This window comes from Mirounga leonina, unplaced genomic scaffold, assembly GCF_011800145.1.
Source record: "Mirounga leonina isolate KUSES-001 unplaced genomic scaffold, KU_Mleo_1.0 Mir_376, whole genome shotgun sequence".
NCBI lineage: Eukaryota > Metazoa > Chordata > Mammalia > Carnivora > Phocidae > Mirounga > Mirounga leonina.
Window position 1 is genome coordinate 5,887,475 of NW_023270718.1, and position 68,588 is coordinate 5,956,062.

A 68,588-nucleotide genomic window follows, 5' to 3' on the forward strand; every position below is an offset into this window, starting at 1 on the left:
CTGGGGCATGTTCTCTCCCCATATGGTTATAAGAGCTCCCAGCAGCTCCAACCTAGACTCTGACTAGCCTGGCAAGCTTAGCAGAAAAAGAAAGATCCTCTCTTATAACAGGTCCAGCAAAATTCCAGGCGTGGACTCTGTGTCCTAGATTGATTTTTAAGCTCACCCCTGAAGAAATCACTCAGAAAATCAAGGTGCTACTACCTAGAAAGCAGAGAGCCTGTGCTTGTCAAGTCAAGGCAGAGACCATCTTGAAGGGGAGAGTAGAGTACTAGAGATATAGGTAATAGGGACAGAGAGGGGAGGACAGACAGAATAACTAAGAAAGTCCAGCTTCTTCTCCCACACTTCCTGCTGAGAGTTCTGCAGACACAAAGAAAGACATGCCTAAGGAACAGCTGTGTGGCATAACCCCTTCACTCCTGCCCTTGGGCCCAGGAGCCCCCAGACCGTCCACATCCACCTCTGGATCCAGGAATCCAGTCTCCCACTCCCTCCTCCCTTAGACCCAGAGGTCCAGGATCCCAGCTCCCTCCTCCCTCAGACCCAGGAGTTGGAGCTCCCAGCCCCTCCCCCTCCCTCTGGAGGTACCATGGCAACCAGGCCCCCTGCCCACCTTTCCCTCCCGCATACAGAATCCAGTTTCTGTTTGAATCTAGCCTGTGTCTAACCAGTTCCTGCGTGAGACAGGGATGAGCGGAGGGCAAGTGGGACCGGAAAGGGGATGACAGAGGGCAGGGGAGCCAGTTATGAGAGAAAAGAGGAGGAGAAAGATGGGAAAAGGAGACTGGGGAGAGGTGGGGAGAGAAGTAGGGAGACAGAGAGAGGGTGGTAGGCTTGGAGAGAGGCAGAACGCTATGAAGAGAAGGAGGGACGGAGGGCTGGGGAAATGTTGGGGAAACTAGGGGAGAAGGAGACTGGGGGGATGGAGGGGAAGAGGGGGAGAGCAATGGGGAGGAAGAGGGCAGAGAAATCAAGGGAAAGAGTGGAGGAGAGATGGGGAGAAATCAGGGGGAAAAGATGGGGAGAGAGGGGAAGGGGGGCAGAGAGATGGGGAGAGAAGGAGGATGAGAGAGGGACAGAGGCAGGGAGAGGCAGAGAGTTGAGGAGACAGGGAGAGATGGATGAAGAAGCAGGAAAGGGGCAAAGAAGGAATCGGGGCACAGAGGAACTGGAACTCACTGGGTTCCCAGAGGTTAGGGGAACCCGGATTCCTATGTGGTCTCAACCTTACAGTTCTTCCTTATTTTACCCCCGGGGCTTCAAAGAGGAGGGGACAGCAGCGGGGAGAAGGAGCTGGGATGGGTGGCTCAGTCAGGGCTCTTCTCCCCATCCTCCTGAGACATCCCCCACCCACCTTCCCAGGATGCAACAAGAGGTGGAGACCCTGTGCTCCTCCACCATGGGCAACCCCAGCATGCTCAGGGAGGCAGGTATTGAGCAATGTGTGTGTGTGTGTGTGTGTGTGTATTGGGGGAGGGGGCGCTTCATTCATGCCCAGTGTGGTAACCCTGGCTTGCAGTATGGCCTTAAACTAGTCCCTGGCCTACCAGAAAGCCACCCCAGACTCTGACTTTGACCAGATTCCTGGGCAGCACCCTTTGGACCTCAAACTACATTTCTCACGAGACTTTGCAGTTCCCTGGCCAGTGGTCTGGACCAAGACCTATATTTCCCATGAGCCTCTGGGGCCTTCACAACTCTTTCCAGGCTATTGTCTCCCTAGGTGCCCTGCCCTGGTCCCTCACATTCTCCTTTTCCCCCACACTGAGCTCAACAGCTTCCCCAAAAGCCACTCCTCCCTGCTTCCCATCTTCAATGGTCCCACTACCAACCTGATCACTGGGCTAGACCCCAGGTACTGGCCCTCCCCTCCCATTTCCTCCCACAGCCATCAACCCCACCTTCCTGCCCACTTCCTTTGTCCTCTGTCTGTCTCTCCATCCCCACAGCCCCAGCTCAGGTCTTGTCCTCTTCCACGTGGATGCTTTCTCTCCCTAACTCCCGGTCCAGTTTTTCCCCTCAAGCCCATTCCCCACTTGGCTCCTGAGGGTCTTCTGACCACCAACACTGACTCTGTCTGTCCTCTGCTCACACCCTCCTTCCTTCTCCATTACTTCCAGGATAGAGTCCCAGCCCCTCAGCCTCAGACCCCGTGTGGTCTGCCACCTCACGTTCCAGGGCTCCCTACCTGCACTCTACTTCAGTAGGGTCATTCATTCATTCATTCATTCATTCATTCATTCATTCATTTACTCAATCAGCATTTATTGAGTAGCATCTTGGTGAGGATGCATTTGGCTAGCATGTAATAGAAATTGGACTTAGTGCAGTATAAAGAATAGGAGAACCGTTATCACCCAAAAAGAAGCCCAGAAGTGGGGCATGGTTTGGGTTTGGTTGAGGACCCAGCTTTTATTTCGCTGCCTTTTGGCCTGGGATGTGTCTCCTTTGCACACCAGCTTGCTTACCACAAAATGGCTGCCACAGTCCCAGACATCACTTGCAGAGGTCTTCACCTTCAGAACCCCTAAATGATCTCTCCTAACATCTTACTGGCCAGCACTCAGTCACCCAGTCACTCTTGTCTCAACACCTGGCAAAAAGAAGATAATCATGATTATTTTCGTCAGCGGTCCTCAACTCTGGCTACACATCAAGTGAAAGGATTGAAAAGAATCTATACCCGACCTTACTTCAGATCCAGTTTAGCCAGAATCTCTAGGATTTGGGTCCTTGCATCTATATCTTGTGAATGCTGGCCAGGTGATTGCAATGAACAGTAGGAGTTGGAAGGCACTGGTTTAAGCTGCATGGGATAACCTTTGAGGAGATGAGATTGGTGAGCCTCTCCTGAGTTGCATGGACCCTCCTCAAATGGGGGAAGAAGGGAATGGGAATGGCTGAGTGGGTATCCTTTCTCGATGTCCGCTACAAATACCTACTCTGTGCGGGGTGCTATGTCAGGTAAGGCAAATGACCTTGTGGCAAAACAGATACCGTTTCTGTCCTCAGGTCTCTTTTATTTTTTATTTTATTATTTTTTAAAGATTTTATTTATTTATTTATTTGAGACAGAGAGAATGAGAGAGAGAGAGCACATGAGAGGGGGGAGGGTCAGAGGGAGAAGCAGGCTCCCTGCCGAGCAGGGAGCCCGATGCGGGACTCGATCCAGGGACTCCAGGATCATGACCTGAGCCGAAGGCAGTCGCTTAACCAACCGAGCCACCCAGGCGCCCTATTTTTTTATTTTTTTAAAGATTTTATTTATTTATGTGAGAGAGACAGAGATAGCCACAGAGATAGCGAGCAAGAGAGGGAGAAGCAGGCTCCCCACTGAGCAGAGAGGCTCCATCCCAGGACCCCGGGATCATGACCCAAGCCAAAGGCAGACACTTAACCAACTGAGCCACCCAGGCGCCCCGGTTCTCAGGTCTCTTTTTAGAGTCTTTGCAGACCTCTTCCTTTTGGAGATCTCTGCCCCACATCATCCCTAAGCTAGACTGAGGCACCCATCTGATAAATATAATTTACATAGAGATCCAGACAAGTTGAGTGGAACTGAGTTGGCCAGTTTTGTAGATCAATATTTCAGTTTTGTGGCGGCTTTGTGGTACTTTTGAACCAGTAACATTTTTAACTTACCAGAGTGCAAACTTTGGTGTCAGCCATCAGAAAACCCATGGGTCCCCAGTGTTTTGCCTATGGTGCCCAATGAATGAAATGATCCAGTCTGTTCCCATGCAAGGAGGGCGGACATGAAACACACTGTCTCACAAATAATTAATAACCTACAAATGCAATAATTGTGCCTTAGTCTTGGGGCTGAAGGGAATTCTGAGAAGTTGCTGCAGATGACCATATTCTCTTTGCTTAAAGACCTTAGTCCCTGGTGGTCCTCTGCATAAACATCCTTTTCCCTGCCATTTCTTTTTCTTCCTTCCTTTTTTTTTTTTTTTTTAAATAGTCTCCACGCCCAGCGTGGAGCCCAATGTGGGGCTTGAACTCACGACCCTGAGATCAAGACCTGAGCTGAGATCAAAAGTTAGACGCTCAACTGACTGAGCCATCCAGGCACCCCACCCCCTGCCGCCATTTCTTTATTTGGCAAGCTCCTCCTTATTCTCTGGGTCTCACTGTGGACACTACCTCCTCCAAGGAGCCTTTCCTGATTGCCCCTAGGCTAGGCTTCGCCTTCACCTCGTGACATGTCCACTGTAGCTTCTATTGCCCTTTACTGACTGCTTCCCCCACCAGACCGGGAGCTCTTGGAGGGCAGGGCAGTTGGTCTAGACGAGAGTGGGGTGAGAGGCAGCAGACTAGGGAGATTGAGAGCACAGAGTCTGGATCCAGATGCCTAGATTTTCATCCTAATTCTATCACATAAGGCTGCGTGACCTTGGGCAAGTCACATAATCTCTCTATGCTTCTGTTTCATCATTTGTTAAACTGCACTATTTCGGAAAGTTGTTGTGAGGATGCAATGGAAAACACCTTTGAAAGTGATTGGCTTTTTATTTTATTTTATTTTTAAAGTAAGCTCTACGCCCAGTGTGAGGCTTGAACTCACAACCCCGAGATCAAGAATTGCTTGCAACTGTCAGCCAGGCACCCCAAGGGCTTGGCTTTTAAAAAGGGATTGTAAACATACAGTTATTATTATTGTTACGTGGGCAGGTTTGAGGAGGTTATTGTGTTGGAAGGATGTAGGGGAAGCCAGTATAGCTGGAAGAAATGATCAGAGAAGTCAGCAGGGGCAACCACACGCAGGGCAGGTGCTTCTCAAAGGGGACCTTGTTAAAATGCAGATTCTGATCCCGTAGGGCTGGGGTGGACCCCAAAATGCTGTGACTCTTTCTTTTTTTGTTTCAATTTATTTTCCAATTTGCATACATAAAACAAAGAGATCTTAAATATATTTCAGTCGGTTTTGACAAATGCCTAGATTCATCTCACCCAAACACTGTGAAGCATAGAATATTCCTATTATACCAGTTCCCTCACATCAAAATGCTGTATTTCAAATAAGGTACTGTTCCCCAGATCACACACTGAGGAGCGAGTCCCCACCTCAGGAAGGACTGGGTCCTGAAGGCAAGAGGAAGCCACTGGTGGTTTGCAAACATGGGGCGCTATGATGGAACGATCACCCCAGCTGCCCCGTGGAAACAGATGGGAGGTGGGAGGACGGGGACAAGAGCAGGGGACTTACTATGGTACAAGCTGAGTCAAAGACCGCCAGGAGCTTAGCTGTGACATAGCTGTGTGCCGGAGACAGCCTGTATCTGCTCACAAGAGCCGATTGTTAAATTTTGCAAGCTGGTTGTTAAAACTGTGGGGAGCATGAAATTGGTCATGGTGGGAGTACTGACAGTATGAAAACTGGCAAATGTTACAATCTGTGCGTGTGTGTGTGCGTGTGTGTAAGAGAGAGAGACAGAGTGATATTAATTAAACATTTACCAGCACACCGCTGAGTTTATTGACTTGTGTACTCAGGGAGTCCGTAACACATGGCATGTCTTAGTCGGAGGGTGTTAGGGAGGACTTATTATTATGGGAGCTGCTGGGTTAGGTGACTTTGGGAGGATTCAGGGAAGCAGGCTTTGCTCTGGATCGCATGCTGGCAGGAAGGGGAGGCAAGTCTATGACGCAGGAGGGATGAATGGAGCGAACGTTGTGGGTGGGGAAGAAGCAGCATCAGCTCTGAACCAAGGGGAGGATGTTTGGTCATTTTGTGGTTTGGACGGTGTTCGTGTTGTGTGGTGCTGAGACATGACTCCACTCTTATTTTTTTTTTTAAGATTTTATTTATTTATTCATGAGAGACAGAGAGAGAGAGAGAGAGAGAGAGGCAGAGGGAGAAGCAGGCTCCCAAGGATTAGGGAGCCCGATGCGGGACTCGATCCCAGGACCCTGAGATCATGACCTGATTCGAAGGCAGACGCTTAACCATCTGAGCCATCCAGGCACCCAATCCACTCTTATTTTTATCTTGGTCTGTCATGGTCACGGGGTGGCCTTGGCTGATGTGGGTGTTCTGTGAAATTGTTTATGTCCGACATAAAGAGCCCTGGCTGTCAATGGCTGCTTTCCTCTTTGTTCATCTGCTGTAACAAAGAGACACCCGCAAACACAATGGCATGAAGAAGAGAGTGTATTGCTCTCATGTGACAGGAGGCAGGTGGTCTGCATTGGTGGGACATCTCAGCCCCATGAGATGACTCAGGGACCCGGATTCCCTCCATATTGTTGCTCTAGCAAGGCTGAAGCTGGCTCGTTGCTACATCCACATCCCAGTACAAGGGAGGGGGCAACAAGGCAAAGACAAGCCATCTTCTTTTTTTTTTTTTTAAAGATTTTATTTATTTGAGAGAGAGAATGAGAGAGAGAGAGCTTGAGAGGGGGAGGGTCAGAGGGAGAAGCAGGCTCCTCGCTGAGCAGGGAGCCCGATGCGGGACTCGATCCCGGGACTCCAGGATCATGACCTGAGCCGAAGGCAGTCGCTTAACCAACTGAGCCACCCAGGCGCCCCAAGCCATCTTCTTTTAAACAAATGACTCCAAAGTTGCACCCTTCACTCCCCTAACACTGTTGGTGAGAACTCGGTCACACGGCCACACACAGCTGCAAGGGATGTTATCTCTAGCCCGGCGGCCGGCTGTGTGCTGGATCAGACTCTAAGATTGTAGAGGAGGGGGAAAATGGATTATGTGGGGTAACTAGCAGTTGGCCGTAAGTGAGACCCGTTAGTCGGAGGAGTTGCCTAGAACACCTCAGATTTGGCAGCTTTTATCAGCCTAGTTGCAATCAGGAGGTTGGTTCTGAGAGTTTTGGGAAAACCACACACTGGATTCAAAGGCTGCTGCCCGGCTGGGGTGACTGGAATAGAAAGCAAAGCGAGGCAAGTCCCTTCCTCTTCCTCCGGCCTTGCAACCTCTCTCTAGCGCCCCCTTCAGGCAGGGCCTAACAGGAACCCAGCTGTAGGAACAGAACCCGGGTTGGTAGGGTCCCCTGCCCTGAGATCACAGAGTGGGTGCAGAAGGGAGTTGTTCAGAGCTGAGAGGCAATAGCTTCTCAGCTAGTGGCATGGACAACACTTCAGGATGCCCATTTAGGCCGAATAATGTCTGAGGAGTGCTCAGGGCAGCTGACACTGAGTTCTTCATCCCCAGGAGCCCTCCTTGTGGACCTAGAGACCCCAGAGGAGATACAAGCCCGGAGCTCAGGCAGGCCTGTCAGATCCTCGTGAGTAGCCCCTGGCCCCATGACTTCTGATTTCAGCTCCCCCCTCCCCCGAGTGCGATGATGGCGACCCCTGACCTTGGAGTGCCCTGCCCGCTCGCTCTCTCTCCAGGAAGCAGTACCTACGTCAGGTCATTGCAGAATATGAGGCGCTGGACCGAGAGCTCCCGTGCATCCGGAAGTTCCCCACACCACCCGCTGCCCAGCCTCTCTGTCTGTGCATGGAGACCTCAGTGAGTGGCCCTCCTGCACCTGCCCCTGTGACCTCGGACCCCGAGCTTCTGCACAATTTGGGTGGGAGGCTAGAAAGGGAACCAGCTTAGAAATGAGGTTTACATCTAGGCTCTGCGGCTTACCAGCCGTGGGCTTGGCACCAGGTTCTAGGTTGCTAAAAATTGATTATGAATTTGTCAAAGGACCAATCGTCACTTTGATCACTGCTGGTCCCAGAGAGGCAGAGAGAGGGGGAGAAAGAGGGGTAGAGAAGGGCAGAGATTGAAAGGTAGAGAGCAGGGAGACTGAGGACACAGGGAGTCCTGTTAATTCATCTACCATGAAATTCTGTAAAGTTTGCAAATATAGCAAAGACTCAGGATAAAGCCCGTTTTGGGCAGATTCTGTGAACTGGTCATTCAGTGTACAAATCCATTGGTAATGTCTACCATCAGTCAGAGGAGGTATCTACTAGGTTCTCGCTAGTAAATTAAAAGCGCCTTAATGGGATGCTTCCATGTGCCAGGTACATGGAAGGCCTCAGAGGTACTCCTCAGCTGATCTGAGTGACTTTAGCCCAACACAGAGATTGTTGTCCTTGTTACGGGAACCAATTCCCAGCGCATCCCTCCTCTTCTTTGTGGCTCTGAACAGGGGACCCCCCTCCTCCCCCCGTCACACACATCCACAGCTTGCCTTCCTGGAGGTGACCAATTGCATGATTTCATCCTAGTTCATCAGCAATTTTATATGTTATGACCATGGTATGTCACCTTCCACATGGTAATCTCATGCTGAAAATGTGGTTAGTGGTCAATGTTTCTGAATGACAAGAAGTCACAACCCCTATGATCCTTATTATTATTATTATTTACAACTGAACATTCCTTAAAATGCTAACAGGAACATAAAAGGAAAAGTGTGCAACTTTAAGCCTTGCGGGATCTTCAAGAGCTGCTCAAAGCCTGCCATCCAGTGCAGGTTGCTGGAAAAGTTTTTGGTAGCTGGGTAAAATTGGCCAAATTGGTGAATCATGTAAGCCAACTGTTCATTGGCAAATCGGCTTGGTGAGAAGTGATTTTTTGGAGAATGACCTAGAATGACAGGTAGATGCTTTTCTACCTCAGAGACACCTGTTTTCCCCGCTTTGACTAGAGCGATAGGATCCTGAGATGGAGTGTGAACTTGCCTCTCAAATGCCACCTGGGATTCTGGCAGGTCCTGCAAGTGGGTCTAAGGTGGGGACTTGGGAACCTGGACTGAACCTTAGTGTCACATGCTGAGGCTCGCTCTCTTGACTCCTCCAGCCAGAGGAGGACCTTACCCACCTGGAGGTGCTGGAGGCTCTGCAGGCCGAGTTACCCGGAGCCATGGAGAGCGGGCGCGTGAGCAGCATCCGCTTTGAAAATATGAATGTCATCTGTGGGACTGCGGGGCGCCGGGACAGGTGAGACTGCGGCGGGGTCGGGGCCTCTAGGTAACGAGAGGCGGGGCCAGGAGCGGCGGAGGTGAGGGGTGTGGCCTAGTGCGCGCGGTGGGGAGGGGCGGGGCCGGAGCCAAGGCGCTGAGTGGGCGGGGCCGGGAAAGGAAAGCTGTGCGGTTTGGAGAGGGACCTGGTCGGTGCAAGGGCCGGACCACCCGGCTGAGAGCGAAGTGAAGTGAACCGGGAAGGGGCTCCAGCCGAGAGTGAGCGCGGTGAGGGGGCAGGGCCAGGTGAGATCAGAGAGAAGGCGGGATCTGGGGTGAGGAAATAGGCTTTGAGTGACCTGGACAGATAAAACCGAGGTGTGGGGTCGGAGCCTGGACCCAGCACATTGAGGGGGTGGGACCAGGAGAGATCTGGAGGGCCAGCGGCCTGGAGTGTGCAGTTGGGGGCGAGGCCGGGAGAAACCTAAATCAGGGCACAGGCCTGAGAGACACACTGAAGGGCCCAGCCCTGGAGCGGCGGTTTGAAGAGATGGAGCCTGGACAGACCACAATTAGGGGACAGGACCAGGCTGAGAGAAAACCGGACCTAGAATCACCCGCGTAAGGATCGAAGTGCGGGTTGACCTCAGCGAGAGGGCAGGACTGCAGAGGGGTTTAGGGACAGAGCGACTAGTTGAGCAACCGGAGTGGGTAAACGAATATGGACCAGGCAGGGACCCCCCGACAGTCAAAGGAGGGGCTGGGACCCCCAGCGATTCCCGTCGGTCTCCGCCCCGTCCCTGTCCTCTTGGCCCCGCCCCCCACAGGTGGCTCATCACGGTCACGGACTTCCAGACTCGCTCGCGTCTGCTGCGCTCCGGCATCCGCCTCCGCGGGAACGCACACCCGCTGGTGCGCCACGACGAGCTGCTGCTGGCCGATTACCGCCTGCACCTGCGCCGCTCCCTTGTGCGGCGGCGCATGCTCGAGGCCCTGGGGGCGGAGCCGACCGAGAAAGACTAACACTTAGGGGGCGGGGCCCGGCTGCGCCCGTACACCGCCCAGCTGGCTCGGGCGGCCCGCCCGGAACCCCCGAGGGAAGGGGGCGTTGCCTCCCCAGGAAGGAGGCGGGGCCGGCTCGAGGGGGTGGATACTGTGAGTTTAATTATAAAGAATGACCTGGTACAAAAGCCATGTCTCTCTGCAAAATCTTGGTGGGGAGTCAGGGGGAGGGAGGTGATGGGGGGTAGGGATGAACCCCCACAATATAATCCCGCCTCCCTCATCTCCCCCCAGTCCCTGCAAATGGACGCCTGGGTCCCAATCCCTTGAAAGATGAACTGAGGCTCGCGAGAGGGAAGACCCGGGCGCCGGGGCTTTCAACCCATGCCAATCCCTGTCTCAGCGAGAACCAGACGTCTTCATCCGCCCCCCTCCTCTTTTCTCCTCCCACCCCCCTTGGAAGACAATTCTCGGGCTTTTATTTCAGGTTTTTTTTTTTTTCTGGATTTTTTTTATGTGTTCTAGGGTTTTGTGTTTTTTTTGTATTTTCTTTTGTTATTGTTCCTCTTTTTGCTTTATCCTCTCCGCCCCGCGCTGCCCCCATCCAGTCCCTTCCCCCTCCCACCCCGACCTCTCCTCCCCCCCCACCCCCTACACCCTCCCCAACCCCGCGGCACCCATCCAGAATGAACAAGCCCTTGATAGACGGGCGCCGCGCAGGCCCCCTGCGGACGGGGGGCATCCGACAAGGGGGAGGGGGCGGGTAGGGGCCCAGCGCGACCTCTGCCCCCTCCTTGCCACGCCTCCCCCCTCCCACGACCCTCCCACAAGGTTCCCCGCAGATCCCTGACGTGGTGAGGGGAGAGGGCTGCAAGCACCCTCCCCCCTATGGACGGAGCGCCCCCCCCCGGGGGTAGGGGGCAGCAGAAGGGGAATGGGCTTGGGGAAAGGAGGGGGAGCTCCCTTCTTTGGCAGCTGAACATGGGGGGGACCTGAGGGCGATGCCCTCCCCCTTTTACCCACAGTAGGAGAGGGGGCTTCCCAGGGGAAGGGGTGGCTTAAAATTCCCAAGCCCCAGGAATAAAGGGAGGGGGGAAGCGTGCAGGAAGGAACAGCCATGCTGGAGGGAGAAGGTGTTTCTTGGAGAGAAGGAAAGGTTAGGGGCGGGGGTGGGGGAATCTTCGTGCAAAATGGATGGAGAGATGGTCCAGGAAGAGTGAGAGGAGGGGGGATGTGGGTCACAGACTGGAGCAGGGAGAAGAGGAAGCGTGGAGGCCTGGTGAGCAAGAGGGGAGTGTGCATAGGGTCTTCTCGACAGGAGAAAGGAGTGTCCAAGAGGTGAGAAAACAGGCAGGGTAAGAATGTCTGCAAGACCTGTTCCTCCACAGGCACAAAAAATAAGGATGCTAGGAAAAGAAACGACAGTACAGCCCAAGAGTGTGTTAGGAGACAAGTGTGCAAAAGGAGAGAGACAGTCGAGTTCCCGCCAGGGAGATGGAAACAGTCACTGAGGAGCCAACAAGAACAAGGAGGAATTCAAGAATGAGTGTGCAGCAAAGCCATGGTGTGCAGGAACATTGTTAGAGAAGGAACATGACCTCAAGAGCAGCGGAAGTGTGCTGGGGAGGACGTGTGTGCAAGAGTTGAGGGTGCAAGAAAGTTCACAGAAGAGTTGAGAATGAAGCAGGACACAAATTTGGAAAAGCAGGAGTGGGCGCCTGGCAAAGAGGAAGGGAGCGAGCATTTGAGAGAGAAGCAGTTCCTGGGAGGCAGGTGTACAAGATGCGGGATAAGAAGTGATGGCGTGAGGAGGGGAGGGGCAGGGAAGGGCGTGGGAGTGTCACTGTGAGAGGGAGAGGTGGGGAGAGTCAGAACGTGGGGGTTCGAGAACAAGAAGGGGAGAGGCTTAAAGACGATGGGCACAAGCGTGTCAGGAGCGGTGCATGGGATAGCAAGTGTGCAAGAGCTGAATAAAGGCAGGTGTGTTCCACAGAATAAGTATGTGCGCACAGAGTTTGTGAGTGGGTAGGGAAAAGGGTGTCCCAAGTGTGTCTGCAGCAAGGGTTTAGAGATTTTCAGGAGTGAGGTGTGTAAGAGAGGGTACCAAGGGAAGAGTACACAGGCGAGAGTTTGAGACAGCAAGGGTACGGAACGTGGGAGAAGAGATGCAATGTGTGCTAGGGAAACAGGGCGTGTCTGAGCGCTGAGAGGGCCTCACGAGCCAGAAGCGAAGGCGGAGTGTGCAAGACAGCGAGAGGGCAAATTTGTGCAAAATTGTAGCCCGGGGAGAGGAGAGGCAAGCAGGCGTGCAAAGGAGCGTGCAAGAGGCCGGGGCGGGGGCTGCTGTGTGTGCTAGGGAGAGGGGAAGGTGCATAGGGAGAGCCCAGGGGCCTGGAGAGGGGGGGAAGGGTTGTTAGAGGGGTGGCAGGTGGTGGAATCTGAGGGCACCCCCTTCCCCTGCGGCCGGGGACAACCCCCATCCAATCAGGCTCAGGGCTGACCCTCTATGGCTCTGTCTGTTTCCCCCTCCCCAGAACCGACCCTTCCCTCCTTCTCCATCCCCCTCTGTGATCTCCTCCATCACCTCCCCCCTGCTCCCTGCTCCACACACAGTCTTGTGTCAGCTGCCCCCTCCTGTGAGGTGCAAATGTCTGGCCAGGCTCAGGCCACCTGGTGACCTCCGGCCTTGGGAGAGGAGGGCAGGGCACAGTTCTAGCAGAGTCCCTGGCCCAGGGGGAGAGAATGACGGCCAGGGGTCAGAGGTCAAGAGGCCAGTAGGCTCAAGGGTTCTGTGGACGGGCTGGTCCGTCCGGGCCAGCCATCACCTCTCCAGGAAAAATCTGAGAGCCCGGTCGATGTTCATGCGGTGGCCCACCCTGGTCACACCCAGATCGACGTAATCCTCCTTGGTCAAGGCGGGCAGATGGGAGCCATCGATCTCGTGGTCCAGGAACTGTGCTCGGTGCTCAGCCAAGCCCAGCCACTCCAGCCAATCAGCCACGTCGAACTTGGTCCAGAACCCCAGAGGTTTAGCGCCGAAGGGCTTGTCCGGGGGCAGCGAAAGCAGGCGGGTTGGTGAGAGGGAGCGGGAGGCCCCTGACAAGGCTCCACCAAGCCCCCCGGAAATCCCGGGGTGTGGTGGCACAAAGACAGGGGCGAAAGGGTCAGCTGAGCCTCCTGCCCCTCCAGTTGGGGAGCTGCGGATGTCAAAGAGGCCCGGATACAGGGGTCCAGAAGGCAGGATGGGCAGGGACGAGGGCCTGGGCGCAGGGCTGACCTTGTGCTCTGAGGCGGGCAGCAGTGAGGGGCTGGGGGCCCGGCGGAGCAGAGGCGGCCGCATCTCGAACTCCACACCCTGGAGGTGGCGGGTAGACGTGGAGGAGGAGGCTGAGGGTGAGGTGGCCCCTGGAGCTGCAGCGGCTGAAGGGGGGACCCCGCTTCCTGTGGGGAGTGGCGGCAGAGGTGGTTTGGGCCAGTTCTGAAACAGGCTGCTGACGGGTTTGGAGAGGAGCGAGGACTGGGAGTCTTCAGAGAGTCTGGAAGGTGACAAAGGGGCAGGGGTGGAGGAAGGGGGTTTGGAGGGCAATGGTGGGGTGAGAAAGAGGCAGAGGTCGAGACGTAGGGAGAGAAGAGAGACAGGAGCAGGGGTAGAGAGGTGGAGAAGAAACATGGGAAGAGATAGAAGGAGCAAGGGGGTAAGACAGATGTCAGGACAGAAATGAAGGGAGAGAAGAACGAGAGGACAGGGAGAGGGTGACAGTCAAGAGAGATGAAAGAAAAAGAGACATTAAGTGATAATAATAATAATCGCCACCACTTACTGATGCTTACGTGTGCCAGGCATTGTTCTAAGTGCTTTACATATCGCATCTCAGTGTATTCCCCATGACAGCCCTGATGCAGGTTACTATTATTATCAGCAGCACAGAGAGGTTAAGTAACTTGCCTAAGGACACACAGCCAGAAAGTGGCAGAGCCCAGTTATATGGCACCAAAGTCTGAGCTCTTAACCACTACTCTATACTGCCTATCGGGTTATGGCCAGTCACAGCAGAGTGGAAGACAGGGAGACGGTGAAAGAGGAACAAAAAGAGGGTGAGCGTTCAGGGGAGAGAGATGGAAGGGGACAGGGGACAGAGAGAGAGAGAGAGAGGGAGAGAGATGAGGAGAGGGAGATGAAAGAGAGAAGAAACAAGGGGAGAAAAAGGTTCCCCTCATCCCTTTAGCGCCCTTCAGAACAGTCCTGCCTCAGGGCCTTTGAACTGGCTGTTCCCTTGGCCTAGCTCACTTCCCCCAGGTAGCCACGGGATCTGCTCTCTCCCTTCCTCCGGTTTCTGCTCATCTTGCTGGTTATTTGAGAGGCCATCTCTAACCATCCCCCATCCCTGCCTCATTAGACTATGAGCTCCGTGAGGGCAGGGCTTTGCTTGTCCTGTCCCCCATGGGGTCCCTGTCACCCAGAAGGGCACCCAGAGCACAGCAGGTGGTAAATCAATAGCTGGTGCACCTGTCGCCTACATTAAGCATCCTCTCCTTCACCCAGAATACTTAAAAATAATCAGACGATCGCCTTAAGATCTCAAAGGCCCGATGAAACCACATTCAAATATCACCATAAGGTCATCAGACCCTCAGAGTTAGAGTGAACTCTGCAGAAGGACAAGGGCAGGGGGATTAAGAAACCTCTCCTCACTCTCTCCGTGTGCCTGAATCAGGAATGTGACTCTACTTTCCCTAAGACTAGAAGGGCTTGAACGAGCTCGAACTCTGTGGCGATCCTGGCTAAGCTAGCTGCTTTAGGAAACTTCTCCACTATCCCATAGTTTCCCATCCATACTTCCTGGGCTTTGGTAAGAGGCCCCTCCTCTCCCCCAACTTGTGCTACAACAATGGCCCATATTTAATCCTCTCAAAAACCCTTTAGGTGGGTCTAACGCCGTCCCCCTTCTACAGAGAGGTGGATTCCTCTGCCTAAGGTCCCCCAGTTAGAAGTCCAGGGCTGAGACCCAAAGCCCAAGAAGCCCGGCTCCAGACCCACACTCCAAACCACTGCGCCCTAAAGCATCTTAATCTTGAGCCACACCGGGTTCAAGGGACTCACGGATTTCAGGGACTGTCAGAACTGACAGCCCACCAAGGAAACAGACATCGGCAGGTTGTGCTCCAATCTCTTTTGTCAATATTTTTTTGGTTCATCATGGGATGTGGGTTGTCATGGTGATGGGAAGAGAGCACAAAAGCTACTGAGATAAACTATCTGTGAAAGCATGCTTCCCCGAGGACGGACTTCTGCAAGCCAGCCTCGTTTCTGCTTTCTTTCTGCCACCTGGGACCCTCAAAGGACGCAGCTATGGGGAAGGTAGGCTCTGGTACCCACAGCATTGGCCCCTGTGGCCTCCATCACCAACCATCAGCCCCGGCTCACCTCTGCCGCTGCAGGGAAGCGGTCCTCTCAGGGACGTAGCTGGCTCCCCCGTGGTGGCTGTCCCCGCTTCCCCCGCTGCCTCCCCGGGCCCAGGGCAGAGCGCCACCAGCTGCCGAGGAGCCCCCAAATTGCTGAAGCTTGGAGCTGAGTTCACTGATGATGCTGGCTTTTACTGTGGCCAAGGCTGAGGCCTGAGGCGGGGCCAGGGGCCCGGGCAGGGGTGGCGGCGGGGGGCCCGGGCCCTCCTCCCAGGGCAGCAGCTTCCGAGGCAGAGAGGAGGCCGATGGCAAGGGCACTGGCGGGCCTTCCGGCTCGAGAGCCACCGGACCCCCGGCCATAGCCGCCGCTGAGGGTCCCGTGCAACCACTCAGGGCCAGCAGCCCATCCGTTCCAGCCCCTGTCACCGAGACGGTGGGGCTGGTGGGAGTGACAGGGTCCCGGAGTCCCCCACTAGGGCCGGGCCTCAGTCCTCCGCTGGTGCCCAGAGCCCGGCCGCGGAGCTTAGAAGGAGTCATGAGCTGCGGAGGATAGGGTGGGCCGGGAGTCCCACTGCCCCCGAAGGCCTGGCCGTCCAGGTAGGCCACGTACGTGTCCAGGAGCTCTGGCCCACTGGCCACACTGGCGCCCCCGCCCCCGCCGCCCCCGCCCGCGCTGCCCCCGCCCTCGGCGGAGAGGCTGCTCAGTGTGGATGCGCTGCTGATGGTCTCCAGGGGGTGGTCGCTGCTGCTCCGACTGTCCACCTCCTCGATGCCGGAGTCCGTGCCCGGCGGCGGGTCTGGGCCAGGCTGGGGGGCCGGGGCAGCAGGGGCCGCCGGGGCCGGTGGGCCTGGCGGAGGGGCGTCCCCAGGAGCCACGGGGGCCCCCTGGGTCAGTGTGGCCACCTCGCTGTCGTAGGAAGTCAGGCTGGATGCCGTGGAGTCCAGGGTGGGAGGTGCGGCAGTAATAGCAGGTGGTGGCCCGGGGGGCAAGGGGGTGGCTGGGCTCGGCGGGTCCGGCAGCGCGTGCGGAGGCCCAGGTGTGAGCGGCGACTCGGGCTTCTCGAAGCTGTTGGAGAACTCCAGGGGCGGGGGCAGCGGTTCCACGAAGAGGAATTCCCCGTCTTCCACATCCACCGAGGGAGCGGGGGGCGGCAGGACTAGCAGGGGAAGCCCATTCTCTTCAGCGCCCCGCGGGGAGGTCGGCGAGGGCGGCACGGAGCGGCGTGGGCTGGGCGGCGGAACCCCCGGCCCGTCCTCCGAGGGGGGTCCCCTTCCCCCCGCCCCACTGGCTCTGGGCTGGCAGTTCTCAAGGAACCGCACGTGTAGGGGCAGCCGCTCGGGCTCCTCGGGGGCCCCCGGCCTCCACGCCTTGCTCACCCCGGGCTGCGGCGGCGGGGGCTCTGGCCCCAGCTGCAGGAGGAGGGGCCCGACCCCGGGAGCTGTGGGGGGCAAGCGGTGCAGCAAGGAGCGTCGGGCAGCTGGAGGGCTGGCCGGAAGGGACTTCTCCTGGCTGCCCAGCCCCGCCCGGTACCCCAGCTCCCGGCGGGCGGGGTCCGGTGGTGAGGCCCCCCAGAGACGCAGCACTGGCTCATGGTGGGCGTGGGGCGAGTGGTGGTGTGGGGTGGGCGGCGGGGCCTCATAGCGGGGCGACGGGGGCCTTGGAGGGGGCTGGGGGGGCCCACCACCCTCCGAGGACTCCTTCAGCGCCCGCTCTCGGGCGGCCAGGGCCAGCCCGAGCGGGGAGGCGGGGTCCAGGGCCTTGCCGGTCAGCGGGTGGACCAGGGGTCGCGGCGGCAGGAAGCTGGTGAAGGCGCTGCTGGCCCCGCCGCCCGCGTAGGCGCGGCTCCCGGCCGCGTAAGCCGCGTAGCCGCCGCCGCCCCCCGCGCCCGCGGACTCCAGCCGCAGGTAGGGCTCGGCGGAGAACATGCCTTCGTCGATGGATTTCGAGTGGCGCAGCCGGGGACCCGGGGGCGCCCCTGGGCCCAGCCCGCTGTCGCCGCCATCCTCGTCCCCCGCGTCGGTGGAGAGGAAGAGCGTGGACCGCCGGCGGGCTTCGTTCTGCCAGCCCCCTTCCCTCCGGGCCGCCCCCACCAGGGCCGCTCCGAACTGGCTGGTGAAATCCAGGGTGGCCGGGCCGCTGGGCGAGGTGGGGGTGGGGGTGGGCACGGGCGAGGGCGACGGCGGCACCGGGGACATGGCCGGGGCGGGGCTCGGCGCCGAGGGGCCGCCGCCGCCGCCGCCGCCGCCCGCAGCCTCGGGCTGAGTGGGGGGCTCCGCCTCGGTGCTGCTGCCCTGGCTGCTGCGGCCGCTGCTACTGGTGGACGGGGCCTTGATGATGATGGTGGGGATGGGGATGGAGTTCTTCTCCGACGGGGCGGCCGGCGGCGGCTGCGGCGACGCCGGCGACGTGGGCGACGGGGCGGGCGGGAGGCCGCCGCCCTTCTGCGGCTCGCCCTCGACTTTGGTCTGCTTGACCAGGGGCCCCTTGCGCCCGCGGCCCGAGCGGGCCGGCACGTACATGGCCGCGCTGGCCGCCCGGGGGGGCAGCTGGAAGTAGCGCAGGGCCGGGGCCTGGGAGGAGCCGATGCCCCCGCCCCCGCTGCCGTGGTGCGACGGGGACGGGGCGCCCGGGGTGGGGCTGGGCCCGCCGCCCCGCCAGCCGCGCAGGCTGGGCTGGGGCCCCAGAGCCAGTCGGGGTGGGGGGTCGTCGGGAGAGCCGCCGGTCTCCATCTCCGGGGGATGAGGGGGGTGGGCGTGGTGGTGGTGAGGCTGGGGGGGCGGGGCGTGATGGTGGTGGTGGTGGGGCGGGTGGTGGTGGGCGGGGGGCAGGGGCCCGCTGTGGTACAGGCTCTTCTCACGGCCCCCTACACGCGCGTCGGGAGGGGAGGGTCCATCAAAGGATGCGGGGGAAGAGGAGGGGAGCGGGCCACCCGAACTGGGGTTGAAGTGCCCTCCTCTGGGGGATGGGGTGAGGCGGCCAGAGGAGGAGGGGGCTGGAGGTGTGCTGTAGGGGGGCTCCGGTGGGGACGTGGTGGGCGGCGGGGGGATGTCCTCCGAGCCAGGCACAGACAGGCTGCGGCTGAACTTCATGGCTGGGGGTGCTAGGTAGGGTCTATCATCTTCTGCAGCCCCTGGGGAAGATACAGCGGATCCAGGAGTGGGGGGAGGGGGTCTCCCTCCTCCCCTATCCCATAGTACTACAATATTAATGAGATGATGATGATAATTAATAATAATAATAATAATAATAACACGACGCCACTGAGTATATGCTAAGACCCTCACACGAATGAGTCCAGAGTTGGCTTGATGACCAGGCTGTGCATTGCACATCAGCACCCGGCAGAGGGAGCAAGGGGAGGTGGGGGGCGACATTCAGCTGAACTTCCTCCCCACGCCAGGAGGGGGCGCCGTTTTCTAATTCCCACAAAGACACGGCCTATGCTAGCGGTGGCTTGGGGTGAGCAAAAGTGGCTGGAGCCCGGGAAAGATGCCATGTTTAGGTGCACAGTTATAGATTTCTTTTTCATGTATACGCGGAAATAAAATGTAATTAGCACATCAAACCTGTGCTTTCACAGACGGAACTGCTTAGGATGAGGCTAACGTTTACTAGAGAGAGCCGATTTATAGGTGAGCAATGCTGGGTGGCTTTACAGGTGGTTGAGAGGAGGTAAATGAGGAGATACAGGTAGACCTCACAGATGCAAGACTCACACTGATGGACTGTGGACGCTGGAAGTGGGAGAAAAGCTAGGCCCAATCAGCAAAAGGACTCCAAGTGGATTGGGAAGAGCAAAGCCTTTTGCCTATTTATCACTGCAGGGCTCAGTCTTTGACCCTCTTCTCCCCTCTGACTACTCTCTCTCCTTTGGCGATCTCAAGCTGTACATTGCTTCATTCACTATGTCTCTGCTGAAGACGCCCACATCTGTCCTGGGGCTCAGTCCTCTCCGCTGAGCTCCAGGCTCCTATATCCAAATGCCATATCCACTTAATTGGATGTCTCACTGGCATCTGAAACTTAGCAGGCCCCCAGCTATGCTCCTGATCTCCTCCCACCCCACAGTCTCCCTGATCTGAGCAAACGGTGGCTCAATCCTACCTCAGGACCTTTGTCTCGGCTGTTCTCACTACCTGGAATACCTTATCACCGTATATCCACATGGCTCTCCCCCTTCATTTCCATGTTTTGGCTCATATCTGCTTCCCAGCGCTCCTGATCTCTCTTATTCTAGTCGGCTCCCCACCCGCCCCCGCCACACAGAACTTACCACTGTCAACATACTATATAATTGTCTTGTTTCTTATCCTTATAATCTGTTGTCTGTCTTCCCCTGCTAGAAGGCAAGCTCCATGAGGGCAGGACCCTTTCCTCTGTTTGGTTCACTGACATATCCCCAGCAGTCTAGGACTTATGCAGAGTGCTTAGTAAACATTTCTAGAATGTATGCATGCATGAATGAAGTCAGGTATAACAGAGAAGAAACTAGGTGGTGGGGGCTTCGACTCACTGCATCCAGCCAGGAACAATAACACGCCCATTTCCTAGATGCAGAACCCAAGGCCCAGAGAGGTGAAGCTACTTGCCCCAGGTCACACAGCCAGGAGGGACAAGAGCCAGAATTCAAACCCAGGTTTGCCCAAAAACAAAGCCTGAGCTCTTTGCCCAGCTTGATGGAACCGTGGTCATATATGGAAGTAGAAAAGGACATTTCAAAGCCCCTTCATTCCTCCCGTAACCTGTCACTCTCCCAGCCTCCCCCTCCCCTGCTGGCATCCATTATACCCACCCGTCCAGGTGACATACCAATAGATTTTTGCCGGATCATAAGCCCAGGTCCTGGAGGCAGGTAAGAAGGACGTTCATAACTTGGCTGCGAGCGGTGGTGCGGATCGAAGCTTGACTTTGGGGTAGCAGTCGGAGAAAAAAGACAACAGAGAAAGATCAGTCTGGGTGTGAAGATTCATGGCTTCACCATACAGCCAGCCCCCAAGCCTTCTCCAAGCCTCTGCAGGGAGGGTGAGAGGAATGGAGGAGGCAAAAGGGAATTCTGGGGGAGAGAAAGGTGTCTGAGTTTGGGCAGCGGGGAGAAAGAAAGGAAAAGAAAGCAGTTTCTCAGGCAGCCCCGTTAGCTCTGCTTCCCATACCGATCACTGTTCTGGGTCTTTTCTCCATTCTTGCTGTCAAACCCCCCACCCAGGTCCAAGTCACCAGCATTGCTTGGCTCGCTGGCTGCCCCAGCCTTTTCCCCTTCTCCCTGCTGCCACCCTGTCCCCACCCCCCACCGCTTTCTGGTCTGCTTGCCACGTAAGAGTCAGACGGATCTTTCAAAAAGAAGTACAGGTCATGCGACTGCCCTGCTTAAAGTCCTACAGGAGCATCCCACATCACCAGTCAGGAGGGGATCGGAATTCCCAACTCTGGTCTTGAGTTGTGGTCTGTGGTAGACATTGCTGGTGCACACGCACATCCCTTTGACTGGGACGCAGTGACCATCCCCAGCTGCTGAGAGTGTCAGCTGCCTGGGCTCTCTGCTGCTCCTGGCTCTAAAGAATCCCCCTCCTCCAAAGGAGCTGATGGGCCCAAGTGGTTACGTCCCCCTACTCCTGGGAGCAGCCTGCAGCCAAGGATAGACTGACACAGAGATCCAAGGCAGGATTAACTCCGTGGTGCAATTCAAACTCTCCCAGGGATCAGGCTGAAAGGGAACTCCAGCGGGGACCACGTTTGCTGACCTCCCGCAGCTCACCTTGCCTCCCTCACTCCCTTATAATTCTCCCCTTAGGATACTGTTGGCGCAGGAATCCCCATCTCATGCTCCCACTACAGGAAACCCAGGTGCCCAGTACAATCTAGCCCTGCCTACATCTCCTACCTGCTCACTCTGGTCCACCGTGTCCACCAGTCCTGCTCCTCCAATGCCCCGAGGTCCATCCCTGCTTTAGAACACTTGCAAGTCCTGCATTTGCTCTCTGCAACATTTTCTCCTCATCATCACACATTCCTTTCCGTCTTTACGTCCTCCACTCAAATGTCCCTCCCAGTCACTGTCTACCGCACTTTCCTGTCCTGTTTTCCTTAGGGCACTCATTTCCATCTGAGACGACTTGTTTACTTGCTTCCTGACTCCCTGCCTAGAATGTCAGCTCCTTGAAGGCACCAGAGGTACAGGATCTCCGGCCCAGGACACCTGCAGGGAAGATATTTTCATTTCCTTTAAAATCAGAGGGGGAGAAATGAACAGAATCCAGCCTGGATGATAATATTCATCTTTGCACCAACACAGAGGGGCTTATGAAGGTAAAAGTGGCAAAGGCCCAGGGCGCCTGGGTGGCTCAGTTGGTTGAGCAACTGCCTTCGGCTCGGGTCATGTTCCTGGAGTCCCGGGATCGAGTCCCCGCATCGGGCTTCCTGCTCAGCAGGGAGTCTGCTTCTCCTCTGACCCTCCCCCCTCTCATATGCTCTCTCTCTCTCATTCTCTCTGTTTCAAATAAATAAAATCTTAAAAAAAAAAAGTGCCAAAGGCCCGTGGAATCCTAACACCCTGCCTGATGGTAGCAACGTTGTTGGGCTCTTTCACTGCTGGGTCCCCAGTCCCCAACCAGGACCTGATGTTCTATAAGCTTGTGTCAAATGAACAGTGACTAAAGGAGAATGAGCCAACATCAGGCACTGACTCCCTTGCTTCTGCCAGGTGACCTCGGATGTTGCTCTTCTCCGTCTTTGAGGCCAGAAGTGCAGAGAAAGGAAACCCTTTTTGGATGAAGTCCCCACCTTACTGCCCTCACCTCCCATCATGCACCCTCCAGCCCCCTTGCTCTAAGTACTCCCTGCCTCTCTCAATTTCCTGTGCTGTTTCTCACCTCAGGGCCTCTGCATACGCTGTTCCCTCTGCTTGGAACATCCTTTCCCCCTGCTCTGCTTGGGAAGACTTGTCACCCTGGCCCCCACTCTGGCCTGGCGTCTCCCTTCCTCTCTAAACCGACACTGCCCAATACAATAGCCACCACCCTTTCAGATGTAAATTTTAACAAATTAAAATAAACTAAAATTTAAAACTCCCTTCCTCTGTTTTTGCTGGCCACATTTCAAGGGTTCAGTCACCACACACGGCTGGTGGCTGCCGTATGGGACAGCACGGATGTAGAACAGTTCCTTCAACCCAGGAACTCTACTGGACAAGACAGTGCTGCTCTGGCCCCTCACAGGATGCTCCTGTCCTAACCTCTCCCTGCACACACCTCACTGGACTGAGACTAACCATCTCTGTGTTTGTCTCATTCATTCATTCATTCCACAGATATTTACTGAGCACCTGATTCATGCCAGGGACTGTTCTAGATGCTGCAGATGCAGCCATCGACAAAATAAGACAAAAGTCTATTTTGGAGGGCAGACAAAATAAATTAGTAACATAACGGGGTCGGGTGGAGGGAAGAGGGGGAGGAGAGGAGGACTATAATTTAAAATAGGGCTGTCAAGGAAGGCCCTTCTGTGAAGATATCATTTGAGCAATCTCCGGAAGAAGGGAGCCATGCATATATCCAGGGGAAGAGTATCCCAGGCAGAGGGAACAGCAATTGTAAACGTCCTGAGGTGGGAGTGAGTCTCGTGTGCTCAAGGAACAGTCAGGAGGCCGATGTGTCTCAAGTGGGTGAGCAGGGCGCTGAGGGGTGGGAGATGAGGTCAGACAGGTGGTAGAAAAGTGATAATGGGTGAAGTCTGTTAGTTTCAGATGTCTCCTCCCTGGAGAGGCTTCTGTCTGTTACTCTACATCATAACTCCCTCCACTTAAACCAGTGTAGAGTTAGTATAATTATGTGCTTGCTTGTTCATTGTCTGTCTCCCTGGGCACAGAGCCTATCCAGTTCCCATTCTACTCTTCTTCCTTGGTAAGGAAACCGCAATCTCCTTTGGCACCTATTGGGACTACATTCCCCAGGCCCCCTTGCAGCTGAGTGTGGCCATGGAACTAAGGTCAGCTGGGATGCGTAAGTGCAAGTGTTGTGTGTTTCTTTGGGGAGGTCTCCTCAGAGGCAACCCAAGAAGCAACAATGTGCCCTCCTTTGCCTTCCTGCCTTTCCCTCTTCCTTGTTCCTGCTACCTGGAATGCTGGTGTAACAGCTAGAGCTCCAGCCATCTTGGACTATGAGGTGACCTTATGGTTGGAAAGAAGGCTAGGATGGTGGAGCAGAAAGTGAGAAGGATCCTGGGTCTTCATGACCATGGCGGCTGCCACACCTGCCTGGGACTCCCTCCTCCAGACTTCGTTAACATGACAGAGCTGTAAGACTCTTCTGGTTCAAGCCACTGTTATTTGGAGGTTTCTCTTACCTGCGGCAGAACCCAAGTCTGCAAAACCCAACCTCCGCCCCCAAATGTAAATTCTCTAATGGGAGTGGCCTTGATTGGTTCCCTCCTCCACCCCAGAGCCAAGCAGCAGGTCCAGCGCATAACAGGTGCTCAGTAAATACGTGCAGAATGAAGGACACCCTGACAAGATGGGGGAACACCCAGTCGGAAAGGATGCAGGGACCCCTGAGGGCAGAAACAGGCTGGAGAGGACACTGAATACGGAGTCCAGGCTGGGGAAGGCGAGCACGGGGATAATGGGGAGGTGGGGAGGAAGGTGAGGGAAGCATCTGGTAGACGCATGGGATTGGGGATGGATGGAGGTAGAGTGATGGGGGAGGGTTCCGAACGACGGGGTGGGGGTGCGTCTGACTGAAGAGAGTGCAGAGTGAGGGAAAGGCGTCAGATTGGGACATTGGCAGAAGACCCTTCGAAGTGGAAGAGGAGAGATCAAATGATGGGTTAACTTGACATAAAAGGGGTCAGAGTGGCCGAGGAGATGTCAGACTGATGGAGAAGCCGTAAACGCGTCTGAGGAGGCGTCGGCCTGCCTGCCTGAGGGGCACACTGCCCCAGGTGGGACAGGGTGACCTCCATCCACGAACCGGGAGCGTCCTCTCCCGCGCAGAGGCGGGCAGCCAATCAGAGGGCCCGGGTGCGCGTGACGTCACCGGCTGCGGGCAGGAGTCAGCGGGAGGTCCAGCCCTCCTCCGGTGCCACCTCGTGGGCGGGTGGAGGGTCTGATGCCTCAAGGGCAGAGTGTGCGCCCTGGTGCTATGTGCAGGCTGGAGGCTGAAGATGGGCTGAGAAATGCACGCCAGGGCGACAGCCCTTGGAAAGGGGTGAGGGGGGAGAGAGCGGAGGGGGAGACAGACGGAGAGACAGAGATCGACAAAGACAGAGATGGGGGTTCAGAGCCGGGCAGACAGGAGGGGAAATGAGAAAGCGATGGGAAGAAAGAGGGTCCCAACAAAGCAGGAAGAGAGGCAGTCCTGAGAGGCCTCGAATGGAGGGGGCCAGAGCTGCTCCAGGAGGGTCAGGCATGCAAAGAGGAGGGAAAGAGGGCGCCTGGGTGGCTCAGTCGGTTAAACGACTGCCTTCGGCTCGGGTCATGATCCCAGGGTCCTGGGATCGAGTCCCACATCAGGCTCCCTGCTCGGCGGGAAGCCTGCTTCTCCCTCTCCCACTCCCCCTGCTTGGGTTCCCTCTCTCGCTGTGTCTCTGTCAAATAAATAAATAAAATCTTAAAAAAAAAAAAAAAGAGGAGGGAAAGAGACAGATAATGCAATCAAGAGGGTATGGTCAAAATAATCAGAGGGAAAATTTGAGTCCAGAGAAAGGTTAACACTGGCACCCAGATAAAGATGGGCGGAAGCGAGGACAGTGCAGGAGTTGGTGGGGGTGTAGGGTACCCCTTGGGGTCAGTGACCGGGTAACACAGACAGTAGCTGAGGGAGCCAAGGCCACACAGAGGGGAGGACTGATGGATGGACAGCAGAGCCCTAGGAGGAGACAGCCCAAGAGGCAACATGACCTACAGTGGATCTGCCTGGGGTCTGCCACTCCCACTGTTGGCATGGGCAGGTCCTTCAGTACCACGTCCCCACGTTAGGTTTTGTGCAGAGGGGTGTCTTTCAGGGAGGTTGAAATCTCCCAATTCTTACGTTTCCAAACAGTGGCACCTTGTACAATAGGTTACTCTGATTCACTGTTGCTCGGGCCTGATAAAAGAGGCCTCGGGGCAATGCTGGGCCCCCACACTGCCAGCTACCTTCTCTGGTCTAGTGCACAGAGCTCCAAGTGAGACAGTGAGGAGGGGAGAGAAGCTGAAGCAGATGGGAGACAAGAAACAGAAGAGACCAAGACCACAGAGAGAGTGAGCCATGGAGATGCAGAAGCAGCAGTTTGGGGCCCGTGTTGACTTAGTGTGAGAAGTCAGGATGGCTGGTGGGAAGGTGGGGACAGAGATGAGGGTGAAGAAAGACCCCAACACGAGAGGCGGGGCTTTGGGAAGGCCCAGGGCCAGACCCTGGAAGGGAGAAGAAAAAGGGAAACCTAACAGGGAAAAACACCACTGGCCTCTAAGGCCCAGAAGGAAGGGAGATGCCATTCAAGAACTCAGGTGAATGCCTGCGAGTCTCGTTTCTAGGAGGGAGGGGCACGTGGGCAGCTGGTGTTATTACTGGCCCATGTCTGGGCCCATCTACGGGTGTCTTTGGAGCTCAGATGGTGAATTCCACGAAGGCTGGGATCTTGTCTGTCCTGTAACCATGGTTCACACAGGGAGGGGTTGGCATGCTGGCTGCCATTTGTTGAATAAAGGAAAACAGGGTTTGCCCTATCTATTCTTGGAGACTCTGCATGTGATACGCTGTTACAGGGTCTCTGGGGCACATTCAAGGCTCACTGGCAAGTCATTGTGGGGTCTCCAGTTTGTTTTATGGCCTAAGAGGGCTCGCCATCTGTTGAGAGCCTGCTGTACTAGGAGGTGATCTCATTCACTCCTCATCAGGACCAGCAAGATTGGCTTTAGCCCCATTGTACGGAGCAGGAAACTGAGGATGCAGAGAAATTAGGTAGTATGGTTCAAGTAACACAGGAAGTCAGAGGAAGTCAGAATTTGGAGGCAGGTCTGCCTGGCTTGACTGTCCATACACTTCCGAGTCTACACTGACCTTTGGGGGAGGTGGGCACAAAAGATGATCCTCACAGCCTCAGAGATTTCAGATTCCTTGAGAAACTCAGGACAGGTGAGACGTGAGGGGCTACTGCGTGCAGGGCACTCTCCCAAGCCCTGAGAAGTGGCCAAGGACCCTCCACCTTTACATCTGAAAGCAATTCTTTGAGTCCAAGTACAAAATTTGCCACCTTCATTTGGTTCTTGTCAAAGTATGAGGCGTTCTAAAGTAGGCAGTCTAACCCTTCGCAGGTCTGTGGATAGACTTCAAGGGGGCCATGCACTTGGACTAGGAAAAAAAATTACATCTTTATTGTTATTATCTTCCAACGACAACACAACATTTCCTCGATTAAGGATGTAGGCAGCAAACCAAGCCGACCTTAGCAAGACTTGTGCCTGTATCCCCAAAAGAAATCACAGATATTTCCATATCCTTTAACAGCAGGTGCGGATCTCCTGAAATTGTGTTTATGCACCTCATGACTAGTTAGAGGTCTTGCTGGCTAACGTGTTGACAAAAAAGTATAGATGTTTCTATATCATAAATTTTGCTTTTACTTTGTGTGTGTGTGTATGTGTTTAACTGAGCTCTAGGCCCAACACAGGGCTCAAACTCATGCCCCCGAGATCAAGAGTCACATGCCCTACCGACTGAACCAGCCAGGTGCCCCATGGATTTTGCTTTTAAAAAATATTTTGATAATTGTATTATCGGTGTAATTGGTTTCTTTTGTTTTCTTAGGTAATTTATTTTATGTTTATAAGCATTATTAGGAGGACTATGCTAGCCTGCCAAGGGGGTCCATGGTCCCTCAAAAGCCAAAGAATCCAGTTTTAGAGTAAATAGCCTGTTGCCCACTGGGTGGTGGGTGTGGCCTCTGGGAAAAAGGGGTCAAAGGGCACGGTCAGAGGGCAAGGCCCGAGCAGAGAAGAAGCAAGTGCTAAGAGAGAAGTAGGGCGTGTATGATCTCTGGAGGTGACGCTGGAGGGGGGAGGAGACTGGTGGTGACTGTGTTCCCATGAAAGGGCACAGCCCAATGGCAGGCCAGCTAGGGAAGGTCCAGCAGGCCCACCAGAAGAGCCAATGCCACGGATCCAGTTGCCTGACTTGCCTGGATTGAAATACTGCCTCCCTCTCTGAGCCTCAGTTTCCCCTCTGTAAATGGGCTAACAACTATGTGGACCTCACAGAATGATCCTAGGAACAAATGAGATAATCCATGTAAAAGGTAGTGTCCCAAACAGGATCACTACCCATTACAGGTCAGCCTCTGTCCTAGGGAAAAGCAGGTAGAGTGGAGACAGTGGTAATAAATAATATTTTAATAACTCCCTCTTGTTGAGCACCTATTATCATGTGCTGGGCCGATGCCAGGGATCACCAGCTGTGACATCATGCCTTCCCTGAGACTCCTGAGGTGGGACGGAGATGGACAAGAGGTGGGAGCAGGGAGTGAGGAAACAAGAGACAAGACTTAGGAGGAGAGTAAGGAAGAGGATGCGCAGAGAGGAAAGGAGGCTGCCAGAGTGGGGAGAAAGGAGAGGGCCCAGGAAGTATGGTGCCCCTCTAGGCCGACATTCAACACAGAGGGGTGGGAAAGGTTTGCAAGGAGAAGGACGTTGCTCCAGGTTGGTGTGTGCACCCCCCAAGCCTCCTCTCCATTATGCTCCCATCCCCCAGTCCAGGCGGCCTACCTCAGTGGCAAAGAAGCCTTTGGGCCGGTGTTTGCCCAGCGATGCAAGGCCACCAGGTCCAGGACTCTCGCTTGCACTGATGGTCTGCTGAGCTGCCGCCAAAATTTCATCCAGTTTGTCTAAGGGGAGGAGGGAAGAGGCAGTGAAATGAAGCTTGCTTTGGCCTCGGGCAGAAACCGAGCTGCCAGGAGCCCATACAATATGTTGTACGAACCAGGAAAAGGCACCCTTGCCTCCATCCCCGTGGACTGATGGCCCTGATGGAGACAGAATCTCCAGCCCAGAAGGCAGGACCCAGCGGTGGGAAGGGGTGAGGACAGCAAATTGTCATAGGAGGGAAGGTGGAGGGGAGGCAGAAGGAACAGGGGAGAGGCTGAGGACAGGGGTGGGAGCTCATACTTGATGCGTGGGGCAAGGTTGGGGTATGAGGCGATCAGGTTGGAGGTGGCCAAAGGGTGCGTGCGCAGGCAGGAGGAGGGTTGGAGAGGCTGCGGCACCCCAGGGGGTGTGGGGTCAGGGGTCCTGGGCAGCCTGGGGAGCAGGGCTGGGCCATCTTACTGAGAGCCATCTGATACACGGTCCGCTTTTTCTCCATGCTGGGCACCGGCGCGGGCTGCTGCTCATACTCTGTGGGCAAAGGATGCGGATGAAGTCCAGGGGCGCCCCTGGGGGCGGGGCGGAGCGGGCTCGGCCAGTGGGCGTGGCCAGCGGGCGTGCGCAAGCGCGAGTGGGGCAGTGAAGGGCCCGGGTCGGGGAGGGGCGAGTCCGCCGGCGGGATGGGGACGGGGGGGCCCCCCCGCCAGTCCTGTGCCCACTCACCACTCTTCTTCTTCCAGGGGGAGACTAGCCCGGGGGAGAGGCAGTAGAGGAGCCAAGAGTTAGGACTTCAGGGGGAGGCGAGGGGCCCCCTCTCTGGAACACCCTCCTCCCTCAGGGTAGGGGAGGTCAGCTGCCCGATCTGCCCCCTGTCAGGGGAAACGGGACCCCCAGGTCCACTCGGCCCTGTCTGGGGAGGGGCTGGCCTTCCTTTCTGTTAGTGGGTGTGGGGAAGCTGGTGGAGGAAGAGATAGAGAACGGGAGTGGGGTGAGGTGGGGCAGATGGAGAGAAGCCAGAAAGGAAACAGGGACCCGTAAGGAGGGACGTGCAGACCCAGAGAGAGACTCGACAGAGAAACAGATATAAGAGGACAGAGGAAGGTCGACTCTCAGACGCCCCTTCCCAGCAACACACACGCAGGCCAGAGACAGTCTGACCCATGGACTAGGGGACAGGATGAGGACAGGACCCCTGGTCACTAACAACACTAACAAACTCAAGGTCTGGTTCAGCCCCCTTCTGCCCCCCCCCACCCCCCCAGCGCCTGGGCCCCAGCAGCCCCACAGGCTCACCCATCTCCTCCAGCTCTGAGGTCATAGACTTGGAACGCAGAGAGATGGCTGGGGGCGGGAGCCGCTTAGCCTGCTGGGGTGCTGAAAAGTGACGGTGGGGTCAAGCATCAGTACCGCAGAGAGAAGGCCCATGAACCACCCCCACCACCACTGCAGTGCTCCCAGATATCAGATAACAGTTGCCCCCAGCATGCTGAGCCCTCCCTGCCTCAGTTTCTCCTCCAGAAGGGTCATGAACAAGCAGCCTTGGGGAAGAGAAGGCCAGTGGTGAGGACCATTAGGCCATTAGGACCTCTGAGGATCTCAGTCTGGTGGCAGTGGGGTGCCCAGGTCTGGCCACACACAAAAAGTGGACAAGCACCTTTCTTATGGACAGCCTCATCCATGTCCGGGTGCCTGGTGACCATCACCACCTTGACCATCAGCGTGTTGCCCCCTTGGCGGATCATGTTCACCACCTGCCGGTGGCCAACCTTCACCACATTCTGCCCGTTCACCTGTGGCACAGATAGCCCCACACCACACAGAGTAGGTGAGGGGAGGGATGCTTTCAGCTTCAGAGTCCCCAGCAGAGTGGTCTCCCGCCTTGCCCTGTGTGTAGCATTCTTGGCCTCTTCCCTCTCACTGACCCTCACCACCAACCCCTCTCCTTGCAAGGCCCCACTTCTCCTTCTGGTAACTTTCCTGGCCCCAGGGTTGGGGAAGGGGCGGGGTTCCCCCTTTTCCCCCCCCCCCCCCCCCCGTCCTTGTCCCCCGTCCCTGCATTGTGTGTGTGTGTGTGTCCTGGGGAACAGCTCTGTTTTCTTTTAGTGCTTCAGAGAAGCCTTCGGAAGGAATCACTGAAGAAAGCAGAGGCTGGCTAGGGGGTGGGCTGGGGGACTGGGAGGCCTGGTGCTGAAAGAGAATCTGGACTTGGGCAGCCGTATTTGGTGTGGATCAGGAGGAGCCTGGGGATTTTTGTCACCAGGGTCCCAGGGAGAGAGCAGTATCTGTGGAAGGTGTGCTGGAGGCTGGCACTTGGAAAGGCCCCTGGGGCTGGGGGCCAGGACTCACCTCGATGAGGAAGTCTCCCATACGAAGTCCAGCTCGCCATGCCACGCCACCCTCATCCACAGACTCCAGATACTGCAGTGCCGGGAAGGCCGGGGTGGGGGTGAACTCCTCGATGGGGGTCTGCGCTGCAGATGGGGAGGAGCCGGCGGGGTCGGAGGGGAGGGGGTGGAGAGGCCGAGCAGGGGATGGGGCTCAGACCCAAGTCACAGAGGCCTCACCGTAGCTGAGGGACCAGCACCCTGGGGGTGGGGGGGTGGGGGGGCTGGGGTCCCTTCCCCTGTCCATCCCCCTGGGTCAGAGAGCCCTTCTCCCATCTCCTCCCCAGCCGGCACTCACCCTTGGCCCCCCGGAGCACGAACCCAAACCCCTCACTGTCCTTCTTCTGCAGCAAGACTGTCTTCTCCTTAATGATGTAATCGCTGGCAAGGGGGCGGGGTGGGGGGTGGGGGGTGGAGAAGGGATTATGAGACATAGAGTCCAACCTCCACCAGCAACCCGGTGACCTGAGCCCCTGCTCCAGAACGATTCATCCCACCTCCTGGATCTTCCTCACCCATTCCGTGTGTGTTTGCTCGCAGCCTCCCCCTCAGAGCCCGGAGTGCTGGCTCTCCCACTCAGTCTTTCCTCATTCATCCATCCGTGCATCCATCCACCCATCCATTCAGCAAGCAGTTTCCAAGCCCACTGTGTACCAGCACAGTGCAAGGGATGGGGAGGTAAGCCGCCAGATCACCAGACAGCCTGCTTTGAGCCCCTGCTAGCCACTTTCTTATCTGTGACCTTGAGCCCAAGGCTTTAACCTTTTGGGCCTCAATTTCCTCATCTATAATGTGAGACAACAGCAGGCCCCACCAGATGGGGTCGCTGTGGGAGTTCAGTACGTACAGTATTCAGCACGGGGCTGGGCACAAAGAAGTATGGGCTCAGCAGGATTCCTTCAAGGTCTTCAGGCAAGTTACTAAGTCGACAGGACACGTGTGCTTTGATGATAGCCCTCCCAGCTCCCTGACTATATATAAACTACAGTAACATCTCCCCAGGTACCCAAGCAGATTGTAGCCTCGCTTACTCAGCACTGTGCAATATGGGGGCCACTAAATGCGTGTGACTATTTATATGCAAATTAATCGCAAATTAAATTGAGAAATTCAGTTCCTCAGTCTCACTAGTCACATTTCAAAGTGCCCAGTAGTCACCATGTGGCTGGTGGTTACCATGGTGGACAGTGCAGTTACAGAACATTTCCATCGCTGCAGAAAGCTCTAGTGAGCAACAGTGACTGATCTATTCCCTGGTATACCTCAGATGTCTCTCCTTCATGCAGCCGACAGGTTCTAGTAAAAATGCAAACTACTCACGAATATGCAGATAGTCGCCACCATCGGGCCACCAAAGCCTGTCAGCACATTTAGGTAATGTTCACATACCCAGGAAAGTTCAATTAAACTCAAATCTATTCCATGTATCTCAACGCCTGCCTGGGCTCGCTCAGATAACAGCCTCAAACCCTTGACATCACCACAGTGTGCCTGAAGATTATATATCCACTCCATTCCAGGAACCCCAGTATACAACAGGAATACCCATACACCCTGACTCCAACCCCACTCCCCTCGGGGGCCCCAAGAATACCCTCCATCCACTAGGATGCATGCCCTGATGCACCCCGAGCATCCTGTGCTCACGTCTGAGACCTGTCCAGCACACGTGCAGACCCCTTAGCAGATCCCAATAATATCCACCAGCCCCAACACACTCCAATAATAGCCAAGCATGCTCCCCGCATGCTTCAATTACCTACCCCCACAGATTCGGCAAAACAGCCCTCCACGAATACTCCAGTAGATTTCAGTAACGCCCCCCACACATCCCAGTATGCTCCAATAATAACTCCCCCTCCCTCGGATCTCAGTGTATTCCCATAACACGCCCCCTGAACACATCCCAGCACACGCCAATAATACCCACCATGCTCCTACCGTATTTCGGTACCATTCCCCCTACACACAAGCACCCCTGTGTACTCCCATGATCCCCACGACTTCCACTGTCACTGTCACATCCATACGTTTGTACCCCAGCGACAGCGGTCTGCACATGCGCGGTATGCCAGCCCTGCCCCCGTCCCCCCTTATCGTAACTGGGTGTGGTCAACAGCGCGTGTATACACACGGGCAGACCTAGCCACTTCTCTCACTCAAGGGTCACCATGGTCCAGTCAACACACCACACCATACCCACCATGCCTTCTTGACCTTACATTCAAGCCAGGGAGAGGCCACCTTTGTAGCAGGGTAGAAGGGGTGTAGGAAGAGAAGAGGGAAGGGGTTTCGAAGGGGTGAGGGAAGGGAGGCAAAGAGAGGAGGAAGGGGCCAAGGCCAAGGCCAACAGAAATTGGTTCAGAGGTCAGAGCTGCCTGCTCCTGACCATGCACTCTGCGACACCCACCTTTGTCCCCACCTGGCCACTTCCACTGAGTCCTTATGCCTTTGCTACCCCCAGACCCCCTCCAGACCTCCAGGTCCCCAGCAGACAGCCTGCCCTTGGGACTTCCTTTATCCCTCATTTGCAACCGTTTCTTTTTCTTCTGTTCATGCCACAAACCCCTATGTTTCCCACGTCTTTCCCCTACCCCTGGAATCTCTCTTTTACCCCCACATTATCCTCACGCTCCAGACACAAGCCTTCCCCCAAGTACCCCATCCCCCAATATAATTCAACAGAACTCCCATGTCCATTGCATGCCAGGAAGAAGCGTTTGCTATGTGCGGGGCGGTATCTGAAACCCTTCACAGGTGAGTAACTCAGTTGTCTGTCCTAGCCAGCCTCTGAGGTAGGCATAAGTACTATTTCCACTTTATAGGTGAGGAAACAGAAGCATAGAAAGGTTAAGCAACTTGCCTAAGGTCACACAGTGAGTAATCTTCAGAAACACAGAAGAAATACTTGGGTGGCTGCAGTTATAATACCGTCCACTTCACTGCACCCAAATACTTCAAGCACATATACATCTGCCCCAAATTGGTCATAAGCATCCACGCCTTCGGAGCCTGAAATTTATCCCAGGTTATGCCATCAGCACAACAATGAGTGACATTTACTGACCCATTGCTGACTGCCAGATGCCACTCCACGTACTTAATGTTTATCTATTCACATAGTCTCACAACACCCCTGGGAGGGGTAACTGAGGCACGGAGAAGTAACATGCTCAAGATCACACCAGCTAGAAAAGTGTCAAAGCCAAGGATTGAATTCCTCACAGGCAACCCATACACCCCAATAACGTCCAAACACCCCCAGATCATCACAACTCCACCTGTGTCCCTCCCTCCCAAGCATCCCCATCCCATACAGGCTCCTTTCTCTCCGCACTCCCATGACTTTCTTGCCCAATCCCTGGCCATGGGATGCTTCCTTCATCCCACCACGTTATCCTCCAACTTCCCACCTGCCCTGTTGCCCCAACAGTTTCCCTAAACTCTGTGCTCCCCATCCTCTGCTCCTGTGTGTGCCCCTTCACCTCTCAGCACCTTGCTCCCTACTCCTCCATGCCATCAGAAAGCTCCGTGTTGGTCCAACCCACCCTCATTAGCTTTCAGTTCCCCTAGCCCTCATCACACCCCCATGGGGTCATCCCTCTACCTCCTACTCGGCCCCTGCACACCTCCCATCCCCTTCCCCAAAGTGTCCTCCACAGACCCTCACCCCTCTTATGCCCCCTCTCCCTTAGCCTCACCCCTCCCACATCCTCTCACACCTCTGCATGCAATCCCACTGTGTCCCCTACAGCACCCTAGGTTCCTTTCATACTCCCCAGTCCCCCGCATTCTCATCCGTGGAAGCCTCTTTCTACTTCTGCATCAACTCACTTCCTCACACACCCTTCCGCCTCCTGGTACTTGCAGCTGCATTTCATTTATATTCCCTGCATCCTCTCTGTGCTCTCCCTGTGCTGCCTGAATCCCCACCCCCAAATCCTCCTCACAGTTCCTGCATTCCCTCCTCACCCCATTTCTCCAAACACCCCACGCACCCTGTATGCTCCAGCACCCCCGTTTCCCCCACTTCAGTGTCCTCCGCTCTCCCCTGTTCCAATCTCATCGGCCACCCTCCTACTGAGACCCTCTAACCCCACCCCTGGCCCAGCATTCTCTACCCACGCGACACCCCATTCAGGCTGGTATTGCTGACTACCTGCCCTGCAGGAGCACACACAATGCTCTCCCCCAGGCCATCCCTCGGCGACCCCGGAGTGGCCTCTGGAGCTCAGCGGCCAGCTCTTGTTCGCCGGATCCCACACGCGGAGACTGCAGCAGCATCCACTCCCCCCACCCCCATCCCAAAGGTGCCTCTCACACACCCAGGATCCCACAGCCCAGAGCTTGCTGCTGTACAAGGCACCCCCTCTGGTACTCAGCCCCTCCTCATGTACCCATCTCCATGGGTCTCTCCATGGCCTGCACAGAGGCCCCCTCGCAGGGAAGCCAGCCCCCTCCCATGCTAAGAAGTGGCACACACAGGCAGATGCAGCTCCCCGTGAAAAAGCTTAGCCGAGGCTCAGCACACATGCCCCACACCGGCACAGACCCCCTGGAGGCAGGGAGAGGGGCACATGGGGACAGAGACACACGGAGGGACTAGAAAAGGGGGGGCTGTCAGGGGGAGGGGACAGGCCTGGCATGAGAGGATAGGTAATGGGAAATACAGCCGCAGTCCCTGGGACAGACCCACTCCATCACTCACACACACACACACAATCCTCAGACAGCCTCTCTGTCGCTCCAAGTCACACACAGAGATAGACACCATCAAACAGGGACACACAGATGGACACAGCTGGGGGAGGGGGACTGGGAGCCCACCATCTCTCCATCTCTCTCTCTCTCTCTCTCTGTCACACACACACACACACACAGCCGTGTGCGCATGGCCGCAGGCAGTCACACACGCACGCACACCGACACATCCACACTGACACATGCACGGTCGCACAGTGACACGCAGCGGAAAAAGAGGAGGGGAGGGGAGGCCGGGGGTGGGATGTGTGTGTGATGGGGGGATGACTGTGAATGGGAGAGAGGGGTATGAATGAGGGGACTTGCCAACTCTGTAAAGGGGTGTGGGGAGGTGGGGATCAGAGGAACAGGGACCTGGAATGTAGGTGCCTGAGGGGGAGTCACTGTGGCTCCCCACGGGGAGGGCTCAACAGAGTGGGGGCGGTGAGGGGGGCAGAAAGGGGTAGTGGGTTCCAAACCCCAGAGTGGGGTCCGTTTGGAGGGTTCGACTGGGGGCAAGGCTTCGGAGGAAGAGATGGGGGGCTCTGAAAGGGCCTGGAAGGGGGCTGAGGAGTGTATGTGTGTGGGGGGGGGCGGGGGGAGAGGGCCCGGGACGGGGGGGAGAGAGAGGGGGAGAGGAGGGGGGCCCAAGGGGTTTACCCGGGGGGGAGGGGGGGGGGGGGGGGGGGGGGGGGCGGCTTGAGGGGGGAGGAGTCCCAAGACTGGGGGATTAGCGGCGAGGAGAGGGTCGTCACAGCGGGCCAGGGCCTCCCAGCCTGCCGCGGAGAAAAGGGGCGGCGCGCTCCGTTACCTGTAGATGTACCAGACGCTGCGCCGCCGGGGCCCCAGGGCCGGCCAGCTGGAGGAGAGCGCGGGGGGCGGCTGCGGCAGGGAGCCCCCACCGGGGCCGCCTCCGAGACCCCCGCCGCCGCCGACCGCAGACAAAGCCATCGCCGCCGCGGCCCCGGCCCCGGCCCCGGGCCCGGTGCCGGCCGCCCCCGCCGCCGCCGCCGCCGCCGCGTCCCCGTCCCCGCTCGGCCGAACCCCCGTGTCCGGGCCCCCAGGCCCCGCCTCATGCTGACCCGCGCCGGGAGGGGGGAGGGGGAGGGGGCGCGCACCCTCCCGCGGGAGGGAGGGCAGGGCCGGGGGCTCACATGCCGGGGGGCGCGGGGGCGCGGGGCGCGGGGTCGGGCCGCGGCGGGAGCGCGAGGACCGCGGAAGGCGCCGGCTTCAGCACCGCGGACAGCTCCGGAGGCGGGCGGCGGGCGCGAGGCTTTAACCCCTTGGCGTCCTGCGCCGGGTGGCGGAGGGGGCCGGGCAGGGGGGAGGGGGCCCGAAGGGGAACGCGGGGGCCCCCTTGGCGGGAGAAGGGGGAGGGGCGAGGCGCGGGGGGGAGAAGGGGAGGCACTTCCGGTCTGGGCCCCCCGCTTAACCCCCTCCTCCCTCCAGAGCCCTCCCGCGCAGGTGCAGAGCGAGGGAGAGCGGAGAGAGACGCACACCACCACACAAGATGCCTCGCGACCGCGTGCGGGGACGCGCGAACCGAGCCCCACTTCCCAGCAGGGATACCACGGTGAGAGAGGCCCCAGGAGGGGACGCACAGCCCCCCATCGCAGACCGACACATAATGCACCCCGACACAGTCTGGAAGGGCCAGGAAGGGAAGGCTAGGAACATTGAGACTGGGCCCCAGAGCAGTGAGAGACACCCCTCCCCCCGCCCCAAAGAAGCCCAGACGAGGGACATACACACACCGCAGCTCACTTGAGAGAGGAGAGGGCATAGACCCCCAGGGAGAGGAGAGAGGGTGGCAACAGGCCAGGACCTCAGAGCTCCAGCAGGGATGCAGGGTACACACCACAGGCCAGGCCACCTCAGACAGGGTCAGGGAGAGCAGGGGGGAGGCAGGAGGGGAAGAGGCTCAGACACACCACACAGTGCAGCACATGCCAGTGGGCACAAGGAGGAAAGGAGAAGGGGAGGGGATGAAGTTGACGGAGCTAGGGGAGGAGAAGGAAGAAGCTGAGGGCAAGAGGGAGCACCCCTATCCAGCTGGGGGAGCAAGTGATTCCCAAAACAAGGCCAAGGAGAGACCCAGAGAGACACTGTCAGAGACAAGAAGCAGAGGCTGATAGGGAGATTTGGGGTGGGGGGGACCTTGATACTCACCCGGTGCCCAGAGCCAGAGACGTGCCAGGTGAACACGCACAATGGTCAAGCGCCTCAGACACTCCGGGCGCAGGGTGGCACCCCAGCCCCATCCTCTCTCCCCATCTTTTGTTATTTCTCTCCCCCCAACCCCCCCCCCTCCCGTCCCCACTGGCCAGAACACAGACACATAGGTTTGGACACATTTAATGGAAGGATGCTACAAACAAGGAGACCCTTCCCTGGATGGGGGGAGCGGTGGGGGAGGGTGTCATCTTTCAGATACCCAGTTATGACCATCCCTCCCCCACAGTCTTGCCCTTCTGGAAGCCCAAGCCCTGGAATCCTCCCCTCTTCTGTCCTCCCCTCCCCCAGGGCCCCAGGTCCTGAATTCCAGATCAATCGGACAGATGCAAATGCATGCACACAATTTTCTGGGCTAACACGCCCGCACAGTGACATGCATAGAAAGAGACAGACGTGTGCAGAAACCAACCTGTCCATACAAGGTAAGCAGACACACTGACATCCCTGGAAACACTTGCCCTCATTCTCAGACACACAGATTCAGGGAAACACAAATGTGCAGTGCCAGCCACACGATTAGGCTCAATCGTGCGCCCACAAATGACAGCCACAAATGCACCCATCTATACAGAGTAGGACAGACTCTCTCGCTGTCATGGGCATATATAGGCACATGGCTATACGTCTAGGGGCCTCTAGCCACCCATGCACACGGACACGTGTCATGCGCACCTACAGAGACACAGGGGCAAGGACACACTCAGAGAATCCGTACAAGGACGCTCGCCTGTGTAAGATGTTCACGCACAGGGAAACCAGCTCTGTTCGTGCACACACAAGTCCATACATCCCCAGGCACCCCTTTCTTCCCATTCCTGACCCCGTGCCCTCCCTTCCCCTCCCCTCTCACCTCCCTGGGCCAATCCCATCCATCAAGCTTCTGAAGCAAGTCAGCCAGCAGCCAGGGAGGGGAAAGGTGTCAGTGTGCCCATCTCTCCACCCCCACCCCTCCTGGCCCAGCTCTGCCTGCCCCTCTCCCCACGCCCGTGCGAGGCATGGGATGCATACACTTCTGCTGCACATGACCGCACAGAGATGGGGCACATGAAGGAGACAAAGGCCTCCAGCCAGCCACACACACACGAGCTCCCCTGGTCCCCAGACATCCCCATCCTTATCTGTCCACCCATTGGTCTCAGGCTACTCCAAACCTGGGCAGCCTCAGTGGCTGCCAAGGATGGTTTGGGATGAGCTTGTGGTCTGAAGCTAACTCTGCCTTCCCCCAGCTCTGGATCAAACTTTAGAGGGAGCAGAAAGGAGGCGTGGAGGTGGTGGAAATATTTAAAGGTGGAGTATGAAGGTAGGTTGGGGTGAGGGGCACCCGAGGGTGTAAGGACATTTACCTTGGGGCATCAAAGCTGTCGTAGGAGCCCACGGTATAATGCCGGAAGAGTCTCTTTGCCTTGTCACTGCGGCTTTCTGCAGGGGGACAAGGGACGACCTTGGACCCTCACTCTGGAAACCGTGGGCCCACCCCTGGGGGTCCTGGCCCACGTCGTCCCCTCTACCTCCCAGCACCCCACCCCCGTCAGGAGAACCCTCAGATGATCGGGGACAACTAGGGAGTCCTCATTACCTTGCTTTCCCTCCTGGGAGCGGTTCGCCACCTCTTCTAGGCAGTCAGAGGGGAACCAGCCAATGCGACCTTTGACCTGGCCTTCCCAGAAGCCTCCTTCCCCGATGCTAAGCACTGGGTGGGGAGCAGGGACATAGAAACATTTCTGTGTTTCCGTGTCACGCCCCACCCCCAACATATTCGATGCACAGCCTTGCCACAATTCCCCAGCACCTAGCACAGGGCCTGGCCCAAGGGCATCCTTAATAAATGTCCAAGGCAGGGATGAGGGGGAGGGGAAGAATCAAATCCTATCATTCCTGCACTCTTGATTTCCGAATCCAGTGGGGACATCCAGAGGCACTGGGAGAAAGGGCTGTGTCTGGTGACATGGTCCTCGCAGGTTAGGGACACATCCAGGACTGGCCCTCACCTCCCCTGGTAACCAACCAGTCACAGCTCGGGTGTTCTGTAATTTCGTGAAGCCCTTCTAGACTCCCTAAACCCTTCTACAGTCCCGCCACTGCCTCCGCCCCCTCCCACAGCCTCCTGGCCACTTAAACTTCTGTCCTTTGCTTCCAGCTCCTGCCCTCTGCCTCTCTTTGCTTCCCCTGGCTCTAGACAGGAGAAGAGATTAGAATCACATCTTTCTTCCTGTCCACCACCCGTCACTGGAGGCCCTTTCCTGCTGGCCCCATCTCTTAGCCACACACGGCACACGTTTGCTGACCGCCCGCTCTGTGTCTGTGTGTGTGTGAGCCAGCCACTCAAGTACAAAGACGGACATCGGGGACTGCTAACGTCTATCCGGTTCTCACTGGTGACCAGAACCCTAAGAAGGGACACTTCCATTAAACCCCTTTTGCCGGTAGGGAAACCGAGGCTCAGGGAGCCGAGGTCATTTGCTCCCGAATATACAGCTTGTAATCCATAGAGCCTGGATTTGAACACCACTCTGTGTCTCCACCGTGAATGCTCTGAGTCATAGTGTTTTGCTACCTCTCTGTTCAAGCATTGTGTTGCTGATGCTTCTGATGCTGATGGTCATGGCAACAGTAACAGATGCACAGTCTTCCATTTCTTCATTTCTCCTGGCTCTGTCTCCGCTCGGCCCTTCGCACACTTCCCTCACGCCTACCAGGGTAGGCAACAACTGATTTCCCATTTTATAGATGAAGAAGCTGAAGCTAAAGCAGAAAAGTCCCTGGCCCCAGAGATGGCTCAAGCCACACTGGGATTTGAGTTGGGGCCCCCTGGTGCTTTTCTTTGCTTCACTGGGGAGACCAAATCGAGGAGATGCTCAAGGTCATGGAAGGGAACAGGCGAGGGGGTAACAAGGGGTCTGGGTTCTTGGCTAGCCCTCCAGTGACCGGCTTGGTGGTCATGGAATCAATCGTCCGGTCACTGAACAAATATTTATTTAGTGCCGGTCATGAGTCAAGCACCAGGCTAGACACGGGGTAGAGCACTCTTGGACACAACCACTGTGGTTCTTGCCCTCGTGGAGCTTCCACGCTGGCAGCCGTGGGAGGCGTAACTCTGTAAGGGACCTCACGATTGAAAATTAAGGTCAGCACTCCAGGGGAAAAGGACGGGGTGTCCGAAGAGAGGCCAGATGGGGGTTTATACATCGGACGGCAAAGGGGCCAGGACGATGTCTCGGAGGACACGACATATAGACTGAGACCAGAAGGATCTTAGGAGTTAAAGAGGCAAAGAGAGGGAGGAAAAGTTTGTCTTGGCAGAAGGAACAGCTCGTGCAAAGAGCCTGGTGTGGAAAAGGGCTTGGGGCACGTGAGCAATGGGGAGAAGGAGGTCCCTGGCGCCCTGTGGGGGAAGGAAAGAGTGCCATGAGATGAGGTGGGTGGGTGGGCAGGGGAGGGCTGGCAAGCCAGGCTCAGGCACCGGGCTTTGGCCTGAGAGCAGAGGGAGCCTGCTGCCTCATCGGGATGCGGCGAACCTCAGTGGCATCATGGATGGAGGCAGGCTTTGAAGCGACTAAACGTCTTAATGAAAGGGAAGGATACAAAAACGGGGCATTGTACAGGAGTATTGGGCTTGAATTTCAGAAAGAAACTTGGAAGATCCCGCACACGGAAAGTCCCTGCCCTCGGACCTTAGCTTCCCTTTCTTCTTGCAAACTCTGTCTCAAAGCACCGACCTGACCCTCCATGTGTGCGTGCCTGTGTGTGTGTGTTCACACCCGCACACAGACACGCACACTTCCCAGGCACCCTGCCTCTGGAGGCACTGCCCCTGGCCCCCACAGTTTGCTCCTGCATCTGGCCATTCACTCATTCGCTCATTCACTCATTCAGCAGATGTGCACTGAGGCTTCCTGTGTCCTGGGTCATTACACTGGGCCCCGGCAACCCAGAGATCAATGACACGTGACCTTGCCTTCAGGAACTCAGGCTACGGGAAGAGATAGTGCAAAACGGATGCTGATCCACGACCCACCTGACCCTCTGATCCCTGCACATGCTTCAAGGCCCCACACAACCTCCGTCTCCTATGGGAGGAACCCCCAGCTTTCACGGGCAGCCAGGGTCTCTTTCTCTCCCCTCTAAGCTCCTGTCATGGGGGCCCGCGGAGGATCACGATCATTGGCGCTTGCTATGTGCTCAGTGTGGTCCTGGGTGCTTTAAGGTGACTGACTTTTTAAATTCTCACCAGGGTCCCACTGTACAGGTAAAGAAACTGAGGCCCAGAGAAAAGTCACTTGTCTGCGGGCGCCCAGCCAGGAAGTGGTAGAGCCAGGATTTGAACCCAGGCAGCTTGGCCCTCCAGCTCTACACTACTCAGCTCCCCTGCAGCCTAGAGTCGGCAAAGAATTGCTCCCCCGCCTCGCATTAATTGCCACGTCTGCTTGCTTCCCGTTTCCAAGCTTCATTCTATCCAAGAACACACGTCAACAGCCCTGCGAAGTCTGCACGTGAAGGCTACTGGCACCATTTTCCAGAAGAAGACAGAAAAACCAAAGAGAGGCAAACTCCAGGAACAGCAGCGTCTGCCGCCGCTCAGGGAGCCCTTGGCATGGTCCTGGCTTCCAACACCTGTCTCATGAGAGCCCCGTGAAGCGGGCCCCCCACCCCGTTCCTCAGATGAGAGCACCTGGCAGGGGCAGGAGGTGAGGTCAAGGTGGCTTGGCCCCACGCTCCACACCAGGTGGCAGGAAAGACTGTGGGCTCACACTGGGGACTGGGGCAAGTCACTTGACCTGTGAGACTGTTCCTTCAACTGTCAGAGGGGCTCCTGACACCCCCGTGAAAGGCCGATCCTGCAGGGGGACCACTCCCACAGGGCCTGGCATGGTGTCGGGGTCCCCCAAATGCTCATTTCCCTTCTTTTGCCTCAACACCTCCTCCCGACGGGTGGCATCTGGGCAGCTATGCTTCATGCTCCTCTGGGGCAGAGGGGCATCCAGGGGCTCCCTGGGGTCCCCAGAGTGCATCGGACAGCCTAGGCCCCGGAGAACTGTTTGTCCTTGACTGTCTTCTCCTTGAGTGGTTGGCTCCCCTGCCCGACCCTCAGCCTGGCCCGGCCCTGCCCTGTTACCTTTGATCTTCTCCCCCTTGCTCAGGGAGATCTCCCCCTCGGCTTGGGCCTGGTAGGACTTCACGGCCATGAAGGAGCGTCCGGGTACTGCTGAGTAGAGCTTCCTGCGCCTCCCGCGGCTGCCCAGGGAGCCCCCAGGGCCCCCTGAGCCCCCTGTGCCCCCTGCCGGCCCTTCCCTGGGCGTCCCACTGGAGCTGCATACACAGAGGGTGTGAGAGGCAGGGAGAATGGAGGGAGGGGGCACCTCTGGGAGAACAGGGGTCCATGGGGTAGGGGGAGATGGAGCATCAGAGTGGGGGAGGGGGCTTGAGTGGGTGTCCCAGCTCTGGCGTCCTGGGGGGAAGAGGGCATTTGGGGGCTCCCCCTGCCTGCCCACTGCTGCCCCCCAGCCCCCTCCTCTGCCTCCTGGCTTCCGGCTCTGCCCCTCCCACGGCCCTGCGTGCTATGCCTGATTCAGCTTCCTGAAGCGGAGCTCTGACTGTGTCATCTCTCAGCTCCCTCACGAGCCTTCAGAGACTCCCAGCTTCCTCCTGGTGCAGGTCCAACTCCTCTGCCTGCCATGCCTGGCCTGCCATGATTTTTTGCTCTCCCGTGTCCTCAGGACATACTGGCCAGCCACAGTCCCCCTTCTCGTCCTCCTCTAGCCAGCCTGGCCTCTTTACCCCCAGAATGCCCCCTGCTCGTCCTCCCCTCTACCCTGAGTGGCTCCTCCACTACCCCCCCGCCCCGCACCGTGGTCTCATCTCCAAGCTCAGAAACCCTTCCCCAAGTCCCTCGCCCATCCCCACCCCATTTGGCTTTTTCTCACCTTGCCCTGTCTGTCAGTCTGTCTTCGGGGGCTGGAGCCAACATTTCTTTTGGGCACCCCACCCCTGACCCCTGGCATCGAGCAGGTGCTTGGCTAAACTGGCACATTTGGGGGTGGGTGCAAGACTGTGGCTTACAATGCCCTCCCTTCCTCAGGGAGCAGGAGAGAGATCTGGAGGCCTGAGGGTGGGACCAGGGACTGGGGTGGATGGGGCGCCAGCCTGGGTGGGGGGAGCTGGGGCTCCGAGGATAGGATCTGGTTGGGCTGGGGTCTGCGGGACCAGGGCTGAGCTTTCCCCTACCTGGGCCGTCCACGGGGCTGCCTCTTGGCCTCTTCAGGGTGCCTCCCACGGGATGGGGAGCGGGCCCGGGCGCCCCGGGGGCTGCTGGCACTTCGGAGGGTCCCACTGCTGAGCTTGGTGCTGGGGGCCGAGGGCTGCGACTGGCCCTGGGGCCCGGAGGTAGGGCCAGGGGCCCCAGAGGACGAGGTCCCCGGGGCTGCAAACACCATCCAGTCGGGCAGGGCCATGCTGGTATCACTGTTGGCCCGAAGCAGTGCCGGGGGCACCGTCAGCCCTACGCCGGGGGGTCCCCGTCGCCGGGCTGCGTACTTGGGGGACTCCTGGAAGGGCACTGAGAGGGCACAGTGGCAGGGGGCAGAAGGGGCAGGGGAGACAGGCAGGTGGAGGGGGCATGCACGCAAGGGAGGACGGGGAGAGGCACGAGGGAAGAAAGATAGACGTGAGAGAGAGTGGGGGCCTGGAATCGCACCCCCTACTACTACCCAGATGCTCACAGTCCGCTGACTCCCCAGTCCCACCATGCACCCCCAATACCCTAGGTTCTCCCCTTAGCCGTACTTCCCACTCGCTCACCCACATCCTGTTCTCGGTGGTTTCGGATCAGCTCCCCCAATTCAAAATTCCCAGCGATCACTGCCACCTGGAGGGAGGGGACACAAGGAGGTGGGGTGGCCCAGGCCGCAGAGGGAGAGAGCGGGAAGCACGGTGAGGTCCCTGGCCGGCTGCCCCCCGCCCCTGCCCCCCAAACCTTCACCCCAGCAACTGCGCCCCTCCCTCCCCTCCCAGACCACCAGCACCCCTGCCTGTCCCACCTTCCTCACCCCCTGCCTTCTTTGGGCCCCCCACCAGCCCTCACAGCCCCAGACCTGGAAGGGGGTCTGTCCATTGTTATTCTTCACATCCTTGTTGGCTCCTCGATAGAGGAGGATCCGAGCGCAGGTCTCCTGCAGGCGATGGCGGTGGCAGAGGGTGAAACAAAAGAAAACGGTGAAGGTCATGAGCAGACAGAGGCACTGGGCTAAGAACTTCCGGAACAACCTGATCTAAACCTGCCTCACCCAAGACAGCAGCCACTTACCACATGTGGCTCAAGAGCCCTTTAAATGTGTCCGGTCCGAACTGAGATGAGCTGTACGTGTAAAATACACACCAGATTTCAAGAACTTAGCATGAAAAAAAAAAAAAAAAACAACGAAGTATCTCTAATAATTGTTATATCGCTTGCATGTTGACATGATAATATTTTTGGAAACCATGGGCTGATAAAATATGCTACAAAAATTAACGTCACCTATTTACTTTTTTTTTTTTAACGCAGCTCCTGAGACGCTTAAAATTACACGCATGACCCGTGTTATAGTCTATTGGATGGTGCTCAGCAGAAGCAGGCTTTCTTGACCTCAGCACTGCTGACATCTGGGGCCGGATCAATCTTTGTAGTGGCGGCTGTCCTGTGTGCCGTAAGGATGCTTAGCAGCATCCCTGGGCTCTACCACTAGATGCCGGTAGCACTCCTCTCCCCAGTTGTGAAAACCAAGAATGTCTGCACACACTGCTAAATGTCCCCTGGGGGCCAGGGGTGCTCCAGTGGAGAGCCACTAATCCAAGCTTCACGGAGGGCTTCCCATGTTGCATGTCAGGGGCTCAGCACTTTAGAGGCGGAAGCTCACTGTATTGTCCAACAACCCACGAGATGGAAATTACTATCCCCATTTTACAGGCGAGGAAGCTAAGACATCACAAGGAGCCCCAGGTCATGCGGCTGGTGACTATCAGCGGTTGGATTTGAACCAAGGTCTGTCGGACTCCAGAGTCTTTGCTCTTATCACGCACTCTGCTAGACCCAGAAGGAAGGGAGGCAGTGGGGGCCAGGGTTGGGCAGTGGGCGGTAGGAATGCTGTTCGCATCCAGATCTGTGCCTTCCTAATGTCAACCACGTCACTCCCTCTCACTGTTTGGATCAAACCCAGTGGCCTTGCCATGGCCTAGAGGCTCTACCTCCACCTGGTCTGCCTACCCTCCTACCCCCAGCCTCATCAACTTCATCTTCTGCTGCCTTTCTTCACTCCCTATACTCCAGCCACACTGGCCTCCTTCTTCCTCTGACAGGCATGCTCCTGCCCCAGGGCCTTTGCACCCGCTGCTCCCTCTCCTTGGAATTAATTCTCTGCCCCTAGATTTCCACATGGCTCACTTTCTCGCTTCATTCAGGTTTTTGCTCAAACGCCACCTCTTTGGAGAGGGTTTCTCTGGCCACCTCGTCAAAATAGCTCCCTATCCTGTTCCCTGTTTTATTTTTATTTATATGATGGCCACTATATGCCAGGCATTCTTCTAAGCCAGTATTAGCTCATTTTCTTCATAACGCTATCTCCGTCAAATGACATTTCTCTTTTACTTGTCTCGTTAGCATCTCTCCCCCACTACATCGTGAGTTTCATATAGGGCATGATTTTGCAGCACCCAGCACCTGGAATAGCGCCTGGGCCACAGAAGCTGTTCAATAAACAGTTGCTGAAGTCTTCCATCCTTTGTCTTGGCCCCCGGCTCGACTCCCCTCTCCAGCTCCCCATTGATGCAATTCAACCAGCATTCACAAAGCACCTCCTTGGTCTCACCCTCTCCGTGTAACAAGCATGCCAAGGATGCTTGCATGGTCCCATTCTATAGGACAGGCTCAGAGAGGGCAAATCTGTGCCCAAAGTCACACAGCTGGTGAGTGGAGCAGCTAGGTAGGACTCAAACGTGGCCTCCGAAGCCTAGGGCTCATCTATGTCTTGTGGGCGCACAGCTCAGGTTACCCAATTCAGTCACTGGACAGCAAAGTAAGCTCAGTTAGTTTTCTGGGTGCTTTTGTGAGTGTGTGAGAGAGTGTGTGTCCAAGTGTGTCCATGCTGACCCCCAATGAGACTGTTAGCTGCCGTGTGTGTGTTTGTGTGTGTCTGCCCGCCTCCACCACCACCTTGCCTAGCCCAGGGCCAGACCATCTCCACGGGCCCAACCAGCAATACACCCTACACCTCGAGAACCTCGATTTACTGGTGCCCAACACTGATCTCACGGCATTGCAATTCCTCGTTACACATCTGCCTCTTCGCCAGATGTGAACTCCCCCCCCAACTCCGCAGGACAGGCCCCATGCTGAGTCTGATTCATCTCACATCGGTAGGTGCCCACGAAACATGCACGGGGAAGTATGAGGATGAAGGATACGGAGCCGAGTCACTCAAAATTCATTTGTTCAAGCCATTCATTCATTCACTGAGTCATTCAGTCTATCGCAGAGCAAACACCTGATGAATATTCTGAGGGGGGCTCTGTGTAGTCTTGGGGCAAATTCAAGGTAGCTGATTTATAATTCATCTGTCTACTCACTCATTCAACAAAGATGCACCGAGGCCTACTACGTCCTGCGGCCTTGGGACAGAGTAACTGATCGGACTGAGCCCTCACCCTTGAGGAGCTCCCAGAGCCAATAAACATGGACCTGACCTTCACCAGCAGGGGAGAGACGGGCATGTCAGGAGGCCAGAGGAGGAGAAAGCTGGGAAATCTGTCAGACCCAGCTCTGGCCCTTGGGAAGCTTAAGGTCTGAGAGGAAAAACAAGGAAGGGAGAAGTACAAAATGAACTATATCTGTCAAGCATCTACTTGCTAAGCACCATGCCAAGAGCAAAAGCAAAACATCCACCCACTTGATCCTTCGCGCTGTAGGTGTTACTGACCCATTGCACGGAGGAGAAAGGAGAAGCTCAAGGAGGGGAAACGACTGGGTCATCCGACTAAGAGTAATTGCTCCCACACTCTAATTCTGTATACTAAGTTTTCCCTGTTGAAATTCACAATACGGTTTCCAGGTCCTGACTAACAAGGCTGCCTTCTGGGGACGAGTGCTTAACATACATGGTCTTTCCTCCCCTTCGATCAGCTGACGTCATCCCCACCACGGGGAGAGGACAGAGCCTGGGAGAGGGCAAAGGGCTTGTCTGGGGGGCTGTGGTCTGCCCACAGGCATGCGCAGAGGCCGTGGAGCGGGGGAATCTGGGCACGAGGCCTGCGTCAGGGAGCAGGAGAGACAGAAACACCGGGGAGGGGAAGTGACAGCACCGCGTTGGTTGGGTCTGACAAACACTGAGTTCTCCCTCGGCAGAGCAGACTGCTCGCTGCCACAAGGCAACACGTGGCTACCTGCCACGTCTCCGGCACTGCAAGTTCTGATGAAGCAGAAGGGGCTGGGGCTGTCTTGGAAGACTTCCTGGAGGAAGGGGAGAGGAGGTTGGCAGACCAGCACCAGCTTGCCAAGCCCTGCTCTGCGGAGTCCCTGAGGCACCCCTCCAAGGGCAGGAAGCCCTGGAAAACAAGGAAGGAGACTGAGGGGCTGACTTGCGCAGGATCTGCCTGGGGCTGGGGTCAGTAGGCTGAGAGCCACACTGGCTGGTTTGTGAGGCTCCCTGCCGGCTTTTTACCTCTCACCTTCACGACTCCCGAGGTGGGGGCTGTCCACCCAGCCCCGAATTGCTACAACTTGCAATATACTCTTGTCCCCTTCCGGGCTGGGGTTTGGCCTTTCCTCTGTCCCCTGCAGCACCCCTCAAACGCACTGCAGGTGCTCCACGGACAGCTGAATGGAGACACACAGGAAAGGGGGCCCGGGGAGCAACTTTCCCTTCCGGCAACGGTCCTGATGTGCTCTCTGCCCTCTGATTTGTTGAACTGGGCTGTGCCCACTGCCTAGAACACCCTTTCTCTCGTTCCTACTCAGCTGACTCCTGCTCATCTTGGCACAGGAGACCCATCTCCACCCCAACCCCAAGGCCAAGCCCAGATTCCGGCCCCCACGACTCTGGACTGTAATGGGAAGGCATGCCTGGCAGAGGGGCTGTCTGTCTCGCTCACTGCCTGGTCCTCAGCATGGGGAAGGTGCTCAGTAAATATCTGTTGAATGAATGAAGGAGACGGATGAATGAATGAAATGAACAAATGAACGAATAAATGAATGGACGAATGAATGAAACAGTGATGGAACAGAGGACGCGCAGGGAGGCTGGGAGGCCGGGGGCAGGAGGAGGACCCGGGCCTGCACTGCCAGAGCAGACCTTATTGTAGAGGGCGCAGATGTGCAAGGCCGTGTTCCCCGAGGCGTTCTGGGCTCCGGGCTCAGCCCCGTAGAAGAGCAGGTGTTCCAGGTGCTGAGAGTGACCCCGCTGGCAGGCCTGGGGGGCAGGGGACAGGGAAGCCAGGAGGCCACATCAGACTCTCCCAACCACGGCATGTATCTATTGCCTGAGGCCAGGAAACCCTGCATCTCCCTCTCCCTCTCCTTTCAGCCTCCATTCCTGCCCAGGGGCCCAGACTGTCAGTTTCCTGGGTCATTGCAAGACCCAGGTGCCTGGCTTGGCCCCTCGAGAGGCTCAAGAGACCATCCCCACCCAACTCAGGGATCCAGATGTCCAGTCCCCGGTCCATGCCCCCTTAGGGTCCTGGTGTTGCCTCCTCCCATCTTTTTCTCTTTGGAGACCATGCTCCTCCAGCCTCCATACTCTATGAGGACCTCAGCATCTGGATCGCCAGCTCTTTGCACCAGGGTCTCCGATCCTTGCTCTGATCAGGGCCTAGGCACCCCCCCGCCCCGCTCCACACCCCCCCCAATCCCTCCTGGCCGAGTCCGGAGCACCTGGTGAATCTCCTGCCAGCCATTCTCATCAGCTATGCCCAGCTGGGCCCTGTTGTACAGGAGGAGCTCACAGCAGCGGGGGTCGCCCCCCACCATCGCCGTATGGAACAGAGGGGTCAGGCCTCGGCGGTCCTTGTAGTTGGGGGAGCCCCCAAGGTCCAGGAGTGCCTGAGGAGGGAGACAAAAGACAGTCCCACTAGTTCTGGCTCAACCTGAAGGACCAGTGGGGCAGGGAGTCTCGGGTGACCCACACTGGCCAAGGCTGTTGTGGGTTCTGCCACGATGCCCTTGTGTGACCTTGAGCCTGGCCCTTCCACCCATGGCTGACTTTGGATGAGCCACTGAAGGAGCCTGGTGCCTCAGCGCCTCATCCGAGCAGCAGGACGGTCATGTGGGACCACATGAGAACAGAGTCTGGACGCGGGAGGACCCCTGGCCAAGCAGGAGGTGTGGTTGGGACGGGATCCCAAGGATGGGACGCAGAAGGAGACCTGGGAAAAGGGCTAGCTCGGACCAAAGTGAGTGGGTCAGCCTCACTGAGGCTGGGGGCTGGGGGGCAGGGGGGCAGGGGGCGTCCAGGAACAGCTCTGGGCACAGAGGCTGGTGGAGCTGAGCATCATTAGAGGACTGTCAGCCCCAGCCGTGTGAGGACAGCCTGCGGCAGCGCTGTCCACCAGAATGTTTGCAGTGACAAAAACAGCCTGCAACCTCCCCATCCAACACGGCAGCCACATGTGGGCTCTTGAGCGCTAGAATGTGCTAGTGAGCCTGAGGAACAGAAATGTTCGTCTTAGTTCACTTTAATTAACTTAAGTCTAAACAGCCCCATGTGGCTAGTGGCTAGAGGATTGGACAGAGTAGGTCTGGAGGCCGGGGGTGGGGGTGAGAGCAGATCTGCCTGGCGGAAGGGAGCAGACTGGGGGTACATCTAGAGGGTTTGTCAATTCCAAGCGCCTAAGCAGATCTTTGTGGCTGGCGTCTGACTGCATTTAGGGTCTTCGGGGCAGCTGGAAAAGGGAAGGGAGGGTCCATTAAGCTGGAGCATCTGTGAGCTGGGTGTTTATCAACAGCTACATATCTTTGGGGGCAGTCTATTCTGACCTGTGTATGAAGAGGGATCAAGCGCCATTGGGGTGGGGGGAGAGGAAGAGGATTTTTAAAATAAGACCACATAAGCCGACTCCATGTGTGTATTTTGCGGGGATACGGGTTTGTCTATCTGGGAAAGTGCATTTTAGTTATGAAGCAGGGGGAGGGGCTGCGTCTGCAGGGTATGCGTGTGCCAAGGAGGGTCTGTATCTGGGGGCACAGCAGGTTGCTCACTGTGTACTTTCAGGAACAGAGGAGGGAGGGTCTACACTTGAGGGAGACAGAGGCCGGGTTGGTGGTGAGCTGGGTCAGAGGGAACCAGAACGTCTGGGTAGCAGGAGAGTATAGGTATTAGGATCTCCCTGGGGAAAGCTCTGTGTGACCATCCTCTGTAGTGCGGGTGCATCTGGGGATCAGCAGAGGGTCTCGGATCCCCTTGGAGGAGTGAGCATGGGGTCTGCGTGTTTGTCAGGCTATGGAAAGGGGCTTTGTATTTGGGACACGAAGAGAGACTATTTTTAACAAATCTAAAGAACTGAGGCTTGAGAAAGAACAAACGGGAAAGGGAGAGGAGTCTGAGGGAAGAGCAGAAGTGGCATCCCCATGGGGATGTGGGAGGGGACCTCCAGGAGGCGAGATGAGAGGCAAAGGGGAGACCAGATGGCTTGTGGGGTCAAGGGAGATGAAGGGGAGGTGGAGGGTGGGTCTGGGGCAACTCGCTGCAGTTCAGCCTGCTGTTAGGGGACCACTGCAATCTGGGGGAGGGTCCCGGGGGTCTGGCACCTCACCGTGAGAGCGAGGCAGTGACGGGCACACGCAGCTTTGTGCAGCGCTGTCATGCCATCCCGGGCCCGGAAGTCGATGTGGGCCCCTCCCAGGCACAGGGTTCGAATCACCTCTACAGAGCCTTCCGTCTGGGCAGCCAGAGTCAGGGGGGTCTCTAAGGGGCAGGAAAGGCCAGTCACATGCAGCCCTTATGCCTCGTTCTTGGCTCCCCCCACCTCTTCCAAAGCCCCCGGTTCCCTCCCTACCTCCTGAATCCGAGTCATGATAATTGGGGTCCAGCCCCTTGTCCAGCAGCCGTGCCACCTTGTCGGACGTCCCGAGCTGCACGTACTCCAGGAACTTCTTCAACCCCGTCTGAGCCATGGACAAGAGAGAGAAGACAGGCCAGTCAGGGAGCAAGGGAGAAAAGCTGGGGTCTTGAGCAGCGCTGTCCAGTGGAAATACACAGCGAGCCGCGTGTGGCATTGAAAAGTCTCTAGTAGCCACCTTTAAAAAAAAAAAAAAGGAAGGGGCACAGTTGATTGTACCGAAATTCATCTTAGTGACCTATCTTTTTAACCTAATATATCCACAATATTACCGTATCAACAGGTAATCCATAGGAAATTTATCAATGAGAAAGTTTACTCTTTTGGGATACTGAGTCTTCGAAATCCGGTGTGCATTTCACACTCACAGCGAGTCTCAGTTTGGACCTGCCACACCAGAAGTGCTTGGGAGCCGTATGTGGCCGGTGGCTCCCGGAGTGGATGGCGCAGGTCTGGAGGGATGGAATATTTGGGGGAGGACAGACACGAATGCATGGTGCGGTCAGGGTGGGGGATGAGGAGAGGCCAGGGACTTTTTCCCCAAGTGTCAGGAATCTTTCTCTTCACCTCTGGCTAAAGCAGCCCCCTGGCTTCCTCCCAGATCTTAGGGGACCAGGGGAGACACAGGGGACATATGGTCGGAGGCTGGGAGGGCAACATGGCTCTATGTGGCCAGGGGTGGGAGACATCCTAGGAGAGGTTTAGGCTATGGGATTGGGGGAACTGCAGGGTGTCTACAAAACAGCCCTGAGGCAGAGGACACTGTGTGTCAGAGTCCAGGCCAAGTGGGGGGAGGCAGGGCCCCTGCGTGGATATGGGGGACCCAGAGATGAGATGGGAGAGCCCAAGGAAGAAGAAAGTGAGAGCCAGGGGGAAATGGTGTGGGCCTGGGCAGAGCCATGAGGGGCAGAGGGAGGGGGGAACGAGGAAGGGCTATGATGGAGAGAAGGGGGTGGCATTTGGGGTTGTCCCAAATGCAACATAGCATCTCAAGTGAGTGGGGGACCCTGGCAGAGGAACAGAAGGGGCTGGGGAACGTGGAGGGCTGCTGTGGGGAAGAGGTGGGAGAGGAAGTGGGAAAGTGGTGGTGGGGAGGGCTCCGGGTCTCTGTGGGGAGGATGCTGGGGGGTAAGCGCCAGCAGGGTTCTCTCACCTTCGTGTGCAATTTGGCCAGCTGCTTCTCATCCAGGTTGGTCTGTTTGTAAACCCGGGTCTTGTATCGGAACTGTGGCCAGGGGTGTATGAGGGGAGAGACACAGAGACTTGGAATCAGGGGCCTGGGGAGGAGGCTGGACTCCTTTTGAGCCAGTGGGGGGGGGGGGTCATCTCAGGGTCAAGGTGGAAACAGCCCTGGAGCCTTGGCTGGGTGGCAGAGGAGTGCGGGGCTGCTGCGGAGTATATGGACTGCAACCCCTGATGTGGAGGAGTAGGAGTCTGGACCCCGCACAGAATGTTCTAGAACACCTACTGTAATTGTGAATCCTTTCCCACTTTGAAAGGCAAGGAGAAGCTTGGGGCAGGGAAGTGACTTGCCCAAGGCCACTCTGTTGGTCAGAGGCAGAACACGCTGTCCTTTGAACTCAGGCCTCTCTGACTCTAATCCTGAGGGGATCTGGAGGAGCCCACTGGGTTTTCCCTTGCAAGGGCATGACTGGGAGAAAAATGGGGCAAGCCTTCTCTCCTCTGTGACCAAGCTGGGCAGGCTGTGGGCCTCACCTCCAGGTAGGGCACCCCCTTCTCAAAAGACTGGGGGTACTCCCGAAGTAGCCGTTCCTCCTCCAGAAAGTTGGCATCGCGGCCTGAGGTGGCCGGCTGGAACAGACCGTAGTTGAGCACGTCCTGCAGGCTCTCGCTCAGGGCGCAGAGCACCTGCTGCTTGGCTGTCCAGATGGTGGCATCAGGGTTGAACCGCAGACATTTCTGGTTGGGGAGGTGACAGGGAGGAGCCTGAGGTGGTTTGGAAAGGTGGGGGGGGGTGATTCTGGGGATAGAAGGGGGCCTGGGGGAAGCATGTGGGGGTCTGAAAATGGGGCCCAAAGGGGGCGGACGCCCAGCACCAGAAGCCTCCTCCTGCGGGTTGGGGTCCCTGTCCCCCACTGGTCAGCGGGCCGTCAGTCACTCACTGTCTGGTGCAGGTCCGGGATGCCAATCCTGAAGACCATCATGCTGAAGTGGGCGTCGTCCGGGACAGACATGGAGCGGCCCTGGAGGCCTCGGGTGGAGGCCAGACTACCAGGTGCTCCGCTGCCCTGGCCCCGGGTCCCCCGGGGGCCTCTGCTGGGCCCGTCTGGGGAGCTGTCGGACTCTGAGCCCCCCTCGGGACACTCGCTGGCACTGTGGCGTTCCTCGTCCTCGCTTGACGCGGGGCTGTGGGTCATCGTGGGGCCACGGGGCGACAGGGGACAGCAGCATCACAGGCGGCTGCTGGGGGGCCAAGGGCGGCTGTCAGATGAGGAGCCCGCACTCTTCGGAGGTGGCAGGCAGCCTTGTGGATGAGCGGCCGAGGGCTGCCACCCCACATGCCCCAGGCTGGCAGGAAGGAGGCTGGACACACCCCCAGATACTCCTGCCGCCTCTGCTCACACACGCCCATCCCTGCCATGCTTCCAGCGCGTCTCCTTCCCTGCCCTTGGCCCTGCTCGCAGCCCCCCACCCCTCCTGCGCCCCACTTTGCCGCTGACCCAGCATGGCAGTGTCCCAGAAACCGCAGAATCACCGCGGGAGCTACTGGCCCACTTTGGCAGGTCACGGAAAATGCAGCTAAAATTAGCTGAGGACAGACAGGTGGATGACCCCCCGGCATCCTGCCCTCCTGGCCCCAGCCTGGCCCCTCACCCGAGGCCCTCTCGTCCTCCTCCTGGATAGCTGGTCGGGCGAGGCTGGGACGTAGTAATGGGGAGACAGAGGTGCTGTGAGTCTGGGGCGGCAGAAGTGGGAGGCCGCGTGGTGCCCGGGAGCGGTGCCCGGGAGTGGGGAGCGGTGGAGCTGGTGACGGCACTCAAGTGTGGCTGACAACGTGTGCAGAGGACTGCTGGGAATCAGTGTCCCAGGGGAGCGGGGACACTCAGATGCAGGTGTCACGGGGCAAACTATCATGCATGGGGCGTCCCCGAGGGAACCACAAGACGCGGCCTCTGCAGGCTGTTGGGGGCATGCTGAGAAGGGTGTGGGCGGGTGGGGACACTGGCCTGGGTGGGCCGGCTGGTGCTGGTAGTGGGGTGGCCTGGGTCAGTGTGGGGTGGCTGTGGATAACCTGGCACTACAGGACAGGGGAGTGGCATTGCCTGGTACTGGCCGATGCGCTCTGAGGGAGACTGGGGGGCTGGGAGGGTGGCTAAGAGTGGGGTGATGGTCTGGGGGACTGGGGTGGGAGGTCATCTCACATCCCCAATATTGTCTCCCAAGGTGGCCTTATAAGCCTGGGTCCCAAATGGGGTCCGCCTCCCTCTTCTTCTCCCAGTCTCCCACCCCAGCACCGGAAACCAGAATGTCTGGTCTGGTCCCTCCCCCCCACACCAGGCCCAGCTCCTGCACCGTTGCCATGGAGATGGGAAGCAGTGGAGGGTACTGCTGACTTTGGGGGAGTGGGGATGGGCTGGGGGGGTTGGGGAGGGAAGACAAAATGAGTGTGCAGGGAGGACAGTTCCAAGAGCTGTGGGTGAGCGAGCAGCTTAACCAGGAGCTGGCCAACCCCTCCCCCATGCGTGGCCAGGCTGAGAAGCCCCCTCCCCCCTCCAGGTACCCAGCAGAGCTGCCCCACCTTGCCCTTGCGGAGGCCCCCTGGCCTCCTACCCGCAGGACTCCACATCCCACCTCCGGACCGCAGCCCGCTGCCACTCCCCCTCGGCTGACCCTGGCTGACCCCAGCCTCACCCGGGCACTAATGGGGTGGCCCGGGGGATGAAAGCAAAGCTGGCCCGGGCTCCCCCGCGCGTGCGGCTGCCCCCAACCCCCCAGACCAGCTCCGGCCCCTCCCCCTCAGGCCCGAGGGAGGGAGCGGGCACACTCCGCCGGGGCGGCATGAATCAAACGCTCCGCGGCTAAGAATAGCTGGCACGCAGCTGGTACTGAGACGGGCTGAGGAATCGGCGGGGGGGGTGGGGGGGTGGAGAAGGGGAGAGAGGGGGTGCCCTGGGAGGCTGTGGGGGGACAGGGGGCGGCTGGTGTGGCCGAGAGCGGGGCCCGGGAGAATGAATGGAGGCGGAGAGAGGCGGGGAAAGGCGGGGAGAGGAGCCGGGGCTGGGGCCGAGAAACTGGTGGGGGAGAGCCCCGGGCCGGGGAGAGGGGGCGGGGGCACCCGGGAGCGGGACTCGGAGGCGGGAGCCGAGGGGGCGCGCCGGCCGGTGGAGAAGCGAGAGGAGACGGGTGGGGATGAGGGGAGCTTGTGAAGGGGGTGGGAGGGGATTGGAGGAGCCTAGAAGGAGAAGCAGGAGCTAGAGGGGGTCGAAGGGGGCGGAGGAGGCCAAGGCCCAGACCCCCGACGGAGGGGCAGGGAACCAGGGTGACCTGGGGGAGGGGCCTCGCGCAGTGGGGCTGCAATAGGGGTCTACGGGCCCTGGTAAGCCGGGGTGCGCGAGGCGGGGGAGTGGCCGGGCTGGGCCAGGAGGTGGGTACAGCGACCGAGCCCTTGGCCTGGGTGCGCGGGGAACCGGGTTCGGGCTGGGGGCCTTACTGGCGGGGGATGGGGGGCGCATCCTCCCCTCAAGTCTGCTATCTGGGACGGGGCACGGGGGACCAGGGCGTAACCCAATTTGGCGTCGCCCGGGGCAACGCTCCCCTCCTCACCCCCACCCCCCACCGCACACCCGGGCCCGGAGCCCGGCGCGCGGCCAAGGACGTCCGGGGCGCCCCCAACCCCCTCCCGCGGCCCCGGCCCCGCAGCTCCCCCAAAACCCTGGGTTTTCGGCCCCCTTACCTGCCTGGCGGGGCTGCTGAGTCCCGGTCGGCGGCGCCCGCGGCCCCTCCCCCCTCCCCCCACCCCCCACCCCCCCGGAGACGGGGGACCCTCAGGCCATGCCCCACCGCCCCGGAGGGCGAGCGGGCCGGGGAGGGGGCGAGCGGGGGCCGGGGGGGGAGGGCGGGGGGGCCGAGGACCTCACCCCCCCCGCGGGCCGGGCCTGGCCATCCGCAGAGCGCCCCCCCTTCTGCCGCGGCCGCCGCGCCCCTCCGGGCTAGCCCGCCCCCGGCTCGGTCCGGCCGGCTCCGGGCGCGGCGTCTCCGCCTGCTCTTCCTCCTCCTCTTCCTCAGGCCGCCGCCGCCGCCGCCCGCTCCGCGCCTCCTCTGCCTCCCTTCTCGCTCTCTCGCTCTCACTGTCTCTCCCTCACCCTGTCTCTCTCTCTCCCTCCCTCTCTCCCTCCCTCCCCTCCCTCCGCCCTCTCCCCTCCCTCCGGAGCCGGCGGAGGAGACATCGCCCCTCCCCGCGCCCCCAAACCTCGCCCATCCCCCCCCCCGCCGGCTCCGCCCCCTCCCCCTGCCCTCCCCCACCACTCCTCATCGCCACCGGATAACCCAACCCGGCTCTACCCCTGCTTGCCCCCCTACCCGGACTATGGGGCCCCGCCCCCCTAAGGGTACCGCTCCACACACACACCCCAGGACCGCCCCTTCCCACAGCGCTTCCCAACCCGTCTACACACAGTAGGGCGCAATAAAGATTTGTTGCTAGACTCTAGACCTCCAAATTGGATTGTGAGAGCTATAGATTCCCGTCCCCCCAAACACACACACACACACACACACACACACATCTTCCCCCAAGGCACAGGTGCTTAGCTGGCCCTGCACGTGCGCACATTCCCCCACATACACGCTCTCCAGGGCATGCATGACCTAACATACCTGGAGTGGACATCACCACAAACACACCCAGCGACAACATGTACATATCACACCCGAGTGCCAGAGCGTCCGCGTACCACAGCACCCCCCACCCCCACAGGGGCCCGCAGGACGCTCAGATCTCCAGCTCACACGCACCCAGACACAGACACACACAACTGTCAGGAGTCGTGTGCATGCAGCACCATCACACCCACCCACCTCACCATCCCTCTCACAGGTCTGCACACACCCATTTAGATGCACAACACTGTGCCATAGCCCCCCTCCACAGCTGACATTTCTTGAGCACTTCATATGTGCCATGCTCTGCTCTGGATTTTACTCGTCAACTTCTCCTGCCAATCCTATGGGCTATGGACTTTCACCATCCCCATTTTCCAGAGGGGGAAACTGGGGCACAGAGAAGCTAAGTACCTTGGTGCCCAAGGTCACCTAGCCATAAAGAGGTGGTACCAAGGATCAGGGACAGGCAGGCTGGCTCAGTCTTTATACCACTGTTGTTCACTACTAGGCACACCATCGCTGCATGTCTTCCTTCATTGCACACAGACACTCCCAAGGTCTCCTCAAAGCTCGGGTCTCTGGTGCCCGGGACATACCAGAGAGACAGGGCAGGTCCCATAGGGCAATGGTGAGAGTGTCCCCAGAGCCCAGGCGCCTACCCTTCTTCCAGCTCCACCAGCGCCTCCAGGGCGGCCAGCTGGAGCACAGGCCCCTGCAGAGGGCAGTTCTGAGACACCTCTGGCCGCATCTCCAGCTGTGGGCTCCAGCGTACGGAGGTCTGAGCCAGCCCAGCCCCGGAAGGCCTCGCTCCGGATGCATACCCATCAGCCCAGGTGGTGAGCACCCGGGCCCGGGGAGAGAACAGCTGCCCACACTGCCACCAGCAGCGACAGAGGCCGTGCACCCCTCTACAGTTTACAAGGCCTTTCCTAGCCTGTGCATTATCTCTTGAGGCCTCTAGCTGCTAGTGAGGGGTCCCCAGGCCCCTAATAGGCAGCCAAAAGGGCCAGGGGGTAAGCAGCCTGCCCTCATGTCACACTGCCTTCTGCTTTCTTGGAAAAGGGAAGGCTGGATGAGTGGATTTCCAAGACCCCTCCTGGGGCTCCCAGCAGCTGAGGGCCGATGCCCCTGCTTAGAGCCAGAAGCCTTGGCTAGCAGCTGCCACGCTGATGACCTCCAGCAGGCTGCGCTGCCCCTTCTCTGAGCCTCAGTTTCTTCCCTTGAAGAGTGGGCCCTGCAATCCCTGGCTGCTGAGCTCCATGTTCACTGGCACAACCAGCCAGGCCCCGGCTGGGAAAGCCCTGCATGACTCACAGGTCTGGCACAGAGTGGGCATAGCCTGGCCTCCTGCTTCCCTTGCCTCTGCAGCTTCTCTCCCACTGCCCTCACCACCTCCACCCTGGTGACCACCCCGCCCCCACCATGCCCCTGTGCCCCTGCCCCAGGGAACGTGGGGTGCCACCTAAACACAGCGGTCAAGTCTTCAGTCTTTGGCTAAGCTGTTACCCCACCAGGAATGGCTATTTCCTTCCCCACTGAGCAGACTGATTGAGAACCTACTATGTGCTAGGTTGGCCCTGTTCTAGCTCCGGGGATGCAGCAATGAACAAGAATGCCTGCCTTCGTTGGCAGGAGACAGTCAGCAAACAAGAAAATGAACAAACAAGACAATCCAGTCTTGATTATACCAACACGATAAAATGGGGTGTTAACTTGTAGAAGTGCAGTTTCTTTGGATATGATAGAGAAGGCCTCACTGAGCTGAGACCTTAATAATGAGAAGGAGCTGGGGGAAGAGCATCTAGAAGGAGGAAAAGTCGAGTGCAAAAGCTCTGCGGTAGGAAGGAGCTTGGCATTCAGGAACCAGTGAAGAGGCCGGTGTGGCAGGAGCCTGGGGGCAAGGGGAGTGGGGGTGATGAGCTTGCAGAGGTGCCAAGGGTCCATCCTTCCCAGCCCCCCGCTGGGCAGGCCAGGCTTGTGCTGAGGACAGGGTTTGGCTTCCCTCCTGCATATGATGGGAAGCTGGGGGAGCAGGGGAGTGGGGAGTGACGTGATCTGATTTATGGTTTGGAAGCATGGCTCGCTGCCGCAAGCAGTGTGGATTGGAGGGGCTCAGGAGAAAGGAGGGGGAGAGCCAGGAGGAGGTGACTGCAGTGGTCCAGGCCGGAGCCGAGGCACTTGGCTGAATGCTCAGAGCTCCATGCACCCAGCCCTGCGTCTGTCTACTCCACCTCCCGGAGGAAGCTTCCTTGACCACCACCCACCCTTCCTCCTCCCTTCTGCCCTACTGTCTGCCTGTCTGTGAGCAGCTGGAGTCCCCAGCATTGCCCCACCCAGAGCCTGACCTGCAGGAGGCTTCCAGGAAAGTACAGCAAATGAATCCCAGAGCCCCGCCTTCTAGACTTGCATACACAGTGACATGCATGCTCTTCATATGTGTCCCCACAGACAAGCACACACACTCATTTTCATCTTGGGGCAAGGGCTTGAGGCCAGGATGGGAGATCTGGGGGCAGGAGGCGCCCTAGGGCCTGTGAGTCGTGGAAAGCCTCCTCCAGCAGGGTGCGTGGGCGATGGTGGCCACAGGGTAATAAAAAACCTTATGGAGACCATGCAGTCTCCCTGCTCCCGAGGTGTGGCCAGGAGGAGGAGCAGGGAGCAGGGCCAAGCCCCAAGAACCCCCTGAGGGCAGAGGTTGTGTCCCCAGGATCCCTTGGAGAGCCAACTCCATCCTTTTTTGGCCATCTGAGCTTTTGGCCATGGTGGAAGGAAAGGGCAGGGCGGAAGTGAGCTCTGGAAAGTGGAAAGAGGGGGGTATGTGGGGAGACCCAAGGCGGGATCCAGGCTTTGGAACGTTAGAGGTTTCCGGCCACAGAAGCAGGGCCTCAGGGGAGCCAAGAGAGGCGGGGAGAGACACACACACAGAGGAGCAGAGACCAACAGACCAACAGACGAGTGGACAGAGACAAGAGCTGGGAGAAAAGGGATCAGAGAGAAGCTGGGAGAGGCAGGAACCAGGGGCTAGTGATTTGCACGCACTCCAGTCCCCAGAGACATCCCTCTGCAGCCTTGGGTGCTGCAGAGCCCAGCCTGATGCAGGCAGCCTGGCTGCTTGGGGCCCTGGTGGTCCCTCAGCTCCTGGGCTTCAGCCATGGGGCTCGAGGAGCAGACAGGGAGTGGGAGGGAGTCTGGGGAGGCGCCCAAGAGGAGGAGCGGGAGAGGGAGGCCCTGATGCTGAAGGTGAGTTGCTTAGGACTCTGATGGGGAACTGTGAGTGTTGGGGGGAGGGTATTCCAGGGTTAGGGAAATGGGCTAGGGAGAGTGATGGGGCAGGCTCAAAGGATGGGGATGATGGATTCAGACAAGGGACTCAGGGGCAGAGCTCACTGCTGTAAAGTGGTGGCTGGAGCGTGTGGGGCGTCAGAATGCAGCTGGGTTGGCCCTAACATCCCTTCCCTGCCTCAGCATTTGCAGGAGGCCCTGGGGCTGCCCGCTGGGAGGGGGGACGAAAACCCTGAGGGAACCCCTGAAGACGAAGAGACCTGGGGGACGCAGGAGGACGGTCAGGGGGAGGAAGAGGAGGAAACAACGCAAACCCCCTCTTCTGGCCCTAGCCCCTCTCCCACCCCTGAAGATACCGTCACTTATATCCGTGAGTAATCATTAGCTCCGCCCTGCCCCCAGGCCTCCGCGGTCATTTTCTCAAAAATGAACCGTCCTTTCACTGCCCGGGACCTTTCAATGGCCCAACGCCCAGCCGATGCCCCCACGTCCCTGGGAGCTCCGGGGGCCTGGTCTTGCCTCCCAAGAGCCCGGGGCCACCGGCCCCTACCTTCCAGAAATCCCGAGCGCCGCCCACCCCAACTCTGCCCGCAGAAGCCCTAGATCCCTCCAGGCCCTTTGGTCCCCCAGCTCCGTTCCCTGGGTTCCGTCCAGCGTGCTCCCTGTCTGCCCGCAGTGGGCCGCCTGGCCGGCTTGGACGCAGGCCTGCACCAGCTGCACGTCCGTCTGCACGCGTTGGACACCCGCGTGGTCGAGTTGAATCGGGGGCTGCGGCAGCTGCGGGAGGCGGCAAGCGACACCCGCGACGCCGTGCAAGCCCTGCAGGAGGCGCAGAGCCGCGCGGAGCGCGAGCATGGCCGCTTAGAGGGTGAGTCCGCGCCGCGCCGGGCAGGAAAAGTGGGACGATCCGGGTCAAGTGGAGGACTGGTGGCGGGAGGGGGCCCAGAAACATCTGAAGAGACGTGAGGACCCAGGGTGTTAGGGACGAACGGGTTCCTAGAGATGTGCAGGGTGTTGGCTTATGGGGACTTAGAGTAGCGGGGAGGGTGAATGCGGAGAGTAGGCGCGCGGAGGGGGAGGCCCGCTCCCTACCGCGCGGTGGAGCGTACCCGACTGGGGCCGCGCCACGCCCCTTACAGTCCGGGTCCGGCAGTCTGGCCCCACCCGCCGCGGTCCTAACTCTCCGCCTCTTTGCTCCCCGTGGCTCTGACCCCGCCTCCTCCCAGCCCGGCCCCGGAGGCTCCGACCCCGCCTTCTCCCCGCCCCCGGAGCCCCTAACTCCGCCCCTCCCCGCCCGCAGGCTGCCTGAAGGGGCAGCGCCTTGGCCACAAGTGCTTCCTGCTCTCGCGCGACTTCGAGGCGCAGGCGGCGGCGCAGGCGCGTTGCGTGGCACGGGGCGGGAGCCTGGCCCAGCCCGCGGACCGCCAGCAGATGGAGGCGCTCACTCGCTACTTGCGCGCGGCGCTCGCTCCCTACAACTGGCCGGTGTGGCTGGGCGTGCACGACCGGCGCTCCGAGGGACTATACCTCTTCGAGAACGGCCAGCGCGTGTCCTTCTTCGCCTGGCACCGCGCGCCCCGTCCGGAGCCCGGAGCCGGTCCCAGCCCCGCGCCGCACCCGCTCAGCCCTAACCAGCCCAACGGCGGCACGCTCGAGAACTGCGTGGCGCAGGCCTCGGATGACGGCTCCTGGTGGGACCACGACTGCGAACGCCGCCTCTACTACGTCTGCGAGTACCCCTTCTAGCGGGGCCGGTCCTCGCGTCTCCATCCCACCACTCGCCCTTTGGCTGGGCCATTCATCCTGTGCGAAGGCCCTTCCCTCCCTTCCTCCCTGCCCACGGATGGAAGCGTGTTCCCCCGGGCTGGGCGATCCCAGGGGGCCTTCTGCGGAGCCGAGAGCCCTTACTCGCCTGCCTTTCTTGGGAGCGGCGGGCACCAGGCTAAGTTCCACGCCAATAAAGCCTTGTGGAATCTGACTTGAGCGGGCGCTGGAGGCACTTTGGGTCTTTATCTCGTCGCTGGGCAAGCCTGGAAGGGCAAAACCCTGGCCTTTGGATGCCTATCCCGTTCCGCTTTTACAGGTATTATTTGAGCCCCAGAATCAGAATGATGGAGAACACATGTACAGACGTACCCTCATCATCTGCTCCTGCACGTAGATGCCTGGAGTACACCCGTGCACATGCTGCTGTCGCCTCCACCCCCATCGTGTCCCACTCACGGCCTTTGGGACACAGGCCCAAATCATTGTCCAGGCCCTGGCCTTGGTCCTGGTCAAAGAGATCTGGGAAATACAAAGGAGCTAAAGGTTCTGACAAGTCCTGCAGGAAAGAGCCCATTTAATTTTGTTTAATTGGTGTATCTCAAACTCGTTCCACCAGATGGTTCCTTTGCATCATGTAATGTCAGGCCCTGCCCCACTCCCTTTCCCTACGCAGGGGCATGTGTTGAGAAGCAAACTTAACCTGTACAGCCTGGAAACTTGGGCTCCTTCCCAGTGTTTCCTTCCCTGCTCCCTGCCTGCGTGGCCATAAGCCAGTCCCTTCTCCTCTGTGAGCCTCAGTTTCCTCAACTGAACATGGTAACAATCATCCCACCTTGTATTAGCTCTTGCAAAGTTCAGGTGAGCCCAGGAAAGTGAGCATTTCAAAAATGGTTGAATGTGAGTCACATGCTACCTTTCTTTCTCCACCTTTTTCATGCTTTGTTCCCTGAGTCAGAACACTCGGGAGTGGGCCAGCCTGGGCCTCCTCATTGAGGACAGTACTCTTTGAGGGAGGAGCTCTTATTTTGGAGTTACCCAGTGTCTTCCCCCCAATACTGGCAACATGGGCCTGACCCTGATATCATCATGGAGACCAGGCACTGTAGTGTGACCCTGTCTGTCCTTATATCCCTGCCTCTCCTTCACCATGGTACCACCAGCCCAAAATGTCACCATTGGATCCACCAGTGGGAGGATTAAGCCATCCCTGTCATCTCCACCCCTGTCATTTCTCAGCCCCACAGCCCCTGTAGGAGTAACGGAATGGGGAATGGTGGGGAGGTGGGGTGGAGTCGGCGGGGGGGGCTCTGGTCAGGAGGGCTTCAATCAGGGAACTGAAGACCTTGCTCAAAATTCTTCCCCCTCTGAACTTGTTTCCTTGGGTCGGAGAGAGGCAGCAGGACGTCTTCTAGGTGATCAGAGGGCACATTAGGGCAGACATGGATGGGTATCTGCTACTGCCTGGAAGGGGCCCACCATTACAGACCTGGCATTCTGGAAAGTGGGTGGATGAATGCGGAGCAGTTCAGTGGTTACCTGCCTGGACTCTGGAACCAGACGTCCCAGGTTCTAATCCTGTCTTGGCCACTTACCTACCAGGCACATAAAGTGAGATAAAACCCTTGTGCCTCAGTGTCCCCATCTGCACATTGGGGGTAAGAATATCTACCTCCTAGAAGAGTGGAAGAGTGCTGGACACAGAGGGGTCCTTGCAACATCAGATCTGACTCTCGTATGGCAACTTTAACCTCACGCTCACCTCTGCATGCTCTGTCCAGACACTGTCTTTGCATATGTACAGATTCTTTCGAGAATTGGCCAGTGTATCACCCTGAACAACCTGCTTCCCCCTTCCCCCAGCAGGGTATGGTGCCCCCCTGTGATGTTCCAGAACTGCTGAGTTCTCTTCTGACTTAAGTAAGCCCTGATCAGCCAGACTGGGGAGCCTTGTTGGGCTGGGCTGGGTATGACCAACTCCGTGCCCCCAGCATCCCCGGGCACAGGGGAGCTCTTTGTAGAAAGGAAGATGCCTGTATGGTGCCATGTTTGGGACCTTGAAATGAGTTCGATCTCTGCTTCTCTTCCTCCCTGGCCTCCCTCAGGCTGAATCAGGAGCTTTCCCTGGGCTCCCACAGAGTTGGGGGCTTTCCTCATCACACCGTCCATTACTCTAGGTGCCACTGTTTGGTCATTGTCATACTAAGCCCAGGGACATAAAGTTATGCGCACACAGAGAGGTGGGGGGTGGGGAGGGGAGTGGAGGGCATTTTGCAAGGACTGTTTAAGCATCATCAGCTCCCCTGTACGCTGCATTCTGGTGTGATTTCCTGACTCAGTTCTGTTCATAGGGATCCTGCTCCGCTCACCTCCCAGAAGCCCTCCCAGGCCTGCCAAAGACCAGCGTTTGCCAATGCCCCCGCCCTAACTCTGCGGAGCACCTGCGGTTTGAGAGCTCGGAGTCGCAGACCAGATAAGGTCTCCTCAGCTGCCTGGGATCGATGCATGAAGAGATTCCAGGGCGGTGGTGGAGGAAGGGCCCAACGCCTGAGATGACCCAGCGGAGGAAGAACCCGGCCGGCACCGGTTGGCCAAGACTACAAGTCCCAGGAGTCCGAGCGGCAGGCCCTCTACCTTCTTCTCAGAACCACGTTTCCCAGAACCATCGGGAACCTCACGCAAGTCCCCTCGAAGTCCCGCCCCCTCCTCCCACGTGAGGCTCGCTTACATTTCGCAGAAAGCATGACAGGTAGGAACTTGGCCCTCTCCAATCAGAGCTCACACCCCTTCTCCCCGGGCCTCGCCCCAAGGTGCTTTGGGAAATGTAGTCCCGTCACGAGTCAGCGGGAAGAAAAATCCTAAGTCGAAGTCTTAACATTCATTTAGGCTTAGACTATACCTAGTGCTCAGACCTTTCCAAGAGTTTTTTAAAAATACGGGTGAATTTCCACGGATAATTGTATATTGATAATAAGCGTCTTTTATTTATTTTTAAAGATTTTATTTATTTGACAGAGAGAGAGAGAGAGCACAAGTAGGCAGAGAGGCAGGCAGAGGGAGAGGGAGAGGGAGAGGCAGGCTCCCCGCTGAGCAGGAGGACGGACGTGGGGCTCCATCCTAGTACCCTAGGAACTTGAGCCGAAGGCAGCCGCTTAACCAACTGAGCCACCCAGGTGCCCCAATAATAAGCATCTGTTAAAACATAAGTGCAAAAAATAAAATAAAATAAAACATAAGTGCATAGAAAATAAGAGAATGCGTAGAAAATGGTTAAGAAATAGTTCTCAAAATTTGAGTATCTTGAATATGTACTGAATTACAACATAAAATATGTTATAAAAATTCTTCCTTGGCCTCGAAAAAAAATTTCTAAATATTGGTCCAAACTAATTTAGTTTCTTTAAAAAAAAAAACACATACACACACCTTTTTGTTTGGAAATAATCTCAAGCTTACAGATATCCTGCCCAAATACAAACAGTATTTACCCAGATTTATCTATTGTTAACAATTCACTCCATTGCTTTGGCTTATCATTATTTATCTATCCATCCACCCATCCATCCATTCATCACCCACCCATCCATCCTAACCCAATTACCAGGAATAAATTAAAGTCAGGTTTACTGACCAATTGCAGGGAAGGAGACCACATCCCAAAAGAGAAGCTGTGATCAACTTACAGGATTTGGGGGAAGAGAAGAATTTGGTGAAATTTAGGTGAAACTGGTTTGGTAGCTTCAGAGCAAAGTAGGGATGTGTATAAATGAGTCAACAGTTACGGACTGCAAAGTGGACTCAGGATCCTGTTTCCTTGGAAACTACAAAGTTAAGATAAACGTGGCATGCTATGCCCAGAAACTCTATATAAAGCTTTGCATCAGGGCTGGAAATTGAGGCTCCTTGTCTGTGTCAAAGTGACGTAGATCTTTCGGGAAGAGAGGGCTAAATTTCATTCTTATGGATATGCTTTCAAACAACAAAGTTTCAAAAGCCTATGATTTTAGAGAACAAACTTTCTCAGTAAGATAACAGTAGTTGCTCACAAAGGGGTTGGTTAGGACCCTTTACAGCTGCCGCATATCCCTGGGAGAAATGCTTCTTGTTAACTCCGCAGCTGGCCTTATCTGTGTTTATAGATAGATGGTGGGCTGATTTTTACAGTCCGAGCTAGTTTTTGTTTCTCAATACATGCATATATTTTCTGAAGCATGTGTTAGTTGCACACATCATCGCCCTTTACCCTGAATACTTCAGTGTGTATCTCCTAGGAACAGAGATACTCTCTTACTTATCCACAGTAATCAACCTCAATAAACGTAACATGCACTTAATTCTTTTTATCTAATCTCCTGGTGGTCTCTCAGTTTCATCAGTGGGCTCAGATGCTCTCTCTCACAGGACTTTCCCCTGCCAGTTCAGGATCTAGTCTGGGCTCAGGTATTGCATTTTGTTGTCATGTCTCCTTGAATCTGGAACATTTCCATATTTATGATATTGACATTTTGGAAGAACAACCCCCACCTTTTTTCTTTTTTAAATAGAAGTTCCTCACTTGAGTTTGCCTGACGTTTCTTCATGATGATTCAATTCGGGTTATACATTCTCCACCAGAATATACGAGGTGAGGTGTGTCCTTCCTCCTTATGGCCAGTTGAGGGAAGCGCGCAGAGCATAGAATGATTTCTTTTGCTTTAGGTCATGTTTCTGTCCTCAGTGGTTCACTTTGAACATGACCCCTCCTGGCTTCGACAGGCTTTTCTGTGCCAGCCCCGTGTTCTTTATTCATTCATTTGAACAACCTCTCCTCTGCTCTAGCCCCAAGCTACCAAGTCCTCCTAAAATGCCAGCTTCTGTCATTCCAGCAGCAAGTTGCTTTTTTCCAAAGCACAGGTGGTTGTGTGAGCCGAGCCAGATGGTGTGTGAGCTTGGGTTTTGCAAGTTCCGGCAGGAGGCAAGTAACCTTCCCTTCTCAGTCTATTTCCACCTACTCCAAACGCAACTGGACTTCGGGTTCTGACCCTGAGCCGTGACGGCTCCTGGCAGCCTTCCGGGCAGGGAGCCAGAGCTGGGGTGGATTTGGAGGACAGAGGTGGCAGGAAGTAGAACACCAGCTCTGCCTTCAAAACAATCTTTTGGGCAATTTTGTAATAGTGGGTACCTGTAAAGTAATATATGTGTAAGGAGACCACCCGTTAATTCACCGCTCGATTTAATACCAGGACGTTGTTATTTACTGCTCTTTCCTTGTGCTGTCCTCATGCCCAACTGTAACCACTGTCCTGAATCATGTTTATCCTTCCTCAATTTCCATGATTACTTTAGCACATAGGTAGCACATAGGTGTCCCTGAACAATTTCATTTTGCTTGTTTTTGAGCTTTGTAGCAATGACACAGAGCTGCCATAACAAAGTACCAAAGACAGGGTAGCTCAGACCACAGAAATTTTATTTCTCACAGTTCTGGAAGCTAGAAGTTGAAGATGCACACGTCAGCAGGTTGATTCCTTCTGAGGCTTCTCTCCTTGGCTTGCAGATGGCTGCCTCTTCTCTGTGTCCTCACATGGTCTTTTGTCTGTGCTCAGGCATTCCTGGTGTCTCTCTGTGTGTCCAAATGTCCTCTATAAGGACACCAATCAGCTTGTATTAGGGCGCACTCTAAGGGCTTCATTTTAAAGACCTTATTTCAAAATACAGTCACATTCTAAGGTACTGGGGTTAGGGCTTCGACATATGAATCCATAGAGAGGGGCAAAATCTAGCCCATTACCATATCTTACTATATGTAGCTAGCTTTTTTTCCTTTAAGATTTTATTTTTTAATCTCTACGCTCAGCGTGGGGTTTAAACTTACAACCCCTAGCGCCCCGTTTTCTTTTCTTTTTTTTTAAGAGTCGTTTTAGGTTGACAACAAGGTTGAGAGGAAGAGGGGCACCTGGCTGGCTCAGGTGGTTAAGCGTCTGCCTTCGGCTCAGGTCATGATCTCAGGGTCCTGGGATCAAGCCCTGTGGGCGCAGGCTTCCTGCTCAGCGGGAAGTCTACTTCTCCCTCTCCCTCTCCCTCTCCCTCTGTGATCTCTCTTAAATAAATAAATAAAACATTTTAAAAAAATGTTGAGAGGAAGGTAGGGAGATTCCCCATATACCCCTCACTCCCACACATG

The 68,588-nt window shown here is 57.2% G+C and overlaps 3 protein-coding genes across 3 annotated transcripts; 2 read left to right on the top strand and 1 right to left on the bottom strand.

Moving 5' to 3' along the window:
• Window positions 1-1,366: 1,366 nt before the first annotated feature.
• CUNH19orf81 (chromosome unknown C19orf81 homolog) lies at window positions 1,367-9,888 on the top strand. Its single transcript, XM_034986496.1, has 5 exons — window positions 1,367-1,433; window positions 7,176-7,248; window positions 7,358-7,478; window positions 8,766-8,905; window positions 9,693-9,888. Exons 1-5 carry the CDS (start codon window positions 1,367-1,369, stop codon window positions 9,886-9,888), a joined length of 597 nt encoding a protein of 198 aa, XP_034842387.1.
• Window positions 9,889-12,558: 2,670 nt separating this feature from the next.
• SHANK1 (SH3 and multiple ankyrin repeat domains 1) lies at window positions 12,559-53,913 on the bottom strand. The gene is made up of 23 exons (XM_034986965.1): window positions 53,659-53,913; window positions 53,252-53,455; window positions 52,689-52,760; window positions 51,473-51,581; window positions 51,230-51,381; window positions 49,353-49,520; window positions 48,775-48,891; window positions 44,545-44,622; window positions 44,252-44,318; window positions 43,679-44,009; window positions 42,570-42,763; window positions 39,033-39,146; window positions 38,800-38,875; window positions 38,307-38,333; window positions 30,780-30,862; window positions 30,444-30,568; window positions 29,752-29,887; window positions 29,391-29,471; window positions 28,560-28,628; window positions 28,002-28,120; window positions 20,081-20,177; window positions 15,293-18,401; window positions 12,559-13,403 (listed from the first exon to the last, which is right to left on the bottom strand). Exons 1-23 carry the CDS (start codon window positions 53,911-53,913, stop codon window positions 12,689-12,691), a joined length of 6,498 nt encoding a protein of 2,165 aa, XP_034842856.1. The 3' UTR covers window positions 12,559-12,688.
• Window positions 53,914-60,238: 6,325 nt separating this feature from the next.
• CLEC11A (C-type lectin domain containing 11A) lies at window positions 60,239-62,644 on the top strand. The gene is made up of 4 exons (XM_034987080.1): window positions 60,239-60,619; window positions 60,845-61,031; window positions 61,338-61,529; window positions 61,962-62,644. The coding sequence occupies exons 1-4, from the start codon at window positions 60,473-60,475 to the stop codon at window positions 62,405-62,407; spliced, it is 972 nt and encodes a 323-aa protein (XP_034842971.1). The 5' UTR covers window positions 60,239-60,472; the 3' UTR covers window positions 62,408-62,644.
• Window positions 62,645-68,588: the final 5,944 nt, after the last annotated feature.

What these genes read in the sequence shown, in the direction of transcription:
- CUNH19orf81 (XM_034986496.1), top strand. Translation starts at nt 1,367, where the DNA reads ATGCAACAAGAGGTGGAGACCCTGTGCTCCTCCACCATGGGCAACCCC. An exon ending in CAGCATGCTCAGGGAGGCAG is followed by an intron (nt 1,434 to 7,175) that starts GTATTGAGCAAT and finishes CTTCATCCCCAG; the next exon opens with GAGCCCTCCTTGTGGACCTA. An exon ending in GTCTGTGCATGGAGACCTCA is followed by an intron (nt 7,479 to 8,765) that starts GTGAGTGGCCCT and finishes TGACTCCTCCAG; the next exon opens with CCAGAGGAGGACCTTACCCA.
- SHANK1 (XM_034986965.1), bottom strand. Translation starts at nt 53,913, where the DNA reads ATGACCCACAGCCCCGCGTCAAGCGAGGACGAGGAACGCCACAGTGCC. An exon ending in AGGGGGTGCCCTACCTGGAG is followed by an intron (nt 52,761 to 53,251) that starts GTGAGGCCCACA and finishes CCCTGGCCACAG; the next exon opens with TTCCGATACAAGACCCGGGT. An exon ending in CGTGTATCAGATGGCTCTCA is followed by an intron (nt 28,121 to 28,559) that starts GTAAGATGGCCC and finishes TCCTCCCCTTAG; the next exon opens with ACAAACTGGATGAAATTTTG.
- CLEC11A (XM_034987080.1), top strand. Translation starts at nt 60,473, where the DNA reads ATGCAGGCAGCCTGGCTGCTTGGGGCCCTGGTGGTCCCTCAGCTCCTG. An exon ending in AGATACCGTCACTTATATCC is followed by an intron (nt 61,032 to 61,337) that starts GTGAGTAATCAT and finishes GTCTGCCCGCAG; the next exon opens with TGGGCCGCCTGGCCGGCTTG. An exon ending in CGAGCATGGCCGCTTAGAGG is followed by an intron (nt 61,530 to 61,961) that starts GTGAGTCCGCGC and finishes CCCCGCCCGCAG; the next exon opens with GCTGCCTGAAGGGGCAGCGC.